Below are 60,674 nucleotides of genomic sequence, written 5' to 3' on the forward strand. Positions count from 1 at the left end.
CTGCCAAAAGGCTGTGTGTGCAGCACAGAGGCAGAAATTTGAGAAACTGCTTCAGGAACAGGTGGGAGCAGAGAACCAGCTGCTAGAAAGTTGTCCTCTGACCTCCACACACATGCTGTAATGCACACCCAGCCACCCATATACACACTAGGAGTAAGTAAAAATTGAAATTAAAAAAATGAAAACCAGGAGATTTGTACCGCTTTCTTTAAAACTAAGGTCTAGTTTTCCCACATTTTCATTTTTGTTTCCTCTAATTAGTTATCTAAAAAGTGCTTTGGTGCATAGCATTTAAACACTATAAATATGTTTTCCAGGTTGTCTGGCTTAGTAGCAAGTATTTTTACCCGAGCCATCTCACTGGTCCTGTTTTAAAACTGTAATTGGCTTTAGTTCAAAGAAAAAAAAAATGAGATCATACATTTTATGGTTTCACATATACTTCCAGATATGTTGCATCTTTTTATGTCAAATTTATATAAACACTCTTTAAAATACCAGAACTAGAAAGACTATTTGTAAATTACCATTTAGGGTTATATTCTTAACCCAAATCAGATTTAAAAATTTAAAGAAATTTTGAGGAACTAGTCTTTTGTGTATATATACACACACATACTTACCCATATGAGGACGGTGTATGAATATATATGGGAAGGAGTAAAAAAACCACCTTGGTCCTTGCTGCCCGTCTTGTTTGAGACAGTCTCAAACTTGGTTGACAAGCTCTGAGCACATGAGGCTAGCCTGCCCTTTGGGGCTGCAGCCCTGCGACTCCACAGTCAGCCTTCCACAAGGTCTGCAGAGTGCATCCCAAGCCCTGTGCCTCACAGCGAGCACTCCTTAAGACTAAAAATATGCTATCTGGAATAACTTCTAGACATCTGTTTCGAGGGGCCTGAAAAAGGATTAATTATTGTTGCTCAATTATGTGAAAATTTCAAAAGAATTTTACTAAGAGGAAACTGGACACAGCTTGGCACTTTCCTAAGTTAACAGAGGCATTGAATTGATGAACAAGTGTGCGAGGCAGGGAAGAGACTGAAACCAGAGTGAGTCGTGACAGATGAATAGTTAAGAACAGAGAAGCAAGTTATATGTATCACTTATGCACGCTGTAACACTGTTGTATGTATCACTTATGCACGCTGTAACACTGTTATGGGCTGTACATCATACTATGCTAGTAAGCCCCATCCCAGCACAACCATTTCATTTCTTTGGAAAAAAATTTTATTACATATATTTGTGGGGAGGGAACATACCATGGCACACAGTCGAGTGGTCAGTTCTCTCTATCCATATGTGGATCCTGGAGATCAAACTCAGGTTGGCAGGTTTGGTGGCAATGAACTATCCCACTTCTGGTCCCATTTTTATATCTTCAGAGAGCCTAGGTATGTATAGTGAGTTCCAGGCCAGGCTGATCTCCACACAAAGACACTAGCCCAGAAACAAAAACAAAAGGGTAAAAGTACCCTCCCTATTGTTACACAAAGCACATTACAAATTCTCACCATTTTCTACCAAGTGTCATCTCTGGATCAAAAACTGCCATGACAAATCATTTAATCAGGTTTATTTTTTTGTTTCCACATTACAGTTTGCTGTAATTTACAAACTTCCATCTCAGAGAGTCTGGACAAACTGAACTCACGGGGTGTTGGGGCTATGCACCCCAGACTCTCTCCCAGCAGAGCAGACACTGCTCATGTGAACGACACCTGTTGCGCTCACACATATCATGAGCTGTTTGGGTGCTGACAGCTGCAGCTTTTCATTGAGTCTACAGGTACTAAGTTGAATATGTGTTCCCTTGATACCTTACAGTCATCAGTGAGCTATTTGCTTACAAAATGTGTTTCAGCCAATATGCTATACTAAATGCCCGACTTAACGTTCAAGCCATCAGATGCACAGCTGGCTCTGATAGCATACAAAACCACAACACAAGTTTCAGTGTAAGAGATTTACTTCTCTCTCAAAGCAAAAAGTATCCCACAGTTCCGATTTACATAAGTAGTGCCTTCTTTTAAATAAATTAAAAACAAAATGCTATCCTGCCTGAAAAATTATAAATATGTCTAGTGCATTTTACAGAATGTTAAAACATTTACAAATGCATTATTTCCCAGTAAACACTATGGCACTGAAGCCAGTTTTAAAAAAAGTCATATATCTAGAATTATGTCTTTAACATTACAAAAAATTAAACCAAATAAGGAAAAGAGTAAAGGAGAAAGAAGAAATTTTACAAAATGGCAACTACTATGATCTAAAAGATGCTGAAATGCCTTCACTCCATTCAGTAACTGCGCCATTTCTGGAATGAACATCTGTGGATAATGAAGTTAGGAGAGTGTGCCTCTCAGTATTCGGGTTGAAACCACAAAGTATACAGAAATACTTTCCCAATTGGGCAGAAAGACAGACCTCAAAATACAGTGACTGTTTAAAACCACACAAGGAGGTTTAGCCAGAACATTTAAGATCAGAAGACTTTGATGGACTAAAGTCTTCAGTGGTAACCTAAGTTACAAATCCACGGGGAACACTTATTTTACCATGTTTAAGAAAGGAAACATGATTTCATGGTTCAATACAAACTGGCTAAAATGAGAAACTGGGTGATCTAAGCAGCCAATGTCCCTACAGAAGCACGAAGACATGATTAGAAGAAAGGAGTTTTAGTCCTGTGGCCTCCTCAATTGCTCAGCACATGAAATATCCCATCCATCTCGAGACGCACAGCTTCTGGACGGCACTAACTCCCCATCAGTGGAGAGGAAGATATCTCTGTGTCCCAAGAGACTCATTCATCAGATCTATAGGATCTCCAGATCTACGTGCCGAATTTCAGGATTTCGTTTCTGCAAAGAAAAATATCTCCACATTATCACAGCAACACCCCCCCCCCTTTAAATTCTTTCTGATCACTAGAGCAGCTAAAACATTGCTATATTAGTAAGTGGAATCTATTCATAAGAAAAATATCAATGTAAATATACAATGAACAGTATAGGAAATAATCCCACCTCCCTGAGTCTGTTCATATGTTAATACAAAGATGCTTTATAAATCTCGTGTATGCCAATTATGGAAGCACTAGAAACTGTAATGCTCCTTCTCATAATGAAAAAAAAAATCACTGCAAAACAATACCAATCAGAGCTAATAAATTTATAACACTTCTTGATATAGTTTAGTACTTCATAGAGTTGAGGGAAAGCACTGTGCTAAAAAAGAAGTTTTTTTAGTAAGTCTGTCCTTATCTCACACACACACACACACACACACACACACACACACACACAAAATGTAATTGATAGTGAAGCATCCCAGCTTCAGAATGGCAACTGTAATTATACAGACTTTCACTGAAATGTACAGACTCTGGGTCTGCACAAGTACTTGTCTGAGTGGCTTATATTAATTTAACCGTGTGATTTTTTTTGTTGTTGTTGTTGGGATTTTGTTTGTTTCTTTTTATCATTTATTCTTTTTAAGGTTTATTTATTCATTTAATGTGCACTGGTGCTTTGCCTGTATATACTATGTGAGGATGTTGGATCCCCTAAAACTAGAATTACAGGCAGTTGTGAACTACAATGTGGGTGCTGGGAATTGAACCCAGGTCTTCTGGAAGAGCAGCCAGTGCTCTTAACTGATGAAACATCTTTCCACCCACTTATTTGTTTGTTTGTTTGTTTGAGACAGGGTCTCTCTCTATAGCTCTGGCTCTCCTAGAACTTTCTATGTAGACAAGGCTGGTCTTAAACTTACAGAGATCTGCCTTCCTCTGCTGAGAATAAAGGCATATGCTACAAAGACTACTTGAAAGTTCTTTACAATGAAGTGATTAAAACACACACACACACACACACACACACACACACACATATACCTGGCTTTCCTTGACCCTGAGGCTGGACTCATATTAGCCAGCAGACAAGCAGAATAATACTTCATGTTCTTTAATCAAAACTATCAAGATGCATCACAGAATGAATGCAGAGGTGGATAAGGAATCTAGCTATCTTCTATTAACATAGCTACTGGCTTTTAATCCTTTCCACTCAAGGATTTTTGCAGAAAAGGTGAAGTAACTGGAGAGATGGCTCAGTAAGTAGATAAGAACTTGTTGCTCTTACAGAGGACCCAGGTTCATTTTCAAGAAGCACTCACAACTGTTTGTAACTCAAGTTCCAGAGGATCTGATGCCCTCTTCTGACCTCTGCAGACACTACACATGTGGTACAAAGACATGTGGGCAAAACACCCATACACATAAAGTAAAAATAAGTAAGCCTGTTAAAAAAATATATGAAGCAATAATACTAGTAACATGGTTAATAAAGTACAATTACCTCTAAACAGAAAGAAACCATGAATAATATAAGGACATATTTATTTAGTCTTAAATTCCAGTTTGCTACTTTTTGACTAAAGTCTTGAGTTTTCCTTTTATTTTTCTCTAGAATTTTTCAAAATGTTTTCTATTTCAAGAAAAAATACCTTTTTCTATCTTAGATGTGAAGTAGGAAGAACAGTGATTAAAAATACTGAATTTAGAGCTGAACAAGAGGTTCAAACCATTATTCCTTGCTTCACTGGCTAAATTACCTAGCTTTACTAACCTATCAAATTCTTGCCCAAATGTTTTACGGGGTAAAATAAGAGTACACACGTACACATATGACACACTTAGCATGGTATCTACACAGAATAAGGACTCCCAAAGCAGCTGTTGTTATCAGAAGACAATTTTTGACAATAGTATCTTACTTTCAGCTCCTTCTCAAGCCTGTCCACTTCAGCTCCTAGAGTATCAATAATATTTTCTCCATGTTTAAGCATAAAGGCCTCTAATTGTTCAGGAGTTTTTACTTCTTGAATTTCCTAGAAAGAAAATGAAAGCAGGAAAACAGAATTTTAAAATTATAGTAGTATATGCGTAATTCGTAGCACCTTTAAGTTTAATGAAAAATAAAAACTTTAGGCCAAGGTAATGAATCCCTTGTTTCTAAACAACACAGAAAGAATGCTATGCAGAGTGAGTAGTACTACAGACTGAAAGAAGGTAAAGGCAAAGTCTGTTCACCAGGTATGACCAGGACAACAACCTTCCATAACATTATTAAAAAAAAAAAAAAAAAAGCTAACCTGCTTCAGTCTAGTAACAGTCAGAAGTAAACAATTCAAAGTAGATTAAGTCACAAAATTTTTAGAAGAAAATGTTTTTTTATGATAAAGTGATAAAAGAAGGATTTTTTTTTTTTTTTTTTTAACACAGGATAAACAGCATAGAAGACTTGGCATAGTCCTAGGGATCCCTGCCCTGGGAGTAAAGCCAGGGGGATAGAGAACTCAAGGTCTCTGGCTGTGGTGGGGCACATAATGATCGCTCTGAGTTGGAGGTCATCCTGGTCCAAACAGCTAGTTCCAGGCCAGCCAGCCCTACATAGTGAGACTCTGTCCTTAAAAAAAAAAAAAAAAAAGATGCAGTAGAAACTTCGCTATCCCGAATGGGCATACTCTGGAAGTTAATTTGGAGTTATCTATGGAAGCTAAAGTGTGTATTTGGTAGGTAGTCTTCATCCTCCTTAAGTTTAGCTGTCCATACCTACCCTAAGGAGACTTACATACATGTATGAAATACCACCAGGCATCACCTCTTTTTCTTTCTTTCTGAGACAGGATCTATGTAGCTCAAGATACCTCAAAATCATGATCCTCCCTCCTGTCTCAGCAAGTGCAACCACACCTAGCTTGTAGCATTGTTTTTAGCAGTTTAACATGGAAAACAATATAAATGTTCATCTACAAACAAAAAAGCAAATCGTATTATATCACATTCATAGAATGCAACAGCAATGACAGAAATGATCCCAAACTATAAAAACAAGGAATCTCAGACATGCTGTTATGCAGTTGTATAGTCATACAATATAAAACCATTTATATATTAATGCATTTATACCAAACACTGTGGAACATTCAAAATGTAATATATCATGCTAAAAACAAGCACTCTAAAATTCAGAGTGAAAACTGACAGGTATCGAATTCAGCCAACTAGTTAACCCTGGAGATGAAAAATGGGATTTAGCAAAAAATTAGGCTTAACTGTTTTTGTAATAATTTCTTCCAAGACCTTACATAAACACAGTACATGTTGGGTGCCCCTAATCTGAAAACCCAAGCTGTTCTGCAGTCTACAGCTCTGTGAGCACCGGCACTGGGGCAGGGATGTAGCTCTATTGGTGGGTGTCTGCATGAAGTCCTAGACTCTGTCTCCAACACACACAAACCAGACATGGGGGCACATGCCTGCAAGCCTAGAACTAGGGAGGAGGAGCAGGAGCTGCAAAAGTTCAGTTATCCTGAGGCCAGTGAGTTTGAGGCCAGCCTATGCTACAGCAGACCATGGTGCAAACAAATAAACAAAATGACAACAACAAAGCCAAAACACCAACCAGGCTTTTTGACTTTTGGATTAAGAACACTTAATGCATGCAAATATTTAAGAAAATTAAATGGAAAACATTTCAGTTCCTTAGTATTTTCTATACAGGATACTCCAACTACATAGCAAATGGAGATCTGACAAAGCCAAGTAGTAATATTTGTTCTGATTACTGTTGGCTTCTATAAATTGTCTCTTAAATTATGGCATTACCCTTTTATCCCTGAGGTTCTGTCCCAACAGTTCAGAAGTTTGCTGAAACCACACAGTGCAGACCCTATATATCTCTTTTTTTTTACATACAAAAAACATATCAATAATAAAGTTGAACCAATTAATTAGGCACAGTAGATGAACAATAATAAGATGCAACTGTAACAATATAATGTAAGTTATGTGAACGCACCTCTCCTCTCCCTGCACCAGCTCAGTTCCAGTAGAACATACAGATTGAATATGCTGGGGGAAAGCACAATTCATGTCCTAGGAACCAACAAATTGCTCAGAAAGGCAAGTTTATGCTCATTTCTGGAATTTTCTGCTTACCAGTTTTGGATTAAGTTTTCGGTAACTTAATCCACAGAAAATAAAGAGCAAAGTGGGCAGGTGTGCTATTATATTCTTAATAAAAAGCAGAGATCTGGAGTCAAAGATCAGATTCATGAGACTTCCTATATATGGTTCTGAAAACTTAGACAACCTAATTAGTCTATTGTTTAAGTTAGCCTGTATGTTAGAATCTGTTATTTCATCGCCATACAGGGGTGTTGAGAGTAGATTACATAAAACATGAAACAAGTATTAACAACTTAATGATTTCATTTTTTCTTTTGGCTGTCTCCTCTGACCCACTATAAATAAAATGTTCTTTATCAGACTTAGGAACTAAGAAGGTCATAGCTGAAGTGATTCTAAGACCATAAAGATAAAAAGTAACTTTAAGATTGTGGGCTAGCCAGGTGGTGGTGGCACACACCTTTAATCTCAGCACTTGGGAGGCAGAGACAGGCAGATCTCTGAATTCAAGACCAGCTCGATCTATAAAGCAAGTTCCAGAACAGCTGGGGATTTACACAGAGAAACCCTGTCTCAAAACAAACAAACAAACCTACCTCCAAAACAAACAAACAAACAAACAAAAAACAAAAAAACAAAAACCGTGGACTACAGAAGAAAATGATGAATACATAAACTTACTTGCAGCATGTGGTCAAAATCCTGCTTTTCCAAGTATGATCGTGTAACAACTCGTCCATCAAAATCAACTTCTGCCTTAAATCTGACTTTCCCTAAACCCAGGTCTGTGGCTTTAACATCATGGATTGCCCTGTGATGAAAAACAATACCAGTAAGTCTGAGTGTAATACATCCACACTCTCACAGCAGAGGATTCGGCTTCCCCAGCAACACAGCAGACAGCTTACCACCAAGCTCATTGCTTTCTTAGACTGACCACCTAGTTTGGTTTCTGTGTATGATGCCATACAAAAGTATAAGTGTAATAAATATGGTTTTATAATAATTCACTCTTATGAGTTATGGTTTGTGTTTTAAAAAATTACTGATCCTAATGTGCTTTTCTAAAATATTATCAAGTTCATCTTATAAACCTTCCCATAGTCTGTCTATTCACTTACCAATTTACCAACACTTATAAAAGCAAAATTTTTGTTGATAACAGTATCTTTGAATGTGTAAACCACTTCCCTCCCTCCCTCCCTTTCCTCCTTCCTTCCTAGCTAGTGCCCTGACAGACCAGGGCTCTCTACCCTCCAGGAGTCTATTATACAGTTCTGTCTCCCAGAAGGGAACACAAATGAAACATCAACTGCTCTGCTTCCCTCCAACCCTAACCTCCAAGGAGCAAATAAATCTTCCCTAGGAAACTGTTGAGAAAGCATCTACCTGTGATCACTCCTATCTGCTCACTCTCTCTCTCCCTCACCTCCCTCTCTCCCATCCCCCATTTTTTGAGACAGGCTTTAGAGCCAGTCCTGAACTCACTCTGTAGACCAGGCTGGCCTCAAACACAGAGATCAGCCTGCTTCTGCCTCCTGAGTGCTGAGATTAAAGGTGTGAGCCACCACTGCCTGGCTCTGTTCTGCATTCTTTATAGAATACATAAGAAGTAAAGCCCGTGTCCTGAAAACACAGAGTTATGCTAGAATGCCACATTAGGAAAGACTCTACATGCTATCATAACACTGGATTCTAATTTCTGAATGATTCTGGACTTATTAAGTCCAAGCTTCCTAATCCACACAAAGAAGCTTTATCAACTCCCTAGGATAACATGAAAATAAATAACTCAATGGCTACAAAGTTATAGACCCTCAAGTTAAAAATAAAATCTGTCCAGATGGGCAAGATGGTATCTCATTTATTCATGTTTCCATTCTGTCCTCACAAAGTGCTGTGATGTGTCTTTCTTTAATACTTAGGGAATGGCTAATTCTATTCTGATGTAGCTGTTCCTTATGTACTTGTGCTAACTGCAGGCAGAAAGCTCTTTATGTCAAGCAGCCTGTGAGATGTTCCTGTTGATCAATGCCTCCTCTATCCTGGGTGATCCTCTCTCCTCAAATTTGACCCACATCTAGCCCAGAGAATACAGCAAAGTATGTCATTTCCCTCATCAGGCAGGTCGTCTGTTGCTATTTCTTTGTTCATATTCAGTGAGTGTCTGTCAGCTTACACATTTGACTAAGCACACTGCCGTGTTGGAGAGGTCAATGTGGCAAAAGATCTAGTCTTGCCACCATCAAAAAGCTTGCAAGCAGCTCCTTTCCTAGGACACAAGTCAATCAACACCTTGACTATAGTCTGTGAGAAAAGACTGAAGCAGGGGAGCCACATATGCAGGGGTTGAATCCCTGACCACAGCTACTATCAGATAATAAACGGTGCCTAAACCACTAAGCTTTGGACTAGAAGTCATACTGCAATAAGTAACTAACATACTGTTCAAAAACAAACAAACAAACAAACAAAAAAAGCAACTGCATGAACTCTGATTACTAACATTGATAGTTTCTAATGATATAATTCACATATCTTCGTTCTTGGAGACAATTCACATTTGCTAGAGTTCTTTTACTAGCTTTTAATTAGAATAATGCACAATGCACCAAAATAAACAAAAATAGACAGAAATAAAGTGCAAACAGGTAAGCTGTGTGGTGGGAAATGGATTAATTAGTTAACAGAAAGAAATCTGAGAAAGTTGCAAATTTTTAGAAATTGACATGCCCCTAACGCACGGGCGCCCGCGCGCGCGCGCGCACACACACACACACACACCCCAAAAGGGAAATCAGAACTCCCATGCCAATTACAGTATGAAAATATGGAATCAACCTAGGAATTTATGAATAGGAGAATAAAGAAATGGTAGTACATATAAACAATGGGATATTATGTTGCAATAGAAACCACTTAAATCATGAATGAATTTGGAGGATATTAAAATAAGTTGGACATGGAAAGACAAATATTCCATGTTATGGAAGTTAAAAATGCTGACTTCATAAAAGCATTGGCTGAGAAGGGGAAGATGAGGGGAGATGGAGAGACTGTGGTAAATGACTACAGAGATGGGTGGGATGGAAAATTAACCCGGTACTCTATAGCACAGTATGCACCTACTTATAAGTGGCAAAATGCAATTGAATGCTTCAAACAAACAAGCAAGCACTACTTAGGGATTTCGAATGCTCTCAATCCAAAGAGATGAATGCTTATGGCAATGAATGTATCAACTCCTGGATCTGATCATCACATGCTACAATATTTAGTGAAGTGTCATAAAATTTTAGGCAAAATGAGAGGCGAGAAAGTGCTACAGGAGAACAATGCCTGGGTACAGAGAAAGCAGAGGCTGAGAGACAACTACTACCTGTGAATGTCTGCATGACAACAATAACAAATCGATTAGGAAACTTACCCTCCTACCTAAAGACAATGGGAACTAAACTAGAGGCAACCAGAAGGAAGGGAACAATAATGATTAAAGAAGAGATGAATGAAAAGGAAGATGGAAAAACAAAGAAAGTCAGTTAAACAGAAATCTAGTTTGAAAAGCAAACTGACAAATATTTATCATTTTAAAATAGTGTTTGTGGGGACAGGTGGAGACTTAAGCTAACACACAAAAGATGTGCATTAGCAAATTTAAGGAAAAACATTTCAAAGGAATCATGTACAAAACCCCACATATTACACATGTAAAGGAAAGGTTTCTAGAAAACAAACTTCTAAAGTAGCTTAGTGAGAAATGTCACCTAAAGTCACTTGCCTGGGAGATGCAAGGCCCAAGGTTTGTAATACAGGAAAAAAAAATGTGTAACAGTCTCTAACAAGTAAGGGAATTTATAAAAATAAAAAAATAAATAGCAACAACAACGAAAAAAACAAAACCTGATTCATATAGGAAAGCTCATGTCCAGATGGCTTTACTGATAATTTTATCAAAGATTTTTAAAAGAAACTACAGGGGCTTGAGAGATGGATCAGTATTAAGAACACTGGCTGCTCTTCCATAGGATCCAGGTTCAATTCCCAGGCCCGAAAGTTGACTCAGTCATCTGTAACTGCAGTGCCAGAGGAAGATTCTTACCACCCCATGGACACTACCACTCGTGCAGTATACAGATAAACATGTGGAAAAAAATATCACACACACACACATAAAAATTAAAAAAAAAAAAAAAAAAAGAGAATGAGTATCACTTCTTCATACATTCCCTATAAAATAGAGGGGAGACTTCCCAACTCTATAGAGTTAGTATTGTAGAATGAGAGTATGAACAGGGCTTATTTCAGATGAAATAGTCAACTCCAAATTATGATTAACTTGCAAACTTAAATATATAGATTTTAGGATATGTCAATCACTAATGTACTAATTCAGGCATACAGAAAAATTTTAAATTTCAAGAATTTCAATTATAACATTGCATGCACAGTCAACGCAGTAGTGGGAGGTGGGGCTTACAGAGTGGGGTGGGGTGGGCCTTCACAAGTAGATTAGTGCTAGCTCTGGAGGACATTGATTTCATGCTCTTAAGACTTCATTCCAGGAGTCAGCTGTCACAAAACAACCCCTCCATTCTTCCTGTTCTATATATACCCCCACTTTCCACCTTGAGTTCAAACAGCATTCAAGACTCCTGCTAGAATGTATTAGAACTGTGACCTAATAAACCTTTTGGTTTTTTCCCCAAATTACCCGCTTTCTGGTATCCTGTCATAGCAACAGAAACAGACTAAAACCAAAACAGGGAAAAGACTAAATACTTTCCTATTTAAGTTTGAACAATAATCATATTTATTAGTTTTTCATCACTGTTGCCAAACATCAAAGATAACACTGAGGAGGAAAGACTGAGTTTCAGTACAGGGCATTGGAAGCTTCAAAGTAGACTAGATCCCTTGCTTTAGTCTGGTACAGTAAGAGTGAGTGTGTATGCAGGAGCTAGTCACTTTGTTGCAGCCAGTAAGCAGAGAGGGACAGAAGACAGCAGGTCTAAAACATCCTTCAAGGACATCCCCTATCATGGTCTACTTCCTCCAATTAACTCAGTGCCAGCTCCTAACAGCACACTCAGCTCTGAGCTCATGAACAGATTAACTGATAAACCAACCAATCACTTCTCAGTAGCCCTATCTCTTAAGACCAAACCTTCAACACATGAGTTCTTCAGGGGAGGGGGTATGTTATATCTAAATTATAACAATGTATATATAGACAGTGGATTTTGTTGTTGTTGTTGTTGATCGTTGGCATGGTGCTAGGGACTGAACCCTAAGATCTCACGCATGCTCGGCAAATGCTCTACCATTGAGCTACAGTCCCAGCACCAGAATTAAGCCTTCCACTTTGTTATTAAGCACAATGCTGCTGAATACCACTCACCTGATTGTCTCCTAAGTGTCCAATTCTTTAGTTTTGTACACTTAAAAGAAGAGGTCTCATGGTTATAGCTGATCAGTACAGCTCTTGCCTCACATGTAAAGTCCTGGGTTCAACAGCTGTCATTACCACCAAAGTAAAAAGTGTCTGGGCAGGGGAAGTTTTTTAAAACTCAAAGACTATCTTCAAAAGATACACAGACAATATTTACTTGGGTATTCATTTCCCCATGAACGAAAGTTCTTTTGCATGTCATACATTCAAGAAGTGACTATCATACAAATACAAAATAGCACTGTTCAGTGGGTCCTCACTGAAAAGCAGTGCACTCAACTGTGTCTGTCTCTAGTACAACATCTACAACTTACCCATGAGGTATACAGGTTGAAAGAGAAACGTACAAAGTTTTCCTACTTAAGCTTTCTTCCCTTGAGGAACAGGTCACTGTGTTTATATGAGCATCACTAGACAAGGCCTACCTTACTGAGGGGTCGCTCTCCAGGAGTTCAGTAAGCCGCTGTACTTGCTCCGGTTGTATGGATCGGCCTAGGAGTGCTTCTGTGTTAGTGTAGATCAGGAAGGCTGAGACCACACCTAGTAAGGTACCCACACCCAAGGAGCCCAGGCTGTCATACAATGGATTGCCTGAAAGAAGCACAGAAGAAACCAAAACATTTCATATCATTCCAGTGAGCTTTAGAGTGCAAACAACCAAGTTATCTGAAACCCACTCCTGCTCCTTTAGTCTCCTCTTTAATGACTGCTAATAGTCTTACAATTAGCTGGGGCAGGGTAGTGCATACCTTTAACCTTGGCACTTTGGAGAGTGAGTTTGAGGCCAGCTGGGTCTAAACAGAGCAGTGGTTCTCAACCTTCCTAATGCTGTGTGCGATCCTTTAATGTAGTTCCTCATGTTGTGGTGACTCCAACCACAAAATTATTTCATTGCTACTGCATAACTGTAATTTTGCTATTGTTATGAACTGTAATGTAAATGTCTGTTATATAGGATATCTGATGTGTAAAGCAAGGGGGTCACGACCCACAGGTTGAGAATTGCTCATATAGGGTGTACTAGGTCAGCAAGGGCTACATAGTGAGACCACATCCCAAGAAAAACCTTTAAAAAAAAAAAACAAAACAAAACACCCTTTAGTGTTGGTGTGGCAGGTGTATGGAGGTCAGGAGACTATTAGGAAGGATTTGTTTCTTTTCTTCCACTATAAAGGGCCCAGGGAATGAACTCAGGCCCCGAGTGCCTTTATCTGGTGAGCTATCTCAATGATCCTTATTAATTTTTAAAATTCTTAAACTTTTATTTCATTAAAAATATCAATTATAAACTAGATTTATTAATATGTAGTCAAAGTATGTATCACAAAAAGCAAATTTACCTTTCCTAATTGATCCACTTGTAAAGCACAATCCATTATAAGAGTTCCAATTATGGAATTCAAAATTAAGTAGTGCTCTTTAGAAATACAAGGTTACAAGAACTTGTCATTAGCGCAGCCTTTTATCCCAGCACTTGGGACACAGAGGCAGACAGATCTCTTCTGAATTCAACACCAGTCTACATAGCCAAGCTAGCAAGGTTACACAGTGCAACCCTCTGAGGGAGGGGGTTGTTCAATAATAATCTATGACCAAAAGCAGGGTCAATCAGATCATCAGCTGATACTTTCTGAACACTTCAGGTCACAGTTCACACTGGAGAAGGCAGCAGCAGCTTGTCATCTGATGTTATTTTAAATAAACGAAAAAGCACAGAGAAAGTTAATCCCAAGAGAATCTGACTTCACAAGCTGAATGAACACTTAAATGGTTCTTGTTTTAGAAAGGAAAATGAGCTTTCTGTTCTAGTTTACCTTTTAGAACACAAAAGACTTAGCCAGCTACCAAAATGGGGGGAAGAACCTGAAGATTAGGCCTGTGAAGACCAGAGGTCATTCTTGTACCAGGAGCAAGAAGACATGTAAACAAGAGCTCCAGTGTACATGTACACAGTAAAGTCTCTGCACTACCATAACAACACATGACATTAGTGAATACCAACAGTACTGTCACAGGGAAGGGGCTTAAGAGTTCAGACGGACCGCAACTTTGACTCACCACTATTAAGGCTTACAATAATCTTCTAATGTCTTTATTTCTATCTGGGAATAAGAAATCTCACTCAAAGAAATCTGTACACCTTTACTGATTATTTTATCATTAGACTTTAAAGTTAGACTACAAAGTGATGGGTTTTATTGTGGCATTTTCATATACATGTCATTACATCTTTCCTCATTCACCCACCCAGCCTGCCTGTGGGTCCCCTCCTTCCTGCTTAACATTCTGCCCTTTGCTTTCATGTCACATGAGTTCTATTACCTTCTCTCTCCCTCCTCCTCCTTCCTAGAAGCTCTTCTTCTCTGCTTTCAACACACACACACACACACACACACACACACACACCTACCTAGATCTTATGGATGAGAGAAAATATGCAGTATTTATCTCAACTGGTCTTATTTCACTAAATATAATGATAGCCATTTCCATACAAACACACAAATAAAAAATAGTATGGAATTAATCGACAATAATATATTGACATAAAATTATTGAATGATATGACCAAATCCCCATATATTAGAGAATTAAATAGAAGAAAATCACATGTAATTTAAGAAATATTTACCTGTTACAGAGGTAAGGCCCATGCAGGTGGCCGCTATTATCACTCCTAAGACAGCTGCAGTGTCCTCCAATAGTATAACATTTGTACTGGGATCACGACTTTCCATGACTTAATCATTGTGGCAAACAGAAAAGAAAACTTCTGAAATCTCAATTTGACAATATCAGAAGACATTTCAACAAGTACCCCTTTAAAATCAATCTGTTAATTAACAAGAATGTAGGAGAGACTGTATTTTTAAAAACCCTATTTATTATGTTAAATGTTAATAATAACTTAGATAGTAAAATTACCTTTCCAAACGACACAGGTATATGCAGAAATAAAACACCTCACTTAAGTCCAGATAGAAAACATCCCTATGCTCAAATGTGCCATCCCTAAGCTCAAAACTTCTTTTTAACATAGTTGATTAGACTTCAGAAAGCCACATACAGAAGACAATGAAACATGTTTCATACCAATTGTTAGTAACAAAACAACAGCACTAAATATTTTAAGCAGGATAAAAAGAAAAAATAAATACTTGGTTCTAAACTACATACCATACTTATAAAATGATGTTCCTTTGGCCTGAGCACTCCTACGAAGTTCATTTATGGCAACAAGAAGAGTTGCTGAAAGAGAAACATCCTATAAGCAAGGAAGGAACTTCCTGTCTCTAAACTTTAAAATTAACATTTCAAAAGGTAAAGAAATAAGCACAACATGTGAATACCAGAGTTGGCAATAAGAAAGGCTCTATGTCAACCGTCACCATCAAGATCTAATTAGCCATTATAACACAATGAGTCTCCTAAAATTACCACAGCAGTAACAGCCTTGGTCAATTGAGCAGCCAGTGTTGGGCGGCACTAACTGGGCATCGTCCCTTCTGACCCTCCCAACCTTTGGAGGTCTCTCAATTAAGGAAAAACACCATAAAGGTACAATCATATTAATTTTAAAAATGTGGTAAGACCTCTGCAATCTTAGAGACTGAAGTTTAGATCTCAGCCCTCATGTAACAACCAGGCATCCAGCGAACACCTGTAACTCCAGCTCTGAAGGATCTGGTGCTTTCTTCTTGCCTCTGCACACTCATAGATGTGGGTACCCACACATACACATGCACATACACTCATACTTACAAACAAATAAAGAAATGGATGTTTTTAAGAGATGGAAGAAGGGAACACCCAGTGTAGAAAATAATAATCTTTCAGAGATAATGAGCACTGAATTAGGTAGTTTATGTTGATAATAGAAACTGTTACAATATACTTGAAGCTTTATTTCAGAAATTATTATTCTTATTGTACTGAGGCAGCTTTTTTCTGATTACTACTACTAAAAAACCAATTTAAAAAGTCAGTACCATTATGTTTTATATTTCCAATGGTCTGAGAAATACAGGCTATTCATGAACATAGCCTATTCCCCTGGCCTCATCCATATAGTAACAATCATAGAACTTTTCTACCTTGAAAAGCAAAGCTTAGGTTCTTAACCCCACAGTACTAATACAGACAAAGCTTAGGCTCCTAACTCCACAGTACTAACACAACATAGCAAACTATAATGAATGGGTTGCTAAATATACTAAACTAAAAATAAATAATTTGTGATACTACATACCTCCTTCAGACACCAAAGATCCTGCTAAAATACAATATGCCTGGAAAATAAGAATTAAGACAAATAATGAACCAAGTATTTCAACAAAGAATTACAACTACTCATATGTAAAATTTATAATATCCAATAAAATTGAAATATAAGCTCTAATTCAAGCTAGATACTAAAGATCTTGTTGGGAAACAACTCAGAGGAGGAGAATCAAATAGAGAGAAATGTCAAGCATGCTCTTAATCCCAGCATTCAGGAGGCAGGCAGATCTCTAAGTTCAAAGCCAGCCTGGTCTACAGAGTGAGGTCTAGAACAGCCAGAGATAAGAAGAGAAACCCTGTCTTAATGCTGAAAAAAAAAAAAAAATTAACTAAAAAAGTTTTAGAAGACATAAAAAATTCTATTTTTGTAAAAAAGAAGACAAAATGCCTAATCAAGGACTCTGAAGTAATCCCTGTTAAGCAACTTTAGTCTATTGAACCCATTATTTATAAAGTGCCTCATTCCAACAGACCTCTACCCAGTTGATATATTAGACACTTTAAATACAATTAACAATGTACCTCAGCATGTCTGACTTCAGACAGTGCTGCAGTCCTGTCAAGTTATGCCATTCAAATTAGATGACACTCCAATGAGGAGCGGCTAAACATGTTCAGAATGGGAAAGACAAGTTTTGTCTATTAAACTACACAAAATGTACTGTGGTAAAAAAACAAAGTAAGCAGTTAGCCTCAAAAATGTAAACAGAGGTCAGGCGGTGGTGGTTCACACCTTTAATACCAGTACTTGGGAAGCAGAAGCAGGTGGATCTCTGTGAGTTTGAGAACAATCTGTCTGGTCTATAGAGCAAGTTCCAGGACAGGCTCCAAAGCTACACAGAGAAACCCTGTCTCAAAAAAAGAAAAAAGAAAGAAAGAAAGGAAGGAAGAAAAAGGAAGAAAGACGTAAACAGGGGTTAAACATGGTGACATTTGCCTGTAATCCCAGGACAAGGAGTGGAAGAATGAGTCAGGAGTTCAAAAGTTCAAGGCCAGTCTGGGTGTCAAAGCAAAAACACTTTGTCTTAATAACTAAAAAAAAAACAAAAACAAAAATAAGCCTAGTTTAACTGGCTTGTTATTACATAGATATGTATGGGATGATAGAATGTTAAAATAAGACCGACTAGGTACAATTCTATAACCCAAACAGAAAAAAGATTAATAGTTCACTTACATTCCAGAATGTTCTAATCCAGAATGAAGCATATAATCTACAGGGGCTTTCAAAAAGAGCTAGGAGCCTCTTTCTACCCACCAGAACACACTTTGGTATTACACCTAGCACTACTGGAGACAAGCTGGAGGGTAAGGAAGACAAAGGTGAACATGTCAATGATGGATGTGTTGAGTTGCTGAGATTGCTCAGTAGGCTTAATAAGAACCCCCATGGAGTTTGGAGGTTATAGCCAACTGTGTCTGATGCACCTGTGAAAATTAATCTGCAGACAAGGATACTGATGGAGACTATCAGGAAAGGGGGGGGGGGGAAACAAAAACAAAACAACAACAACAACAAAAAACTTATAGCCTTACAGAAAGTAAACTGCCTTGTGTATAGTTCTTATCCATGAGGCCCAGAGTTGGAGTCTTATGAAATAATCTAAAAGACATTTTTGCCATCCAAATGCTTGGAAGCTGAGGAGAACAGTAGATGACCAGTCTGTGTCTAACAGTAAATGAAGGGGACAGTAGATGACCTGTCTTGTCTATCCAAGGAGCCAGAGCAACAAAGCAGCCTACTCTCTAAGAAATGCCTGTGACAGTCAAGGTAGTTTAAAGACCTACAAAGGTCAGAGCAGACCAGTGTTAGTACTTATTGTTCCCTATCCAGTGTTGAGCATGGCCTACTGAACAGAAGAGCTTCGGGATAACAACATTGACAGTGACCATCCTCCTTTTCCTGTTCCCTGGGACAGGTCCCTACCTGATGGAGGCCTTGGAGGAAACACAAAACACACACACACACACACACACACACACACACACACACACAAACCCAACCTCCTTTTCACTTTGCTTTAACATTAAATACAGTTCCAGCTTATGATGTGACTGGAAATTTTAATTACTGATATAAGGCTAGTCCTGGTGCTAAAGTGAATAGAGTTCTTTTTGTTCTTCAATAGCATCTCTAGAAAATTTATAGAACTGCACAAGATTTTAATCAAAGAAGATGTGCTTACTAATTATTCCTATGGAGATCCTCCTGTTTAACATCACTAAATTAGAGGCTAGAGAAATAGCTCAGCAACTAAGAGCATTGGCTGCTCTATCAGAGGACCTGGGTTAGATTCCCAGCATCCCAAGGCAGCTCACAGTTTTTTTGTAACTCCAGTCCCAAGGGAGTCAGCATCCTCTTTTGACCTTTATCTGCATCAGACGTACAAGTGATGCACAGACATACATGCAGGCAAAACACTCATACACGTAAAATAAGTAAAAATAGTTTAAAACCACTCCATCTGTGGATTCAGACATTATAAATGCTCATGTGTAAAACAAAACCATAAGGAAATAACCTGTGACACAGCTAAGAGGCACGTTACTCCTATTCTCTAATAAAATACAACAAAGTCACAGTAGTCCATATATGAAAGTAGGAGAAAAAAGATCACCCATAGAAGAGATTCCATTGGCTGAGGATGAAGCAATCCCATGACTCCATGGTACCAAGAGAGTCCTGCCCCCATCATGAAAATACCAACACCACTAATCAATGAAGAAATATAACGCATATTTGAGAAGCCGTACCTGGAAGATTAAAAAAAAAAATCATACAGTTTGTAAAAATGTACACTAACTTTCAAAATGTGTTTAATAAGTCAATAAGAAATAATAAGATTCTTATACTATTAAAATGGTACAGTTTTATACATTAAACACTGTAAGTGCAAAGTTCAAATTTTATTAAAAAAAAGTCACAATACATAAAGTAGGGGAAATGCAAGATCTTTGAAAATATATAAAGTGGATATTACTTATTTTGGGTATTATCCCTATTTCATTTAGTCTACTTTGATTATCAGAAATACTTCGTAATTATATTCCACAGATGTCAGGAAAATTAATCTTTTTATAATTTATTTACTTGTATTTTATGTACATTGATATTTTGCCTGCATGTATGTCTGTATGAGGGTGTCAGATCCACTCGGAACAGGAGTTATAGTTGTGAGATGTCATGTGGGTACAGGGAGTTGAACCCAGATCCTCTGGAAGAACATTCAGGGCTCCCATCAGCCTTGTCATCTCTCTAGTCCCAAAATTAATCTTTTAAAAAGCTAATTAACATGTTTAACGAACAGGGAAATACTTCAGTATCCTTCAGTACCCTTCTAATTGAATATTGTAGTCTTGTGGTTAATCTATGATGTGTATTACCTATAATTTCATTGCCTAATACTGAACAATTTAACATGAAACTTACTGCTGGTTCTGAACAGTTTAAGAGACAGCTGAACCAATAACTTCAGTTTTCTGTATGTTTTCATGCAGAAATTAATATATTTTGAAAACACTATTTTTCTAATCATCTTTGGTCAAAATGAACCATTAATTTGTACTACTTTAAGTACCAATACAGCACTATTACGACACTTGGAAACTATGACATACTATGAGAAGTAGAATCATTCATTCATATAAATGTTTCCTGAGAGATGCACTCTTAAGGCCAAATACTACTGGACTTTCTGGTAGATCACTTTCAAACAAGGATTCTTAACTTGAAAGAGTTAATGGAATTATCTTTGTGTAAAGATGGAGACTAGCCATAGAGAATCCCAGCTCATTGATGTGACAATATTTTACAAATTTGACTCAGAAAATTTTATTTTTTTTAAGTTTTCTCCAAAGTAACACCAACTATATGCCAATTTAAACTGATAAATAAATTTAAGTTGCACTGCTTTCATTTTTATGTATTTTCAAGGCACTTTGTTGTTTTATTTTTTAACACAGGGTTTCTCTGTATAGTCCTGGCTATTCTGGAACTCACTTTGTAGACCAGGCTGGCCTCGAACTCAGAGATCTACCTGCCTCTGCCTCCTAAGTGCTGGGATTAAAGGAATGCATCACCATGCCTGGCTTGCACTAAAGGTTCTTATTGAAAATTTGAAATATGCTGAACTGCACTGCTTACACTAGTAAATCACTAGTCTCATGTGACTGACTTCATATTTAAATGTCCAAAATTTAGTTACTATACTGGGTAGTGTTAAAATAAGCTATTGAAAACAAAAAGCAATCTTCAGAACATAAAATTTAAAATTTTTACCCTCTTATTTAAATTTTTTGGTGTAGAGAATCAGTAAACATTTTTTCAAGAGATAGTAAAACACAGTAGATGTGTAATTAACAATTGCTCTCTGTGCTAGAAAACTCATAATTCCAGAACATTAAAAATATGTTTTTATTATTAAAACAGTAGTGCCCTGCTTTCAAGTAAGGAAAGGTATTTACAAAGCACTAAGATGGACACTTTCACAGAAATAAAGGTGCACTTTTCTGCCTTAACACTGCTCAAACTGTATTAAAGAAGGTAGTTAAAATAACAATGAATATGGAGCTTAACCATTTGAGTGGCTGTTTAATAGATGTAACAAAAATAAATATCCACATCAGGTAACTGATATATTCAAAGTAATATGTTCTAAAAAAAATACAAATATCTAATTTTGAAATGTTATCAAAATATTTCAACCACAATAAAAACATTAAAGAAAGAAAAGTATGAAGTACACATTTTGAAAAGGTTAATATCAAAACTTTAGATGACTTCTGAAATTCATTAGTTCTTATTTCAATGGCTTATGGCAAATTCAAATCAGAAGTAGTGTCCTTACGGGTGAGAAGGGTCTGGTGTTTGAACAGACTTGCTGATGCCCAGTGCTAGCAAACCCTATGGAGAAGAACAAACAGTAGGTAGTCATTACCAAGATGGAGAATACATAAGTAAGTCCATTTAGAAGATGAAAAGAATAACAATAAAGAAATCATACATGCACGTCAATGGCCAAGCAATCATAGTTTAGAAAAATAAATCCTAGTATAGAAAAATAAAGATAAACTCAAGGGGATTCAAAACAACATTATTTATTAGGATAAAAACTTGAAAGATAGCTGGGTCCAGAGGCACATGCTAGTACTCCTAGTACCTGAAGCAGGAGAATGAATTTAGAGTCATCTTGGACTGCAAACTGAGACCCATCTCAAAAAACAAAGCCATATCAAAATAAACCAAGATAACCACAGAGGAATCTAAGATTTCATCAGTAGAGAAATGCAGTGCAAATGATCAACCATAATAAATGACTTCTATAGCAATTTAAAATACTTTTCTGTATTGACATGGGAAAGGCTCCCAGAAGTCCTACTAAGTGAAGAGGTCTTGAATATAGGCCAATCTGAGCTACAACATTTCAAGGCTCTGTCACAAACAAAACAAGGCACAACTCTACTGGCATTATAATTTAGAACTATATTCAATCTATAGATCAATATCTTACCTGCATCAAATTCTCCCCCACTCCACTTCTCTCTCCTTTGAGGTCCTGGGGAATCAAACCTTGGCCTTACATAGTCTAAGCAAGCACTCATAGCCAAGCTGTGTCCCAGCTCTTCTTTATATCTTTTCAAAACTCTCAGGTACAGTGTATAGTTTCCAGTGTAAAAGTTCTGTATACCTTTGCTAGATTTTCTCTTAATGTTTTGTGATACTACTATAAATGGAAAATTTTAAATGTCATTCTTTATTTCTTGGGAGTGGAATGCACTGATTTGTATCTATTTGCCCTCTATATTTACTCATTTTTACTATTAAACTTTACATTCTCAGAGTACTATATACTGAACTATACTATGATTTCATACATTGCTTGTTCTCATTTGGTTATATCTGAAAGAATTTCTGGAGCTGGTCAATGTTGGAAAAGCAGTTATATTTTTTGTCTAGGTCTTTTTTGTTCATGCATCGAGTAAATTTAGTCTCTGTGAATCCTTCACAGTTAAAAGCATAAGTTCTATACATAATATCTCACAACTTGACCTTTTTACTAAATTTATCATGGTTATTACTCCAGTTAAAAGCTATCAGTCCTTAAAATCCATACATAATATGTGTGCTGGTTAGTTTTATGTCATCTTGACACAACCTATAGTCACTGAGAGGAGACCCTCAATTGAGAAAATGCCTTTCTGTGCTGTAGACAAGCCTGTAAACTATTTTCTGAATTAGTGATTGATCAATAGGAGCATAAGACCACACTATCACCTCTGAGATATGATCTGACTTCTCCTATACTTTCTCTCTGGCTTTTTGCTAGAAATACATTCAGAGTAGTGGCCAGGATGAGAAATATTAAAGTTCAAGGAATCCAAAGTAGTAAAAACTCTGCATAAGTCTGAATAGGAATCTTCTTGAGTCCTTGCTAAATGCTAAATTACCCATGTGGGTGGTGCCATGCCTAGGCTGGTGGTCCTGGGTTCTCTAAGAAAGAGGCTGATTAAGCCAGGAGGAGCAAACACGTATCAGTGCCACTCCACGACCTGTTTCAGCACCTGCCTCTAGGCTCCTACCCTATTTGAGTTCCTGCTCTGACTTCTTTCAGTGATAGACTACAAGGTGCAAGCCAAATCAACCCTTTTCTTTCCAACTTGTTTTGATCATGGTGTTTCATCATAGCAACAATTATCCTAACTAGGACAATATTTTAGAGAATAGACACTTAAGAATTATATCCAACTATTAATCTTGTTTCACAATTCTTTGTCCCTATGTCTCAGACACTGTTTTCACATGTCCATTTCCTCTCTGTCCACACAACTGAGAGTGGTTATTAAGTATTTACTGATGGCTGCGTAGGTGAAATGCTTCCCATGCAAGCATGAGCACTGGAGTTAGGATCCCAAGCACCTAAATGCTGGGTGGGTAATGATGGCCATTCTGTAATCCTGGCCCTTGGAAGGCAGACAGGGGCTCTCTGGAGTAAGATGGCTAGCTAGACTAGCTAAATTGGTGAAGAAAACATCTATGTCAACCTGCGGCCTACACAAACACAAACACACACACACACACACACCAAACCCAAGGTAAAGATTGCTAGTACTAATAGCGACTGCCTACCTTCTCCCTTTACTTTTACAGAGGGTTTTAATCTACTTGACAGTGACATGCACCTTTCGGTTTAATTTGTAAATAATATTGCTCTGCTTGTTCTTCATTTTATTATTCCTTTGAACTTTAACTTAAATGTTCTTTTTGGCTGAACAGTGCTGGGTATCAAAGTCAGGGCCTCTCACTTGCTAATCACATACTTTACCACTGAGCTAAAGTAGCAGCCTTAAATATCCATTCCTGTACCTATACTCTTTCACTGAAAATTCTCTTGTTTGTTTTAACATAAATCAAATATAAATACTGAAAAGACTCCATATTTTTTAAAATGAAACACAAATACATAAATAAAATTTATATATTTACAAAAAAATTAGGTTCTTTGTATTCACAATTGGGTCAGAGACTTTAAAGGCTATTTTAACTTTTTTTTAATCTTCATTTGCAAAGTCAAGGTAAATAATTCAAAATACCAGTCTAATGTATGTTAAATAATTACACAGCATTTTATCTTTATTCAAAAACTGTATTGGCTCTCACAGTAATGAAGAGTGGTGGAGTATGCATTTAATCCCAGCACTCTGGAGGCAAATGCAGGCAGATCTCTGGCGTTTCAGGCCAGGCCTGGTCTACATAGTGAGTTCCAAGACAGCCATGGCTACATTTAGAAACTTATTTTAAGAATCTCTTCTATAGGGGCAGCTGAAGAATTGGCTCAGTTATTAAGAATACTCGTTCTTGGAAAGGACAATGGTTCAATATCCAGCACCCACATGGAGGCTCACAGCCTCCTCAGGCACAGATGTATATGAAGGCAGAACACCCATACACATAAAATAAAAAAACAATCTAAAATAAACAAAAGAATCACTTCTATAAAAGATTGTGACCAAACACATACTAAATGATAAATTTATACTTCCCACTTCATTGTTAGGAGTTCTTAAAGTGTAAAAACTTACTTAAAAATACTATGATCGCCGGGCAGTGGTGGCACACATCTTTAATCCCAGCACTCAGGAGGCAGAGGCAGGTGGATCTCTGTGAGGAGACCAGCCTAGTCTACAAGAGGTAGCTCTAGGACAGCTCTTCTCGAAAAAACGAAACAAGACAAAACAAAAATACTATGATCACATTTCTTTTTAAAGCTAGGTTACCATACAGTCCAGGCTAGCCTTCTACTTACTATGCTGTTAAGGATGACACTATAGAAAATGTACTTACATATTTATTTCACATTTTAAAGACTATGTATATGTCCTGACCCACCCTACCCCCATGTGCTGGAGTAACAAGCTTGTACCCACAGGCAGTCTATGATCATTATCTCTGTCTGATGCTATCCCTCAATGTTAGTCAAGCTAGTTTCAGAATTACTTAAGGAAACTAAAATTTTCTTTCTTTTTTTCACACGGTGTCTCACTATGTAGCTCTGGCTGTCCTGGAACTCACTCTGTAGACCAGTCTGGCCTTGAACTCATACAGATCTGCCTGTCTCTGTCTCCTAAGTGCTGGAAATAAAGGGTTGCAACCCACTAAGCTTAACAAAAGTTAAATTTTCCATGTTCAAGTTTCTTATAAAAAACAGTATTTTCAAAATAACCTACAAATATCCTCTCATATTTTAAAGCATGTCTCTATTACTTTTCATGCTTAGTACAATATAAATAGTACATACATTATTGTTAAACCCTATTGTTAAGAATAGTAACGGGTGAGGTTGGGGCTGCAGAAAAGGTTCAGTCATTAAGAGCACTGGCTTCTCTTGCAGAGAATCTAGCTTGCATTCTCAGCATGCACATGGTGGCTCTACAACTCCAGTCCCTGGTGATCTAATGCCCTCTTGTGGCATTAGACATCCATATGGTGTACAGACATACATGCAGACATAACATCCACACACATAAAATAAACAAAATTTAAAAACAGAAAGGAGGAAAAAAATAGTGATAAGGGCAAAAGTGTGTACAGTAGAGAGCCCCCCCCCCCTTCTCGAGTGCTCTGGCTATCTGTACTGGAACTCACTATATAGACCAGGCAGGGTTCACGCTCACAGAGCTCTCTACCTGCCCCTCCTTCGAGTGCTAGGACTAAGTATATGCCTCCATGCCCATCTCTTTCTCATATTTTTAATCCACAGATGGTTGTGAGGATATGGAAGCACAAATGCAGAACCCAAATATACAAAAGTCACCATTCTTAAATGCTCAAATAAAAAAGCTACATTTCCCCAAAAGCCAACTGAAGAGTGCTTTTAACAGATCACTTTCTGACTAAAGCCTGTAAGAACTTAACTTAAGACTAATGAAGAATTTCCTCCTCACCTGGTTGCAAGTGTCAGATAATGAGTGTATAGCTTCTGAGAACATGCTTGCTGAACCCGTATAAATCCAGGCCAGGAATTTAAAGAAGCAGTTTAAGCCATTACTAGAGAGAAAGAAAACAATTTAGCATATGTTTAAATTAAAAGTTTCCATCAAAAGTTTACTTAACTGACTTTATACTTGATTCTATTAAAAGTAAATTAAAAAGAACTGCAACAGTTTAGGCATAAATAGAAAAGGTACAGATTATGATATCATTTAGAGTGTAAGTAAATCAGCCTAGCTCTCCCCTCTGAGCTTGAGACCAATACACAGTAACAATAATACTTATCGAGTACATATTACATATTAGGTGGTATGCTATTTATATGCTATGTACATTCCTCACAAGGAAGGCTATAATTATTATCTCTACTCTATTGGCAGAAAGAACTAATCCTGTTGACCATCTCCTCATGGACCTCCTTACAGACACTTAAACTAAAAACCAAAGATCATTTTCTCTCCTCCTGTCCTGGCCCCATTTCTGGTGACCTGTCAGAGTAACATTTACCCATTGTCCAAGCAGAAACATGGACACCTTCTTGACAACAGTTCTAAGTATTCTTACTACATAGTATCATCCTTAGTCCTTACTTAGTCCTCTAGTCTAGGGTCCTCCGATCCTCCAAGGATTATGTATTATATATTTCCAAATCCTCTCATAATTTCTGGTGTGTAATTTTAAGATGTTAAAAAAAAAAAAAAAAACCCTACTGATTTACAAAATTAATGCTTTTATATAGCCTGTCTTAGTTAGGGTTTCTATTGCTGCAATGATACACCATGACCAAAATGCCAGTTGGGGAGAAAAGGGTTCATTTTGCTTATATTTCCACATCACTGTTCATCACCAAAGAAAGTCAGAATAGGAACTCAAACAGGGCAGAAACTGGAGGCAGGATATGATGCAGAGGCCATGGAGGGATGCAGCTTACTGGCTTGCTTCGCATGGCTTGCTCAGCCTGCTTTCTTATAGAATCCAGATCACCAGCCCAGAGATGGCACCATCTACCATGGGCTGGGCCCTCTCCCACTTATCACTAATTGAGAAAATGCCCTACACCTGGATCTCATGGAGGCATTTCCTCACCTGAGGCTCCTTCCTTTCTGATGTCTCCAACTTGTGTCAAGTTGACACACAAAACCAGCTAGTACATAGCCTAAAATTAACTAGCAAAATAGATAAAAGATAAACAAAATAGGAATCAAAAAGCCAGAGGGGAAAAAAGGAGTCAATTATGAAAACACTGTTTCTTCCAAAGTTAAGTGGGAGAAAATACAAAAACAGATATACTCCTTAGCTATGACCTGAGCTGGCCTGGGCAACACTGGCCAATGTAACTTAAATAAATAAATAAATAAATAAATAAATAAATAAATAAATAAATAAGATGACTCTGATAAACTCCAGTTAGTGTTTTTAGGGAGAAACTTAGATCCTCATAAAAAACACACAAACCCCAGGACAAACGTCCATACGCTTCCCTACCACTTCACTGACCATGACATCACCCAACTTCCTTCTAAAATAACAAAAGCTGTATGTCACTCTAGCCACCAGGCAATACATCTATACATTCAAGGACACACATATTAAAAGGTATACATTTCTACTTTAGAGGCTCTGTTTTCCAAAACTCACATGCAGATAGCTACCATCACCACTTTTCCTGGTCCTTTAAGGAACACTGACACGGCCCTGGAACGAGGCTGAAAGACAAGAGCAAAGATTTCCCAAGTCTCAGAGAAGCACAGTAGGAAGCAGCTCTGACACAGTACAAGATGCTCTTTAAAACCTATAAATAAAGCGTACTTTTAAACTCTTTTCATCCAAACTTTCTCTTTAAAAAGGGGTGTAGTTTGGGCTTGCAGAGATGGAAAGGCATGTACTATTTTGCAGAGAACACAAGTTTGGTTCCCAGCACCTATGTTTGGTGGATCACAATAGCCTGTAACTCCAGCTTCAGGTAGATGATCTGACAACTTCTTCTGTCCTCTGAGGCACACATATCACATACCCGACATACACATATATGCAATTAAATAAAACACATTTTAAAGTAAGTAGCATTTGGGTACTTTTCCAAACTCTCAGATGCTGATTTTGTTCCTAGAATTCCCAGCCTGTCCACTTCTAGAAAAGATCTGAAATGGCTACAGAGAAACTAAGCACTAAAGTAATAAAATGTTTTGAGCTGAAATTCACATGCTCTAAACTTTTCCGTTTCTTAACCAACTACTTCAATTTACAGAAGGAACAGTGAAGGTAGCAGGGCTGCTGTTCTGCTTTAACTGACCATTCTCTCAACACTGAAGACCTTCAGGGAAAATTGTTTAACTGCCTAACACACCAACAAGTGGAGAAACATTCAGGAGAAATGTCTTCCTAAGAAATTTCATTCTGTTGTTACTGAAATGTATACTTCCCGTTATTTCTTCTCACTCTTTTTTTCTCCCCCAGGAATGCTACCACTATCCAATTCAATCTAAGTCTAGCCTGTTCTTTTTTATACCCAACCAAGCATCACCTTTTCTACAAAACTCTTTCTTAATCACCCAGAGTCAATGTACTATACATCTTCTGTATTTTTACATCTCTATTAAATTTATGGTTATATTTATCTTAATGTAATTTATTCATTATGCTTATTGTGCAGCTATTGTTTATCTAGCACAATTCTAGGTGCTAGGATCCTTTACTCTAGTAGCTCAGGTCAGAAAAAAAATCTGTAAAGAAATGCCAAGCATCAGACAGTGAGGAGCATCACAAAGAAAACTGAGATACCTCAGTAGAAGGGGGAGTATTATTTTAGCTATAATAGTCAGGGAAAAAGACCTAATGGCAAGGAAGCAATCGTGAAAAACCTAGAAGAAGCATGTTTGAGGAAGTATGTAGCAAGTCCAAAGACACTGAAATAGAAATGAGCTTAGTTGAAATCAAGAACAAAGTAGTACATAAATGTAGGGTCACTGTGCTGAAGTTTCGGAAGCAAGAGAAGTGGCAGGAGTAAGGAAAGAGAATAGGCAGAAAAGGAAGGAGGTAGTAAGAGAGTACACGTAGGGCTATTAGTCACAGAATTTTGTAGACTACTATTTTGAATTCAACATTAATGGCAAAAAGAAACCACTGGACTCTGCACAGTCTAATTTATAATTTCAAAAGATAGTTTGTGATATAGAGAAAAAGCAATAAGGAGACAAATTAACTAAAAGGGCATCCATGTAAGAGATGATAATAATTTAGGTTAGGCTAAGGCTTCAATAAGGGACATGGTAATCTATTTTGGAATCTATTTTGTAGAAGATGACAGTGGTCCCCACTAATGAATTTAAAGTATAAAAGGGCCCATAAAGGCTCTAATAGGAGGGGGTACTGGAGAAATGGCTTAGTAGTTAAAAGCACTGATTCTCTTCCAGAGGACCGAGTTCAAGTGCCAGCATCCACATGGCAGCTTGCAACTGTATCTAACTCCAGTTCCAGGGGATCTGATGCCTATGGCAAAACACTAATGTACATAAAAAAAAAAAAAAAAAAAAAAAAAAAAAAAATTAAATCTAAAGGGAGCTGAGAAGATGTTAAAAATCTTATTAAGTATGATGGCTAGTTTTATGTCTACTTGATACAACCTATCTGAGAGGAACAAGCCTCAATTAAGAAAATGTCAAAAAAGAAAAAAATAAGAAAATGTATCCATAAGATTAGGCAGCAGGCAAGCCTGTATGGCATTCTCTTAATTAGTGCCTGATGGGTTGAAGGGCAGCCCATTGTAAGTGGTGCTATCCCTTGGCTGGTGATGGTCCTAGATTCTATGTAAAAGCAGGATGCTGGGCAGTGATGGTACATACCTTTGATCCCAGCACTTGGAGACAGAGGGAGTTCTAAGTCAAGATAGCCAAGGCTATACAGATAAGCCCTGTCTCAAAACACAAAAAGAGGAAAGAAAAGAACAGGAAGGAAGGAAGGAAGGAAGGAAGGAAGGAAGGAAGGAAGGAAGGAAGGAAGGAAATCAGGCATGAGCAAGCCATGATGAGCAAGCCAGGAAAAAGCATCCTCCATGGCCTCTGCATCAGCCTCCAGATTCCTGCCCTGTTCCCACTCTAACTTCCCTCAATGGACGATTGTGTGGAAGTATAAACCAAATAAATCCTTTCCTCCCCAACATACTTTTTGGATATGGTATTCTGTTGTTGACTAACACTGACTAAGACACTATGCAAGCATAAAGACCTGAATTTGGACCTCTAACATCCATGTTCATACAGTGTGCATCTGTAATACAAGTATTGGGAAGCAGAGACAAAAAGGGACCCTAAGGGCTTGCTGACAAATTAGTCTGGCCTAATCAGTGAACTCTGGGTTCATTGGGAGACTCCCACTTTTAAAGATCAGAATGACAAAACAAAGATAAGTATTGAAGCTGTATCTCCATATTAATTTTTTATAGATTTGAATTTTCACAATTAAGCTTGTTTTACATTATTACAAGTATCACCAGCAAGTCAGATGACCTGAGTTCCCTAGGCAGTAGAAGGGAAAGACACATTATCCTCTGATATCCACAGAAGGATCATGGCATATACACACATGCACACTAAGTACATAAATATTCAGTTTTTAAAATTACCACAGATATCAGAAAGGACTACCAGGGACTACATACACTTCTCAAAGCAGTTCCAGTCCACTGGAAAGCAATACTGTGGCTGTGGACTAACTTATTCAGGGGACACAGGGTACTTTTAAGATTCTGAAGGACTATCCTAAGAAATTCACAGTCAGGATCCTGAGGAAAGGCATAAAAACCAATTAAAGGGGAAATGAATTAAAGGGACATTACAAAATTAGATTATCAGAGAGTAAGCAACTACTCTGATGAGAGAATGCTTTTGGTAAACCAAGGGCATTGTAAGACCAAAGTAGTATAATAGGAAAAGTGTCTGCATCCAAAGCAAAAAAATGAAGACAGTTTAATTCTAACAAGCAGGACTGCCCATATGAACAGATATAAGAGGCAGATGTCACTGGTCTAAGTTATTCCACACTATAATAAGGCAGTGAAAGTCACCTTGCAATACCAGGAGAAATTCTAGTTTCCAAGACATGAGAAGATTGCAACCTTCAGAGCACATCTTCTGTGCTGCATTCAGAAAGGGCTCAGAGAGAAACCTGAATCAAAGTGAATGGAGAAAGGGGTAGCTCCAGTTAAGAGCCAACTACAGTGTCAGCTGTGTCCAATTCTGAACTGTGTGAAAAGGAGTCAAGTCTCAAATGCTACCCAGAGAAAACACAATCTGCATAGGCAGCCTTTGCCCCAGGTATGCATTAATTTGGTTTGTTGAGAAAAAGCCTCACTCTTAGTCGCTGCTAGCTGTAATTTGTGGCAATCATCCTGCCTTAGCCTTCCAAGTGCTGGTATCACAAGCATGAGTTATGATACTCAGCTATGGCATTTAACTTCTTTTTCCTTTCCTTGAAAGAGAGAGAGTGAGTTTCTTTTGAGCCTGACCTCACAAATAGCCATGGCTGGCCTAGAACATAAGGAGATCTTCCTGATTCTGCCTCCTCGGTGCTGGAATTATAGTTCACAAACCATCAGACATACCCACTACTGACTTCTTGATGGGAGATCTCTCGAAATGGAAAGTCTACCTGGACAAAGATGGCTTTGTACCTTGGATGTTGTTTGTGACTTCAGAAAGAGCCATTTCAGTGGGATGAAAACCCAAGTGGACTGAATTTAAGAGACAAGAGGAGGTAAGATACTGAATGAAAACTTTATTTCTCCTAATATTAATTCTTTCTTGTAGAAAGGACAATATTTAGAAGCATGTGTAGATAAAATTTTATTATCTGATGACAAAAAATGAGGTACACAATGTCTGCTCCAACTTGAGACCCACACCATGAGAAGGAACCCAAATCTGACACTGCTTAGAGACCCAGGATAATCAAACACAACTGACAAAAAAAAAAAAAAAAAAAATCAATGAAATGATTCCTAATGATATTCTGTTACACTCATAGATTGGTGCCTAGCCTAACTGTCCTCAGAGGGGCATCACCCTGCAACTGATGGGAGCAGATGCACAGCCAAGTGCTAGGCGGAGCCAGGGGAAGCGAAAGAGGAAGCCATGGGAGGAAGGATTATAGGAACCAAGGTGAATCAACTGAGCAGGGCCCCTAAGGACTCACAGAGACTGAAGTGTTAGACACAGAGCCTGCATAGGTGAGCTAGAGCCTCTGCATGTACCTTATGGTTGTGTAGTTTGGTGTTCTTATGGAACACCTAATGATGGGAGTGTATCTGACTCTTATCTGTGAGTAGGACCCCTTTTCTCCTACTGGGTTGCCCTGTGAAGCTTTGATATGAGGATTCGTGCCCAGTCTTATTGTGTCTGGTTGCTATCCCTGGGAGCCTGCTTTTTTTTTTTTTTTTTTTTTTTTGAAGGGAAACAGGAGTGGATCTGGGGAGAGAGGAGGTGGGGAAAGGTGGAAGGAGTGGAGGGAGGGGAAAATGAAATTGGGATGTAATGCATGAAAGAAGAATAAAAGGTAAAAAAAGAAAAAATAGGTACTTTCAACAAATTAAAAATGGTCTTTGATTTACAGAATTAGGTCTCTATAAACCATCGCAAATTTTAAGTACTGAGGACTGAAAATGCATCTAATCCATCTAACCTAACCATAGCACACCTAACCTGCCCCAATGTGTTCAAAACTCTTAGATCTGCTTAGCACTGAGTAAAATCATCTAGCACAAAGCCTATTGTAATGAAATACTGACTATAACTAACTGAATACTACATAGAAATTAAAAAACAGAATGGCCATATGCTTATGATTCCACATATCAAGTCAAAAAATTACAAAGTGAACCACTTTATGCCAGTAGCCACTTGTACACCTGTTTTGTTTTTCAGTGAAGAATGAAGCAGGGTTGGTAGCTGAGAGGCAAAAGGTAAGGCTGTAGAAGTTTGGGAACAGAGGCAAAGGCATACTTTAAGCCATTTTGCAGCGAGAGGATGTACTAATGAAGTCACACAAACTGTCTATTGTGTACAGCCAAATAATAAAAAACAATCAAACTGCACATGAAGGGATGTCTTCATGTGCAAAATCAGAGAGCTGCAAGCCTCAATGTGACTCAGAACTAGTAGTAGAAGGAGTGAAGATAAAGGCAATTAAGTCACTTTTATATATATCCATGTGTCTCTGCATGTTTTATGTATGTGTATGCAATATGCATGAGAGATATAAGATATGAAAGACAGAAAATCCTTCCGAAATGTAAGCAAACAAGCTCCTTTAGCCATACATGCTTAAGAATCCTAGGAAACTTATGTCGCAATTTTAATTTCAAGAAAACTAAACAGAAATGAACAGATGACAATTCAGTTAATTACAGTGTGCTCAAGAAAAATGTTGGATTATGATCAAAGACTTGCTAGAATTTCTTGGATTATGATTGCAGACATTTCACGCAGTATTGAGTTTGTCAAATAACATGTATGTATAATTAAGAAGATATCCTTACCTTTGTGTTGCCCAAGAAATCACCATATTCTCTTAAGATTCTTTGGTTTCTAAACAGCCCTACAGGAATTAGATAAGTCTAGGTCATATACAGTCTTACTAATCAGTCTATATTAATACAACTATTCTTCTTAAGATTGTGTTAAATTGTTGAGGTTTTGCTCAGCAAGTAGAGTGTATGCTTACCATATACAAAGTTCACTACCCAGAACACTGTATGCCAGGGTTAGCACACACCTGAAGTCCTAGCATTTAGGGTGTGGAAACAGGAGAATCAGGAGTTTTAGGTCAATCTTGGCTACAAAACAAATTTGAGGCTAGCTTAGGTTATGTGAGACCCTGACTATCCCCCTCATCTGAAGGAATGTATACCAGAGGTTTCTTTCCACGGATATGGAAAAATAGGATTACACTGGTATTTATGAAGAACAAGATATACAAGTATATGCATATGCACAGTGCCTTCCCATTTACATTATGTTAAAATGTGTATGTGCAGGCTGACAGAGATGGCATAGCAGTTAAAAGAGCTTGCTGCTCAATCCTGAGAACCAGAGCTTGGATCCCAGCACTCTCACCCATGTCAATAGCTCATAAATGCCTATAACTCCAACACCAAGGGACTAGATGCCTTCTTCAGGACTCTGAGGGTACCTGCACACATGTGAGTGCATACACTCACAAAAATATGCACACATACAAATACATAAATCTTTTAAAAGTGTGCATGTAAAATTTAAAATGTATTGGAAACATTCTGAAAGAAATATCTATCAATAACAGTTATTTCTAGGAAGGAGAATAAAAGCATTACAGAAAAAAGAAAACACCACTCTATATTTATTTGTTTGGAGTGTTGGGAAATCAAACTGCATTCCTTTTGAGTCTTAAACACATATAATACTTTTTGGATCAATAAATACATTTATATAATTCAAAGTGTGTAAAAACAAATCTTACAGTGCCCCAAACTGGAACTCTAACCACTGAACTCAGTTCTGTTAGTCTTGTGTCTGTAGTTGAAGGACACTTTATGTGTGTTGGACTTTAATAAATATTTGCTGAATGAATGAATGTGGTAGTTGAATCAATATTTTCTATTGCAAGCATTAGCTACCACTTTTATAATGGTAATCTTGAAATCAGATTCAAAATGTTTCTTGTATTGTTCATCAGAAACTAGAGAAAGTGTTTGTTCACTTCCTCTTATCAGCTTAGAAAGTTATCAAGAAAAAACACACAGATTCTGTTTTTTAAAATAGTTCCCACAATGAAAACTGGCACTTGCTGGAGCGATAGAGTTCAACCATGAAGTGCAAGCACTAAAAGGGTACAGTTCTTACCTACATGTTACTCTGCAACAAACCTTAAATTAAATTAAATCAGCCTTAAATTAAAAATACTTACGTTCTCTATATTCTATTTCTGCTTCTTTACGCAATTTTTTCTCCCTGGCAAGAGCTTCAAGACTTCCCCAAACTTCCAAAGCTCTGTGTAGACATACACACACATGATCACCACCAAGAAGCACTTTAAATTAACTTTATTATTATTATTGTACTTAAATATAAATGAATCGTGTGTGTGTGTGTGTGTGTAGGTTTACTCAGACCAAAAAAAAAAAAAAAAAAAAAAAAAAAAAAACACTTAAATCTGAGTCACATCTAAGTAATTCTACTTAACTAGTTACATATAAGAACAAATTGTGGATAAAAAAGAGAGCATCGTTTTAGAAACATGTCATTTGGAAGATTCTGTTCAAATGTTTTTATAATCCCAACCCTGCATGCACTCTGCTTTGAAGGGTTACGCTCTTACTTTGCTTCCACATCTGACCTCAAGAACACCGTAAAGGACTCAGTATCATCATGGGGACTTCGTCGTCTGATTTTTCGAAGTTGTTCTAAATCACTGGAGAAATAAATGTGTTGAAATTATTCACATAATGCCTATAGCTTACAGGTTAAGGACAGTATACTACTACAGTGACACCCCCCCCCCCATCTTGAAAGAAGGGCTCTGTACAGTTTCTAAACATCAGTTTAAAGATGGTATTTTTAATACAAAAAAGTAGTCTAGGGACAGAAAAAAAGACAATCACTGAAAAAGAACACCATACAACATAGATTCCACTCCCATACATATAGCCCTGAATGCACAGGTTCTCATCAGAAACTTGGCAGAGACAGACTAACCACTACTTGGTTGGGAGTTGTAACTCCCTCAGTGATACTTGCACTAGAGGCATAACCACTGGCACTTTTAAGATATGTAAAAATTAGAATATACATGACTATCGTTCTTCTATTTAAGAATTTAAATTAAGTACCAGCAAGACTGCTCATCAGGTAAAGGCCTTAGTTGGCAAGCCTAATGGCCTGAGTTGGGTCCTTCAGACCCACACAGTAGGAGAGAACCAACTCCAGTAAGTTTTCCTCTGGTCTCCACACATAGCATATGCACTCACACACATACACAAGCACAATTAATTAAATTTCCAAAAGTTAGAAATGTCTAAGTCACATTTGTAATCACTTTTCTTTCTCTTCAATTCTGAAAGGTTTATATCTTCATCAAGTCACAAGTACTGATTGTATTGTAGAAGTTTTGTGACACCAATGAACAATTATCTTCATGCTAATTTTGAAAATTAATAAAAAAATAAAGGCTGTATTATTTACACAGAGGGCTACATTGAAAGTAATTACTGTACCTGGATTTAAGACAGAACTCATTTATTGCTCTTACTCCAGTGATGAAATTATTCTTAGTGTATTTTGATCCATACTCCCTTTTCTTAAGGACTGCTTTAACTAAACCAGAAACAAAGAGAAATACGTAAGTACACACATTGAAAGCCCTACTGGATGGGAAGTGAATACTTGTTGAATTCCACAGACATTTGTGATTTTTCCTGATGTATAAGATGGTTTGGGAAAAAGAAATGTCTTCCCCAGTATAGAAAACTAGGAAGGAGGGCTAGAAAGATGGCTCGGCCATTAAAGGCTAGGCTCACAACCAAGAATATAAGAAAACTAGGATGGATCATAAATCTAGTGTTTATCTCTACAACTCACCTCTAATTGATGCTAAAATACCAACCTTTTATCAAGTAGACACCTTGTATCAGTACTGTTCTGTCTAAAGCATTAAAACAATGTTGGGTCTATGTCCAAATGAAGTTTCAACAAAAATTACAAAATAATTCAGTGTTTTATAAATTGTGGAGTGAAATCAGTATTCATGACAAGTCAAAGCAGAAAGTAATAAGGGATACTGAATATAGGATAGAAACTTTTATAAAATGCTTTGATTTCCTTATACATAATAATTTATATGTTTTCTAGGTCATTAAGTAACATTTCTTGTTTAAAAAAAAAAAAACTTAAGGCCACTTGATAGTTGCACTCAAGGCTGAAGAAACCTAAAAAATTATAAGAAGTTTACAAATTATAGGAAAATATTGCTTTCTATGAAATTAACTGTTAGGTATCAAACTGTAGGCCATAAAAATATGATACTAATTTGGTACAGATTATAGTTTGTGAGTTAAAAAATTACAGAATACTAATACAGAGAAGACCTGTCTCAAAAAACAAAAAAAAAAAAATTACATAATACCTTTCTGTATTAATAAAACACAAAAGCTGGGTGGTGGTGGCATATGCCTTTAGTCCCAGCAGAAGGAGGCAAAGACAGGCAGATCTCTGTGAGTTCAAGGCTAGCCTGGTGTACAAAGCAAGTTTCAGGGCAGCCAGGACTGTTACACAGAGAAACCCTGTCTCAAAAAACAAACAAAAAACCCCAAAACAACATAAAAATTAAAGCATATAGAATAAGGCTTTCTTTCCCATGACATAAATAACTTAAGTGAACATCTGAACAAGATTAAGACAACCAAAGTGTGTTCTGTGTCGACTGTCACCTAGTCACTCCATATCACATTGTTCTCCTAGTTCTCCATTTCACTTCCAGATGGAAGGAGAAAAATTTAGTCTAAAATGACTCATTTCTGTGGGGGAAAAAAATCCTCTCAAAACAATAATACATGAGCTCTAAAATTAAATGCATAATACATCTTACTAAGAACATTTCAAGAATGAAGTTCTAAAAGCCAAAGCATATGAAGTATATGTAGGTATTCCAATTACTTTTTGCCTGCACTTCAAGTCCCTAAAACTAAAAATCTGGGTATGAGCTATCCTAGAACTGAAAGGAAAATTATCCTAGAACTGAAAGGAATTAAAAAAATTCGTTAAAAAAAAAAAAAAAAAAGCTAGTAATTCCTGTTGGTCTATCTCAGTCCAGATTGTGGATGATGGTTGCAGTGGTCACTGCTATCCCAGTAGTGAGAGAGAGACAGAGAGAAAGTGTGTGTGTGTGTGTGTGTGTGTGTGTGTGTGTGTGTGCGCACACACTTGCGTGTGTTGGGACCCTGCCCCAGACTCTCATTGCTATCCCAGTGCTAAATTATGTGTATATATGTGTATGTGTGAGTGTGTGTTGGGACCCTGCTCCAGTCTGACAGTCTGCAATCACAGGCAACTCACACGTACATAGTCCAAATGCTGATGCCTCTTGATTACTTAACTATCTGCATGTATAATCTTCAAAGCCACCCTGATGAGGGAGTTTTTATTTTTTACCATCTTACAGAAGTCAGAGGGTTAAATTGCCTTCTATTAGACAGCTAGGAAGTATGAGAACTAAAACTGAGCCTGTTTCATCCGACACCATGGTGTTCCACATCGCACAGACTACTGATTTCATGAATTAACAGTCAAACTCCACCTGAATTTAAACAAACTATAGCCGAAGGTACTGATCTCTTGTTCTTTAATAACATTGCTTTACTAAAAATAATTAAAATTCTAAAAATAATAAAGTTTGGTTCCTTAAAGTTTTAAAATATTTGTCAACAAATGCAAGATAAACTTCAGCACAAAGGAGCATATAAATAGAATAAAAATTGATGGTCAATCTATTTAAAACAAAAGCAAACCGAAACTACATTCTTAGAATAATGCTAAAGACCTCCACATAAATTCTGTATGTTTATATAAACCCACATACTAAAACATCAAATAAAATGTATTTACCTCTTACTTGGAGAGGATCTTGTTTAAGTGGGGCTTTGAGTTCTGCGTCTATATTTTCTGCTGTAAAGTTTATTAAAACAAGTTTACATTCAAGTTTTCCAACAAAACTGTAACTTATTAATCTAATCAAGCAATATATAGCAATAACCATACTATCACAAACTATTTTAATTCATCCTATAAAACATAAGTGTCAAACTTCATAAAAGCCATGTATCCCCTCACTAATAAAAGCATGAAATCATTTCAAGAACTAAAGACAAAGCATTTAATAAAACTCAGCATCCACACACATACCAAAACCTTTCCGAAAACTGACAAAAGGACCTATTTTAAAGGGTAAAACAAACCTATAACATGTTCTATCTAACAGTCAAACTGCAGATACATTTAAAATAAGAAAAAAAAAAAGGTATAAAGAATCCTTCCACTGTTTTAGAGACAACATTCAGTAAAGATGTGTATTAAGTCATATTAGACAACTGTAGCTCCGTTCACACCCCCAAAAGGTACTAATACAGGTAAAAGATAAAAAGAAACTGAAATCTACCTCCCACTATAAGCAAAATGAATAGTTATAAATACAAATTCAAATAATAGTGCCTTTCAATGCCCCATTGTAGACAAACAAATTATTGTTATGATAAAGAAAGATCTCCTTTCTTTTTATGAAGCAGGGTCTCACTACAAAGCCCAGAATAGACTCAAATCCACAATGTTCCTGCCTCAGTCTCTTGAATGATGAAATTACAGGATCGCACCATCAGTCCAACAAGAAAGTTTGTAAGCAGGATATAAACAATATAAAGGGGGGAAAAATCAGTAAATTAAACTCAGAAAATCTATTCAACAAAGCATCCTATGAAGTGTGGGGGGGGGGGCATGACAGGGCTGGAGAGATGGCTCAGCTTAAGAGGACTTGCTGCTCTTCAGAGTATGGTGCCCAGCACATGGGTGGGTGGCTCACAACTGCCCGTAGCTCCAGCATGTGCTCTATTATTACTTTGAAAATCACCAAACCACATAAATACAGGTCCTCTGGCCCCCACAGACCTGTACACACACACAAACACACACAAAACAATAAACCTTTTCCTAAGGGAGAAGGAAAAGTCTTAAATTGAGAGGAACTATTTCCAACAAATAGAGTCACAAGGATTAGTATCAAGACTACTTTAAAACTTCCTCCAGATCATTAAGGAAGCGTTCATTAAAATAAGCATTAGAACAAACATGCATAGAAAAACAATTGCACACTACCATTAAATATATGAAAAGGTGATTATTTCATTAAGTGAATCCAAACGAAACCAAATTTCATTTTACAACCGTTACAATAGTGAAAATGAAAAACCACAATACCCAATTTTGGTAAAGGACGGAAGGATGAGAATATGGCTGCTTGTGGGAACAAACACAAGTACCCATCAAAACTATGACCCAGTAATTCTTCCAGGTCAATAGAGCAAAAATATCCTGGCACAGGGGCAGCAGAAGAGAGGAATGTGGTATTCACAGCAACACTGTTTTCTTTTAAAAACTGCAAAAAAACAAAAAGCCCACCAGCAAAGGAACAAACTATTACATTCATTGGTCAGTTTGTATGCAGTGGCAACAAATACAACAATGGCTATCTTTCTTTAAGCCCCCACTGTGAGCCCAACATTACTGTTGTATCAACTTCTTAAATTCACACAACAGCTCAACAGTATATGCTATATTATCACTTTGAAAATCAGCAAACCACACAAATACACCAATAACCAGGATAAATCTAACAAAATAAAACACAAAACAACAAAAACTTAATGAAAACACAAACTTCAAAGAATACACAGAAAGCTACCACAACGAAGTTCAAAAACAGACTCAACTAAGTAATTTAGAATATACAAGTATGCTAAACTATTCCCTTTGCTTCCCTTTTGCAAGATTTATTTATTAATTATGTGATATGTGTATGCCTGCATGAATTCATGAACACCACATGCATGCAGGAGCCTGAGGAATCCAGAAGAGGGCATCAGGGAATTAAGGCTATGAAGCCACCTGATGGTGCTGATATTAAACCTGAGTCCTCCACGAGGACAACAACAGCTCTTAACCATGAACCTCATCTCAAGCACTTCTTCATCTAGCTTTTTTAAAAACCAAGGTACTAAAGCAAAAAACTCAAAATAATGACCTGGATACACATGGCAAAAGCAAATCAGAGGCGGATGTTATCAAGATGCTCTTAGGCTGATTAGTAAATTCCAAGATTCTAATTTTATTTTCTAACTTTAATATTACAATGTATAAATATGTAAAACATATATTTAACATACGTATTTAAAGATTTCTTCAAATTGTGTAAAGATATAAATATATATAAATATAAATGTATAAATATAAATTACATTTTGCAATGAAAACTTCATTCACCCTTAAAACATTTTTTATTATAACTTGTGACCTCATTCAATAAGAGAATTCCATATTTTAATCATAGCTCGACTGTTGACAATATCTACTCAGCATTCAACTGGGGTTCTGCATTATCCTATGTACTTATGTGGCCTACTACAGTTAGTTCCAACAAAATCATTTTGGCATAGGTATTATTATAAAGAAACTGAAGCAGAGAGAGGTCATAATGTTCTCCAGTGTCACACAACTACAATTTCCTTTTTATGAGCAAACTGGCAAAGGGGTCCTGTAACTGCACAGCTGATATTTAGACATGGAAAAGTCAGGATCAAAACCTAAAACATTTCTATTGGTGTGATGTGCTGTTAATCATTTCCCAATACTACCTTTATGTTTACAACAACACCCGATTCAGAAGTAAGCATCTGTGTATTACATTGGGGCAAAAGAGAAGGGGCTCACAGTGAACACGGTGTAGTTAGTGACACGAAAGCCATGGAACCTCTTTCTGTGGAAGAATGAGGATGGAGCAATGGAAGAGGCAAGCAGAGACAGATTACCATCTGGGTTTTCAGCAGAAGCAGAGGGAGAACAGAATCAAGGAAGGGAAGCTGCTGGTACAGCCAGAAGATAAATCACAGGCACAAGTCCTGGAACAGATGACACAGAGAGAGGACCAGAATACAAAGGAAGTCTGTGTTCCCACCTCTTAGCAACATGCACACATTTAAATGATATGCCACAGCATTAAATACAACCATTTGATTCTGGTGTTTGTTCCCAGATTGTTGTCCTTTTTTCTTGCCTTTTATTTTGTATTTCACATTTTTCTGTCATCTGTTTGTTAGAGTCGACCATTTTTTCCATATGTTCCTCCCATTCAACCTTCCAACTGCTGATTTGGAATTTATAAACTTGCATTTCTAGTCTCTAATTTAGTACATATAGAATATTTCCTGTAAATCTTTTAGCCATCAGCAAAGTCAGTTGGTATCTCCACTCTCTACAACAAGAAGAATCTTATATACCACTCTAAAGTTTTAATATTAAATACCAAAAGAACATGTGCTATTTCTATTATTAATGCTTAACTTTATCAACATGTTTTATCTATTTCTTGCTCTTCGCTACCTTTTTTCTATCATATCCTGATTTCCCTGAGTTTATTTTGCAACTTAGGGAAATGTCTAATTTAACAATGTTTTTTAATTCTGAGTGGGCTGGTTTGTAACATCTATCTTTATGTATAATAATGAGCTTATTTTCACCTTTAAATCAGCATGAAATTGCATAATAATGTTCAGTTTTCCTCTAGTGATATCAAAGGTATCAGTTCCAAGGAGCCTTAGTTTTCTGTATACTATTGATATAAAATGTTTGTTTCAAATGAGCAATGAAGTTCTGGTTTCTCGGTTGGGCAGCTCTTAAGCTGAATTGTTGCTGGGTCTGGTTTTCCACTCTGGTTTCTCTAGATGTCTTGATGAATTCTCTTTCTTAGCCTGCTAAACGGTACTCTAAATGTACTTGTTGCAGGACATTCAATCACACTATGAACCCTGAGTCTGTGTTTGAGTTAATTAAATAAAATCAACCTTGGTTCACGGGGCAGAGACAGCAACTAGTTGACCAGAAATAGCCATAGAGTCCAGAGAAGCCAGGAATATGGAGAGAGATACACAGGAAGGAGAGGAGGTGACTTGGAGTTTCACCATTCTTTTTGGTTTCAGACAAGTGGAGAGATGTGTCTCTTGCTGACTCTCTGGACAAAAAGGAAGGTCAGCTGATTGCTTCTCAACCTCTGTGATCTAGGAGGTTTTCCCCCAATATCTGAGACCTGAATCTTTGTTGATAAACTGAACAATAGAGACTTAGTTAAAAACCTACATGTTGTGGCCATGGAAGAACCAGGGCTGTGGGGCCAGAAGTCTCTCCAGGCAACAGCCTGAGTGGCAGCCAGGGCATTGACTACAGGGCCTGAGAAAGCTGGGAGAAAAAAGCTTCAAACATGGAGCTGAACATGGCTTCCTTGTATATACTGTCTCTCAGGCAGTCACGGTGCAGTATACAGAGGCATGGCTCCTTTTAGAGCCCTGCTGTGCAGTCAAGCAATTGAGCAGCCAAAGTGCTCCTTAACTCTAGGTAGAAAGGCTGCTGCAGAGTGGGCCCAGAAACTTCCCAAAGCTGGGGCTGGTAAATGCCACTCCTGGCTGATAGCTATGGGTGTGAGGCTTGGCTCTAATGGAAGGGCAAACAGCAGCTATAGCCCAGAACCAGTGGTGTATATTCCTGGACCAACCCAAGGGGGTAGAGCCAGCACCATGTGCTAAGTAGAGCCGCATTGCAGATGGCCTGGCCGTTTAAGGTCAGAGAAAAGCTACAGGCACGCAAGGTCAGCTCCAAACCAAAAAAAACAAAACAATAAAAAAATAACAAAACCAACCTCTGAACAGGTACAGTATGCTTAATGTAATTAGGTGCTGAAGAAAAGAGAATGGGTATAGACTATCATAAAAAAAAAAGAAAGATTAAAAATAATAAAGTCTCTAAAGAAAGAATAAAGTAATATAAAAAGAATAAGCCATGTAAGGATGGGGAATACATAGGGTGCCTGGCTCCTGTATGGTGCTTTGTTGACTTTGATGAATTTTTTGAAAGCTGATGAGTGAAAGGGCAAATGCTGTTGGATTGTAGGGGTTAAAAAAAAAAAAAAAACCAAATAACTGCTAAATTAAACCAGTTTATGTATTTTAAAAATGCCTTAACTTCAAAGTGGAAGTCAGGAAATGTATTGCATTGGGAGAGACAGTATGCTCCCCCTCCCCCCCAGGAAATGAAAAGCTATGAATTTCTTCAAAGATCAGATTTGACTTGGGGGAGACCTCCTAAAATCATGGCTGCAGACATGAACAAAAAACAAACAAACAAACAAACAAAAAAAAAAAAACTACAAGATGGGTGATGTATATGCTCATCCCTCTACTTGGGAACAGTTCTGAGAATAGATGAGACATGAGGACTACAGAGGACTTATTGTTACATGCCATCCTTTCATATGGCATGGATGGAGATTTATATTAGTTTGGTTATGCAAACTAAACAGACTTATAAAGTTGACAGAGGTCTTTAACTTGCTCAAATAGAAAACAGAAAATCATCTTTAACTGACTTGTGCATGCCATACATTACATACCTATGTTAATGCAGATATGTTACCTTTATACAAAGAAGTCTGTGTGTTTTCAGGAAAAAAGCAAAACAAGACAAGAAACCAATGAAAACAAGTAGCCCAGATGATCCAACTCTCTGAATGTCTCTGTTACAGTTCCCTTAAATGCTACATCCAGAACAACTTCAAAGCTGCTAGCTGAAATGGTCCAGCCTCACAGACTGCTCCAGCCAGGACTTCATATAAACTCTGTACCTTTGCATTACACAGATCACATTTAAGGTTATTTTTGTTTTAACATACTGAATATATGTTTCTGCTCTTGTTTCAGGTATGTACCTATCCAGCTCATTTAAAAATGTAAAGTTCTAGTCCTTGAAAGCTATTATTACAAACTACTAAGAATCATTAAGGAATGTGGGTTAGTGGTTAGTCATCAATAACAATCAAATTTGTAGTCATGTTAGGCCTGTTTTCAAGGTAAAAAAGAGATATACTTTAGATAGAGAGGTGGTTTCCAAACACTTCACAGGCCTACAGAATATGTTTTAATAACATTGAGACATTTAATAACAGTGAGACATGTCTACTCGTGGCAGCACCAATCTACTTCAAAGAAGATGATGGGAATCAAAGAAGCTCCATGTGGAGTTTGCTTTCATTGAGACAGAATTAGCTAATGGGCAAGAAACTGCCTTGCCTCAACTGCTGACAGTATGCTGTTCAGATTGGACAAGAAAGACACAAAAGGAGGTGGCTGCAAAATTTTGCAAAGACAAGGTAGCACAGTCCTTCAAAATTCCTGCTTCACAGAAAAGTCTGTCAGATATTCTAGGCCTGTAGGCTGAAGATGGATGCCCCAGTGTTACAGAGGAACCTGGGGTGACTGTCCAGGAAGCCATCTCTGTTATTTCCATAGTTTTGGAAGTTGCTTGCTCTGCACTTCCTTGTTTACTCAGGTAAAAATCCTTCTCAGGTTTCTGATGAGGATTGAACACTAGATAGTTATACTGTTTCCTTTGTTAACAAATTCAGAAAAGAAAATTACAAAAAGAGATGTAAAGTTTACAAGACTGAGAGACATAAAAGCTTAAGTTATCTAAGAAAATGTTTTTAGATCTAAAAAAAGATACTTTTAGGCTGGTAATACAAGTTATGATAGAAAGTGGGTTTAGGTATAAAACAATAGATAATAGAGTATTTTCTTCAAATTTGCCAAATACAAATGGACTAGACAGGTAGTTCATACCTGATAATTGTTCTTATTATATATAGTTTTACTGTACTAGAGTTAAAAAACCTTTTAATTTTATTTATACAAAAAGGGGAAATGTTGTAGGATAATCTTTTCATACACTGTGAAGATATGTCTTTGCCTAAAGCACCTTCTGATTGGTTTAGTAAATAGCTGAATGGCAATAGCTAGGCAGGAGAGTAGATGTGGGACTTCCAGAAAGACAGAAAGTCAGAAATAATCTGAGACATGCAGGATTGTGTCAGTAAAATGAAGGAGTCTGTACAGTATGAAGAGATAATGACCTAAAGGGCAAAACATAGATTAATATCAACAGGTTAATTCAAGTTATAAGTGCTAGTTAGGAAGAAGCCTAAGCTAAAGCCAAGCATTTATAATTAATAAGAAGTTTTCATGTCATTATTTGGGAAACTATTTTTCTGGCTTTTTTTTTTTTTTTTTTTTTTTTTTTTTGAGACATACTCACCATGTGGCCCTGGATGTCTTTTAACTTACTACATAGAACAGGCTGCCCCTGAACTCAGAGATCCTACCTCTGTCTTCTATGTGCTGAGATTAACACGTGTCAACATTCCCAATTTGTTCAGAGTATATTTGTAATTGAGGAAGAATCTTGTTTTTCTCAAGTTCTGAAGACTATTCTCTCTTTAAAAAAGAAGTATGCATGCATGGGATGTCTGTGTGTGGTGCATGTGCACATTTTAATGTGACAGTAGGCACAAGAATAGACATGCACCATGTGGAAGTCAGAAGACAATTTCCACCCTCTTGTTGTTTGCTACTACATGCACCAGGCCTACTACATGCTCAAGGCAAGCTGGTCTGTGAGCTTCTGGGATTCTCCCATCTCCACCTGGCATTTTGCTGTAAGCATGCTGGGATCAGAGATGCTCTACTGCATCTATCTTTATGTGGGTTCTAGGGATGTGCACTCCAGTCCTCATACTTGATGGGAAGCACTTTATCCAAGGATTAATTTCCTCAGCCCTCCATTATCTTTAAAAATGACATTATTTTTCTGTCTTCTCTGTTTTAAATGCCTATGAAATAAAAGCTGGAGCTTCATTCTGTTCTGTTTTGTTTTATTTGAGCCAGCATATGACTGGGTACAGTACAGGCTGGTCTCAGACTGTAACAATTTTACCTAAACTAAAATCTGTGAAAAGCTTCAAAAACACCACTTTACCTCTACAATGATGATTTAATCAAAGCACATAAAATAAGTTGCTCTTAGATGGAAACTTGTGAATATTCTCACTATGAACTATCTAGATGTTACTATATATATATAATGTTATGAAGCACAAACAAGGTTAGTAAATGGCTCAAACATATGCATGAATGCTTATTTTACAAATCACAACCATCTTAATAAACTCATACTACTTGCTGGTATAGAATATTCATAATTTTCACAAATAATCAGATATTCTATCCATGAATACCTCTAGACATTTGTTTTAAGCTCAAAGTCTGGCTGTTTGCCACACATCTGCTGCCATTAGTAAAATTAAAACTAATTTTACTAAAATTCAAACCATCTGAATGCTCCTTAAAAATTTAAGGATGTCTCGGCAAGCCTCTACTCCTTAATGAGCTGCTCCCGACTTTACCATGTGATTTGAATTATTCAAAAGTCAATCTCAAATTCTTAAGTATATAAATTATCTTTCAATCAAGCAATTACTTGGTGTCTATCTGATAGCTAACAAGGTCTAATTTGACCTAGGCAAATCTTGAAAAAGAGTCCGAAATAAAGCTGTCAATAAACAATGTATTTCTACTATAAGACAATTAAACTCAAGTTTTTATTATAGTCCTCAGAGGGGGGAAACAAATAATGGATGCCAATTTTAAAGATTCTGTGTAGTGGAACTATACAGAATTTTTTTCTGGGTTTATGTTTACCTAAGAAAATCACTATTTAATATATTTTGTCTTTAATCTATGTCATCTCATCAACTGTTCTTTCCTTTACTGTGTTTTAATAATAAGTATGCTGAATTCTAGAACTTAGAGACATTATATTTTTATTCCTTCAACCAGTAATAGCCAACTCTTTAAAAGTTTAATCAATCAATTAATTTTGTGTGTGAGTGCACATATGTGAGTGTACACAAGTATGCTATGACATGTATGTGGAGGTCAGAGGATTTACTAGAATGGCTTACAGGTTGTGTTCCATCTAGTCCAACACTGGTTGTCTGTCTGTTCACCACCAGAAGGTTCAAGAATCCATTGTTGTTCAGTCCATGAGGCAGGATGCCTCAGCTGGTCTTTAGTATATGCTGGAATCCTGAAGAAATAGGCTCCAATGCCAGTGAAGGAATGGACTTGCTTCCTTCTTCCAAGTCCTTTACATAGGATGCCAGCAGAAGGTGTAGCCCAGATTAAAGGCGGATCTTCCCACCTTAGAAGGTGATCTTCCTACTGCTGGGCAGTGGTGGCATATACCTTTAATTCTAGCTCTTGGAAGGCAGAAGCAGGCAGATACCCAAGTTTGAGCCAACCTAGTCTACAGAGTGAGTTCCAGGACAGCCAGAGCTATTCAGAGAAACCTTATCTCAAAAGAAAAAGAAAAAACCAAAACCCAACAAACCCAATACATACATACATTCACACATACAAGGTATATTTTCCCACATCAAAGATCCTGATTAGAAGTGGGTCTCCCCACTTCAAATGATTTAATTATGAGAAAAACAAACAAACAAACCCTCACGGGCACTAGCATTTGGGTTTTAGTTAATTCCACATATAGTCAAGTTGACAACCAAGAATAGCAGTAACAATGAAGGATTAAATAAAAAAAAGAGACTATTCAGATGAACCAAAACTTGCACAACAAACTTCATGCTATAATCACAGAGACCAAATTTTGTGACGAAACAATAAAACGTAAAGTCTTAGCAAGTTTAACAAAGGAAACATCATTAGGGATGAAAAAAGAACCACATATGTTACAAAGTAAATAAAGCCTACAAACTTAATGCAAATAAACTGGAGAGGGAGTGAGAGAGTGAGAGAGAGAGAGAGAGAGAGAGAGAGAGAGAGAGAGAGAGAGAGAGAGAGAGGAGAGAGAGCGTGTGGATGTGTGTGTGCATGTATGCGCATGTGCTTATCTGTTTATGTGAGTACAAGTGAAATCGTGTGGAAGTGAAGATAACCTCAGGAACTGGTCCTCACCTTCCACCTTGGAACATTCTTTTCTGCTGCACCCTCCTACACACCCACACCAGTCCAAACAGTTTTACAAGTAATTTCACACTCTTCCAATCTAGAGGGAATTTTAGAAAGCTTCTAGCAAGTTTACACATACCTGTTTCCTTAGGAGTTGGGACTTTTTCAGCTCTTGGAGCTTGTGATCCCTGCCCTCCTTTGTGGACATCTGTAGAGTACAACTTGACTCTATTTAGAGTACAAACATGCGGGTGACTATTGGGAACCATGTATGTGAAGCTTCCAAATGTCATTAAATTCTTCCATCCTAACAGGGGGGAAAAACACTTTAATTTCAAAACAACTCTTAAGCATATAGTTAACAAACCAAATGATTGACTTGAGGCATTTCCTTAGTAATATAAGAATCTAATATTACGTTTTCCTAATTTATAGTGATATAACTCCAAGCAAAACACTCATATTTAATTATTCCAAAAGGTGGCATGTTGTACATAACAGATACTCTCTAATGTTGTATGCTGGCTGGCATAATGTATAGCATAGCAGACTCTGGGTTAGGGATGGTCATGACGGCTTCCTGCTCAAAATTACCCCATGTCTTCTTTCAGCACGCTGGAGCTTTAGTCCTTTCATGTCATAATCAATAAACGAATCCTATTAGTAGTGGCCCTGTTGCTTCTGATTTTTAATCAGATAATTAGGTCACCATTTGGTGACTGTCCCAGCACATGAGAATTGTAGCTGAGAGAAGAGCAGGAGACACAGCACTGGAGCTGCTGCATCTTTGTTGACAGCGGCTTTAAAGGGACACAATTGCCCCCAGTGACAGAAAAATGAACTTCTACTCTACTCTCCCGACTTTTCCTTTTATGTATTACTGTGTATACTCAGAATTCCAGCTATTTAGATAAAATGTGTAATTTCTAAGGTTTTATATGACCAACCATGTCATCAGAGATAATCCAGTGAGCACTGAGAGCTTACTGGATGGAGGACAAAGCTCAGAGACAGGACCTTACCTTCCATCCTCAGCATCATGTCTAAGTGCTGAAAACTGAATTTCCAAAACAATGGTTTTGGGGGAATACCTTGATGTCAATTTATTCTTTTGTCTACTTGGCAAATCGCTATGAGTCCAATGTGGTTTTGGTTATATGACTATTTCTAAAAGCCGAATGAGGAAAGTAACAGCAGAGAATTCCTGCACATTGAGACATGTAACCTACCAAACACATCTTCAATGTGGCCACTGGTATTCTTCAGGCAGAATAGGAAGACTAAAGAAACAGGAAAGGGAATTAAGAGTATATGAGAGCAGGGAATGGTGACACATGCCATTTATCCCAACACTTGGGAAGGCAGAGACAGGTAGATCTCTGTGAGTCAGGCCAGCCTATTCCCTGGAATCTAGTTTGCCTTTCCTGTTGACTGAGAAACCAAAAATAAATCTCAGAACAATTGACAAAGTCAAATTTGCCTATAGTGATAATCTGTGTTTTCCTAAAGAAAAAAAAAAATCTCAAACATGTTAAAACAACAAATTGTCTAAGCTTATTTAGGGCCAAATGTTTTTAACCTCCAGTTCTAGCCCAGTTCTTATCCCTAAATCTTAACGTTGAATCTAAGAGAGAGACAGAGAGACAGAGTAGATGAGATGGCTCAATGGAAAAAAGCACTAAGAACCAACCCCAGAGTGCTTGCTGTCTTCTGACCTCCACAAGTGTGCCATGACATGTGTGCTCTTACACCTCCAAACACACATCAGACACAGCCACACAACAATAATAAATAATTCTCTAAAAAGATCTTTGACCAGTTGTCACAAACATGATTTTTCATTTCTATGTGAACCCATACTGTGCCTGAGATCTCTTTTAAACATTTTTAAAGCTGTCTTTTTTTTTTTTCCAATTTGCATTCTTTAAACATTGAATAAACTAAGTTGTTTGAATTTCTGCCCTGGTAGCCTTCCAGTGTGGGCTTTACTGATTGATGGTGTTTAACCTATCCTACATCCCACAAGTCAGTTTGTATGATGGCTTTTTCTGAATTCAGCTGCATGTGTAAAACACCTTGGAAGCAGTGATGAAGCCTCTTTGTGGGCTGGTTATTCTGCACTGAGCTGTACTATTCTGGACTGAGACTGTACCTCAGTGGTAGAATGCTGGGCCCTGACCAGCACAGTAAAAGAAAAACCTGCCCTAATATCTAGTTGTCCCTTTATTTATGATAATGTCTACTGCTTTCCAATGCTAGATCCATTTATTCATTAGGTGGCCTTAAAATAGTAACATTCCAATTTTATTTCTTCTCCACTCAGTCAGAATACCTTACACAGAGAAAATTCCCACTCTGTAGTTAGTCAGTAGTGCAGTTTAAGTCAGGCTCAGTGCTTAATTCTTCTCTTTTATGCACCAATTCCCAAACTAGTAAGAGCACTGCCCAGCATGCTGCAGAGGTGGCATGGTTTTAGCTTGCACATTTCATTACAATTCCAGATTTTAATATGAATTGCTGTATATTTCAGTCACTGTCCTAAGTAAACTCAAATGGTCTTATTTCTGGACAGTAGAGGTCTCTTCAAATCCTTCTAATACTATATCATTATCTTGAATAGCTCCCTTGCTAGTTGTTTGGGAAAAAAACTTAATTTTTAATTTCAATAGAATATTAGGTATTAATTAACAGCTTTCTGTCTAACTCTGGCAATAATACATAACTGAAAACTGCTTATAGGACAAAACTACACAAGTCCACATATGGCTCAATAAAACCATTATAAAACCTAACATGGCAGCAGAAAATATAATCAATCACTGTGGGATGAATTGCTGAATACATTCACTTCAGCTGGCAGAAATATAGTAAAACTTATTTTCCAATCTTAACACCCTTTCTTCAAGGTGATATCTAAAATTAGTTACATATTGAACACCGGTCTTTAGTCTGGCACCTACTGTTCTACCTGAACAGGGTTTTCTCATTGCTGCATATACTAAGGGCTGTCTTCATTTAAGTTGTAGAACTCCTGTGATCTTATCGGTTTAGTCACAAAAATCAGGGGCCTAGTTACAAATCTTTGCTTTTCTTACTGTACGGCTTCTGTGGCTCCTATTAACCACTGCTACCATTCACTGCTTGCTCTGTCTGCAATCTAGTTTGTTACCTACTACTTACTTTGTTTTTCACTTTGACACTAATAATAATAATAAAAAAAAACTATTTTCTTCCCAGCAAACTGACAATTCAGCCTATTATGTATGTAACATCAGTAATAAAAACCAACAAAAGAATATCTTGTAGTTTGAGTGAGTTTCTAGCTAATTTTAGGGCTTGAATCAATATTGTAGCCTGTCTTCTACATATTGGTCTCCTTACCTAACAGACTATTCAGTAGTTTCTTCCTTCCAAATTATAAATCACTGACATGTTAAAAACTAAAAACTGGAGAGATGGCTCAATGGTTAAGAATACTAGCTTTTCTTAGAAAGCATCTGGGTTCGATTCCCAGTACCTACATGGTAGCTCACAACCAACTGTAACTCCAGACCCTTCTCTGGCATCCTCAGGAATGAGGTACACATGCAGTAATCAGTCGGCATACATGTAGGCAAAATGCACACAGACAGAAAAAACAATAACTTTTTAAAAACTAATCAGTTGGACTGGCTGACATTTAATCAAAGAAGTGCTTGCTTTCTAAGCATGGAAACCTGACTTCAATCATCAGTACACACAAAAAGCTGGCCATCGGCTGCAGAGGCAGACCTAAGAGGATCCCCAGGACTCACTGCCAATCTACTCACTCTCAGGACATGAGACATAGTTTCTAAAACAAAAAAGCAAACAAACAACAACAATGGTAACTGAAGAAAGACAACCAAGGCTGTCTGGCCTCCACACCTGTACATGGGCATCCAGGAGAACACACACACACACACACACACACACACACACACACACACATTCATGAGGATTTTGTGGGGTTTTTTGTTTTTTGTTTGTTTTTTTTTTTTTTTTTTTTTTTTTTTCTGAGACAGAGCTTCTCTGTGTAACAGCCCTAGCTGTCCTCAAACTCAAAGATCCACCTGCCTCTGCCTCCCAAGTGCTGGAACTAAAGGTGTGTGCCACCACACCTGGCTTGTTAAAAATTCTTAATAAAAAATTCCCATCTTACAATGCTGCATGAAAAAGGGAGAAACTCAATATGGTTTCAATCATTAAAAATGTATTTGACAGTCATGTCAAATACATGGTGGTATACACCTTTAATCCCAGCCCTTGTAAAGGCAGAAGCAGGACAGTCTCAGTGAGTTCCAGCCTGGTCTACATACATAGTGAGTTCCAGGACAGCCAGAGCTATGCAGAGAAACCCCATCTCAAACAAACAAACAAACAAACAAACAAACAAAACCAATGTACAATAAAAAGAAACTAAAAGCACAAATATCAATAACCTGTCTGGAAATTCATTAAGATCTTAACAGAGACTAAATAGATGGTGCAGTGGTTAAGAGAACCCAGGTTCAATTCCCAGTATTCACATGGCAGCTAGCAGTCTTCTATAATTCTAATTCCAGTGGATCCAATACCCTCTTGTGGCTTCCATGAGTACTGCACATATGTAATGCAGACAAGCAGGCAAAACACTCAGACATATAAGAATTTTAAAATAGTCAATTTATTAACAGATCTAACAGCACTGTCACAATTTGTGACCATCTGTATAAATAGTAGCACTCAGTAGCCCCAGTTTACTTGTATCCTTGCTGGTAGCCAACACGGCAGGAAAGCCCTGCCTATTCATCTAGCAAGCAAAGCCATAAGCAAGACACAGTAGCCCAGAAGAATATGACTGATAGGGTTTTAAAACATGTATGGAAAAAACACCATCACTTCCACCCCTGCTTTTTTTTAAAAGAAGGCAAGAAGGGCATGCACAACCCCTGCACAACATCTCGGATTACATCTCTACTGTCTTGCTTAATGACTTCAATATTTGTAAGAAAAAGTAGAACAGCCTGCAATCCAAGGCTGGGGCCAGGGATAGGAAGATCAAAAGTTCCAGGTCAGCTAGGCTAAATGTTGAGACCCTGTTTCAAAAAGATGGGGTGGGGGTAAAAACCAATAAAAGAATCTAACATAATATAAATACTGTAACTATAAATAAACTTCCAAAATTAGTAATGAACTGAAATACACCCCTCAATATGTATTTATTTAATGTAAATCATTTTAAGTGCAATTGTTAGGTCACAGGGCACAAATCTCTTAAAGTTCCTTTTATAGAGAGAACAACCACCTCCTAAAATAATGTTCAGTTCTGCTGCAAATCAGTACAAGAAGAGTTCCTGTACTCCCATAAAGGCTATCATATCATCAGTAAGAAAATCTTGAGTGGCTGAAGAAATGGCTCAGCAGCTAAGTACTGCAAATGTCAGTAATTCAAGCTCTAAGTGATTCAATGCCCTCTGTTGGCTTCCATGTGCACACAAGCACACATATGTGTGCATATACTTACACACTAAAATATGTAGATGAAAAAAGAGAAAGCAGCCCATGCAAGACAGGCAGTGAGCAGTAAAACCCTTTAAACATAAGGAACTATACTTTTTAATGTCTGTACAACATGTCTGCACTTCTATGTTATTTAACCTTCATCCATTCCCTTTGCCCATGTTTGTATTGCTATTTACAGTAGTCTGTAAAACTTCTTTATAAATTAGAAATACTGACTATACTAATCAGTAGACATACTGAGTGTGGACAGTCCAAAGTGTGATGTGAAATACACAATGTAAGTGTGAAATATACAATGGATTCTGAAGACAACACAAAACAGGAAACAGCTCGATTTTTTAAAATAATATGTCAGACTATTTTAACATACTAGGTAAATTAATCTATTTTTTACTTTTTAAAATATGACTAAGAGGAGCTGGAGGAATGGCTCTGAGATTAAGAACACTGGCTGCTCTTCCAGGGGACCCAGGTTCAAATCCTAGCACCCACATGGCAGCTCACAAATGTCTATAATTCCAGTTCCTGGGGATCCGGCAACCTCACACAGACATACATGTAGGCAAAAAATAGATGCACATAAAATAAAAATAAATTATTTTTTAAAAGCTATGGCTATCAAACAATGCAAAACTACATTATGTGGCTCAGCTCTTGGATACGGTTTTTCTTTACCTTCAGAGATTTCTCAACTTTAAGTATTTTTCAGTCTGTGGTTTCCTCCTCTATTCTTTTTGGTTGCTTTGCTTAGGTTTTTGAGTCAGGGTTTCTCTGTGTAGCATTAGCTGTCCTAGAACTCACTCTGTAGACCCAGGCTGGCCTCAAACACAGAGATCTGCCTACTCCTGCTGGGACTATATAGGCCTGCACCACCATGCCTGGCCTCCTCTGTTTATCCTTTAAGCCTTAACTAGACAGCTAAGCATTCTAGAAGCAGAAGCTAAGCTTTAGTTCTTCTGAAAGAAAATCATCTGTTTTGGCTCCCAGCTCCCCCCCCCCCCAAAGAGAAAAAAAAATTAGCTTCAAGTAGTTTTCCTTAGGAGTATACATCCAACTGAAATAGCACACTTTCTCCAAATTATTATTAAATTTAACCATAGTTGTGACTGCTCTTTCAAATACCATAACAAAACTTCCACAAAGGTGACATTTTCTATCTAAAGGGGTTTTAAGTGTAAAAACATTTCATTTTATTATGTAGTAGTAAACATCCTGCCTAAAGAACTTTGCCGAGTCATCTTTACATAGATGAGACAGGTAATTATTATCTGTGTTACACAGATGAGGCAGAGCACAGCATTTTTGGCCTGGTTACAGGTACACAGAGTAAGAATTACAAAGTACACTACTTCAATTCGTTTGACCAACCCTGCACCACATTTGACAGCCACCATAAGAATTTCACTGTACAAGTTACTGGGGAAAAGGATTTCTATTTTTGTTTCCACAGAAAATGAAAAGATGTGGATTCCTTCCAGACTAATGTGGTTTGATCATGCCAGACCGCCTGAAACATAGTACAAGGTGATCCCACATTCAAAACAGCTAGACAAAACAGCCCTATAGACTACAGCCAGGATATCTGAATCTTCTTCGAATCCCCCATGACAGCGCCCCTTACCAGCAGGAAGTAGTTTGGAAAGAACGACGCCCAAATTCCCAAATATTGTGTATAAATGTTTGTTTTCGTTTAATTGGACTTTGTTATATAAAATTAAATAAAAAATTGAAATATTAAAAAAAAAAGAATTTCACTGTAGCATCCCCAATTGTACTTGGGTTTCAGAACAGCGTATATAAGCATACCATTCATTCAGTTCTAAAGACAATCGGCATATTGCCAGTATGGGAAAACTCCATAGCTACAGTTTTCTGCCACTAACAAAAACCCTAAAAAAGGGTTACTGTAATAAATCCATTTGCAATCTTGGGAGCCAGCTTTTATATTTACTAGAAATAAGATATGAATATAATGAATATATTCTGCCTTATTTGCACAGCAAAGGCATCTGTTTTACCGCTTTTACCCCTCAAAAGCCTGAATGGCGACAGCTTTTGACTTCTACTCAAAAGTTTTTAAAGCCTGAATGTTTGAGAAACGTTTCTGTAAACACTCTTTGCAACAACATCGCTGCAGTTATCTCACTCAACCTAAGAGGCAGGTAAAACTGCGAGGGAGAAATCAAGGGACCCTCCAAGTTGCTGGAACCTGCCATTTCCCACGGTGTTTGGGTCACCGTGGGTCACGGCGATACAAGCTAAGCAAGCCCTCCGGTCTGGTGGTCCGCCTCGGGTGTCCCCACGCCCGCTGGCCCCCGCGGGGCCTCTGCAGCCGATGCTCGCGGGGACACCTGTGGGGACCGTGCGAGACCGGCAGGCTCTGGACTGGGGAAGGGCAAGCTGGTCAACGGCCGAGGCTAGGAGCGGCCTCCGTCGGTCACTCACCCTGGCTGCGGCCGCGGGCCACTGCCCGGCCGCCACCGAGCCTGCACAGCGTCGCCCAGCGGCACCTGTGCGCCGCGATGGCGGCGGCCAAGCCCGGAAACATCCTGGCGGGGCAGAGGCTCCCACTCGGACACCGCCTCCTGCCTCCGAGCCGCCGTCCGCGCCAACTGACTCCATAGACCGGACCCCAGCGGACACGACTCTGTGCGCCGCTGGCGCGGCCCTGGCGACCCGGAAGTCGTGCGGTGTGGCGCGACGGCGGAAGTGACGAATACGCTGGGGGGGGGCGGAGACCCGGTGCGCTACCTTGTGATTTTCGATCTCTGATTGGCGTTTGGAAGTACGTGTCTTGTTTGAAGGATAAGCAGTCTCCTCACCGAGCGCTGCAGGATTCTGCGGGGAGGGACGTGGGAGGAGAAGGCAATACTTGGCACTGCGCTGTCCAACACTGTGGTCGCCTTGCGCATCACGCAACCTCAGATCCTCGACCGTAGTGTAACAAAATTAGAGGCGTCTGTGAAATTAGCTTTACATGTTCATGATATTATGTGTACACGAACATGGAGCAATTTTGAAACAGCCGGTCCCAGAGAGAAAGAAACCTGAACACCATTCGCCTGTTGCAACTATCCCCACATTCATTCGGGTCTTAGCTTAAGCCTGAGAGACCTTCTTTATTATTCTCTTAAGTCGTTGTCATGTTTGCTTTTCTTCACACTACCACTACTGAAACTCTGCCTGATGGTGCACGTCTTTAATTCCAGCACCCGGGAGGCAGAGGTGGCCAATCTGTGAATTTGGAGCCAGGGTTTCTTAGTGTAACAGCCCTGGCTATTCTGGAACTCACTTTGTAGACCAGGCTGATGCTGACAACTATTATGTCAGAAAGACAAAGTGGACGTAAAAAAAACGATGAAGTCTCATACAGCATATTCATGAGTCTCATACAGCATATTCCCACAAGGCTTTTCCATCGACGTCCCAGCATTTGTCAGATACTTTTATGATAAACTGGCTGTCCTTGGTTTCATCCTGTTTAGTTCTGAGACAATAATGATTCTAGCCATGCATGAGACACACCTGGATGGCTATCTGGAAAATGGACTTAGATGACTTATTACAAAATACTGGGAATGGTTTCTCACTGAGACTAAGACTGCACATTCAATTTTGAGCACAAATCTGCTGGATTGTGTCCATTTCCCCTTCAGGATTAGTGGGGAAGAACCTTACCCACCTGAACATTTTTTTTAAATGTTTACACATAAAATGTCTATCAGACCACAAGCAAGGCCATTGATCTCTGCAACCAGTCAGAGAGAAAAGTAGATCTACAGACACATTTTCCATGTGTAGGAGAATCTTTCCTGCATATGCTGTTCATATTGTTTCAAACCATGTGGTTAACCCCCACCTCCATTTTTCAGAGATGTTGAGACATTTGTGTCCATTCAGCATGAATGTGGTACAACATGAAACCAGACTCAGGCCCTTTCTTACTGCAAATGTGTACTGAAGAGCATGATCTAAGGGGAAATGCAAAAAATGTGTTGTTCTGTGTGTATTACACACATTGTGTACTGTATGCAGAGGCTAGAGGTGGGTAGCAGGTGTCTTCCTATATCTCCACCTTTTCTAAAAATAATTATTTGTGGGTGAACTGCATAGGTGAGCACATAGGTGAGCAGTGTGCCTTGGGAAGACAGATTACTTGTGCAAGTCAGTTCCCTTTCCAGCATGTGGGTTCTAAGGACTGAACTCAGGTCATTTATCAGGTGTGGTGACAAGTGCCCTTATCTGCAGAATCATCTTACCTGCCTCTTTAACATATTTTTAAATGTCATTGTGTGTGCATACACATGTGAGTGCATGCACATGTGTGTTCATGATGGGGGGAGCATTGCCATTTCATACATGGGGAGCTGAGAGGACAACTTTTCTGAGTGTTATCTCCCACCTTTATGTGGGACCTGGGTATCAAACTCAGGTCATTGGCTGTACTAAATGGTTTTGTGTGTCAATTTGACACAAGCTAGAGTCTTCAGAGAGGAAGCAGCCTCAGTTGAGGAAATGCTTCCATGAGATCCAGCTGTTAGGCATTTTCTCTATTAGCGATCAATGGGTGAGGGCCCAGACCATTTTGGGTAATGCCATCCACTGGCTCCTGGTCCTGGATTCTGTAAAGAAAGTTTACTGAGAAAGCCAGGGGGAAACAAACCAATAAGCAGCTCCTCTCCATGACCTCAGCATCATCTCCTGCTTTCAGGATCCTGCCCTGTTTCAGTTCCTGTTCTAACTTCCTTCAGTGATGACCAGCAATGCTGAAGTATAAGCCAAATAAACCGTCTCCTCTCCAACTTGCTCTTTGGTCATGGTGTTTCATTGCAGCAACAGAAACCCTAAGACACAAGCCTTATGTAGCAAGCAGTTTTACCTGTTTCACATTCTCCAGAGCCAAGAATGGGTTATTGTTATGCATTTTGACTCCCAACATTGCTGAGGTTTCATGTGGGGGATTTCACAGATGTTCTGCTTCACAGACAGGATCTCAATGTAGCATTTATTTACAAAGAGATGGAGCATAGATCTCTTCTTACCAGATTAATAGGGAGATTTTTTTAAAAAGTAAATTTGAGGTTGTTTTAAATGGACACTAATATATCTGGAATGAAAATCTTAATGACTAAGGGAACTGACAGCTAAAGGAGCTAAAGTTTGAAGGACAAGTGTAGAAAACAGGAGGCATCTTGCTTGTGCCTCCCAAGAGTCTCAGTCAAGCAGGTAAGAGCTTTGTCTCCCCTGATGCACTGTGAACATCTTCAGCCTGGGATTTAACCCTCATCTTATCCTGGTTGTTCTCTGTACATTATAGCATGGGACATCAATATGCATAGTGAAGAAAGGAATGGAAATTTAAAAACTACATACTTTTAATTCTCCTTTAATGTCTAGCCCTTCATTGAGAAGGATGACGATGAAATGTCTATGAAATAGCTCCAACTTCTACCCTAGACACTGAACTTTCAGTGCCCTTCCTCATTTTCTGGTCAACTTCCCTTCTCTATACAAATCAAGCTCCCCATCCCTCTTTTCCCTCTTCTTCCCTCTCCCCTTTCTTTTGTTCATTAGGGCTGGCTTCAACAGGCAGGAACTTCTGACCTCAGCTTCCTGTCTGCTGGAATGATTTCAACAACAGAAACACATTGCTTACTATTTGTTTTCCTAACTCCTCAAACATTCCTTTTCTTGGCTTTGGGAAACTCACTGGAAATACTTATCTGACACCAATTTTTAGTTTGTTGGTTTCCAAAAAAAAAAAAAAAAAAAAAAAAAAGTAGTTGAAATTATGCCAATTTTAGTATTAATCTTAGCCATGATTTGTCTACTTCTGGACATAAGTAGTTCTAGAGAAAGAGAAGTGAGAAGAAAATGCTGTTTCTGCTGTGATTTCTGGTTAGGAAGACCAAAAGGTCTAGAAGATGAAGCCTGGCCTGTGTCAGACCCCCAAGTCTGGCTTTGTTCCAAAAAGAAACAAATTCACTGAAGCATCAAATCTCACCTTCCTCTCTGCACAACAGAAGAAAACTTTAAGGGACCACAAGCCCTCAAAGAAATGAGGCATAGGGAAGAAGCTAATAAACAGAAACAAAAGGAAAGTTTTACATTAGGAGCTAATGTTCTTTTTAAAAGTTACAAATATGAAGTATCAATGAATTATTACTAAGCCCATGTGCCTTTGACAAGTGAATTGCAGTCAGAGGTCAGAGTACAAAAAAGAATAATTAACTTGAACCACAGCATTGACTACATGTTGCTTTGACAACTTTCACACCCTTCCTCACACTCTTACTCCTTTTCCATGATAACC

General features: G+C 37.9%; 1 protein-coding gene across 1 annotated transcript; it reads right to left on the reverse strand.

The window, feature by feature from the left end:
* Window positions 1–1,954: 1,954 nt before the first annotated feature.
* Window positions 1,955–57,018, reverse strand: Slc30a9 (solute carrier family 30 member 9). Its single transcript, XM_051198624.1, has 18 exons — window positions 56,807–57,018; window positions 48,978–49,145; window positions 38,829–38,888; window positions 36,443–36,542; window positions 35,548–35,640; window positions 35,137–35,219; window positions 33,731–33,789; window positions 27,838–27,905; window positions 26,154–26,256; window positions 21,560–21,615; window positions 19,331–19,466; window positions 16,681–16,720; window positions 15,609–15,680; window positions 15,064–15,171; window positions 12,857–13,022; window positions 7,664–7,793; window positions 4,786–4,899; window positions 1,955–2,870 (listed from the first exon to the last, which is right to left on the reverse strand). The coding sequence occupies exons 1-18, from the start codon at window positions 56,907–56,909 to the stop codon at window positions 2,826–2,828; spliced, it is 1,704 nt and encodes a 567-aa protein (XP_051054581.1). The 5' UTR covers window positions 56,910–57,018; the 3' UTR covers window positions 1,955–2,825.
* Window positions 57,019–60,674: the final 3,656 nt, after the last annotated feature.

This window comes from Phodopus roborovskii, unplaced genomic scaffold, assembly GCF_943737965.1.
Source record: "Phodopus roborovskii unplaced genomic scaffold, PHOROB, whole genome shotgun sequence".
NCBI classification, from domain to species: Eukaryota; Metazoa; Chordata; class Mammalia; order Rodentia; family Cricetidae; genus Phodopus; species Phodopus roborovskii.

Coding starts and splice junctions, on each gene's coding strand:
- Slc30a9 (XM_051198624.1), bottom strand. CDS start 56,909: ATGTTTCCGGGCTTGGCCGCCGCCATCGCGGCGCACAGGTGCCGCTGG. Junction 16,721..19,330: donor CAATGGAATCTCTTCTATGG/GTGATCTTTTTT, acceptor CTTATTTTCCAG/GCATATTGTATTTTAGCAGG. Junction 2,871..4,785: donor GGCTTGAGAAGGAGCTGAAA/GTAAGATACTAT, acceptor TTTTCTTTGCAG/AAACGAAATCCTGAAATTCG.